The sequence below is a fragment of the Sander vitreus genome, chromosome 16, assembly GCF_031162955.1.
Source record: "Sander vitreus isolate 19-12246 chromosome 16, sanVit1, whole genome shotgun sequence".
Classification (NCBI taxonomy): domain Eukaryota; kingdom Metazoa; phylum Chordata; class Actinopteri; order Perciformes; family Percidae; genus Sander; species Sander vitreus.
Window position 1 is genome coordinate 28257131 of NC_135870.1, and position 64226 is coordinate 28321356.

The 64226-nt window shown below is 40.9% G+C and overlaps 1 protein-coding gene across 1 annotated transcript; it reads right to left on the bottom strand.

Moving 5' to 3' along the window:
• Nucleotides 1-28827: 28827 nt before the first annotated feature.
• On the bottom strand, nucleotides 28828-59800 carry lmo4a (LIM domain only 4a). The gene is made up of 5 exons (XM_078272274.1): nucleotides 59711-59800; nucleotides 49278-49525; nucleotides 35501-35597; nucleotides 33737-33895; nucleotides 28828-31031 (listed from the first exon to the last, which is right to left on the bottom strand). The coding sequence occupies exons 2-5, from the start codon at nucleotides 49517-49519 to the stop codon at nucleotides 31023-31025; spliced, it is 507 nt and encodes a 168-aa protein (XP_078128400.1). The 5' UTR covers nucleotides 49520-49525; nucleotides 59711-59800; the 3' UTR covers nucleotides 28828-31022.
• Nucleotides 59801-64226: the final 4426 nt, after the last annotated feature.

Consider the following 64226-nt stretch of genomic DNA (forward strand, 5'->3'; position numbering starts at 1 on the left):
GGACTTTGCCTCAATGTATGAATATTCAAATATATACGGTATATGATATAGTTAACAAGTCATATTAGGAGCCAATGCGTGCTAACACCATAAAATGGTATGTGCAAAGACTTTAGACTACCCTACATGTTATTGTAGGTCCAGTTCAATATGCAACTCAATTTTATGGAGTATGTAGTAAGGGGTCCCCGCTGTGTCTCTTTTACATTTAAGGGGTCCTTGGCCTAAAGACGCATGGTCTAAGGTCATGTTTCTTTTCTTTACATATATTTGCCTATTCCTATTTCATTGTTAATTTCCCTCTGTCTCATTCCAGGTCATTTTACTTCCGGTCTTTGCCTGCTTTTCCACCTGTGTGATAACGTTCCCCTGCTCTAATGTGTTTCACCTGTGTCTAATTGTCTCCCCGCCTCCCTCAGTATATGCACCCCCTCTCGCAAGCTTTAGTTGCCTGATAGTCTTGTACCTTTTTGTCAACATTCCACCATCATTCTTCACCTTGTGTTTCTAGTGATTTTTCTGACCCTTGTTTTGACTCTGCCTTTTGCCCTAGGGATTTTGTACATCTGCCTTACCTGATTTCTGTTACTTGATTTTGGAATAAACCCTCTTGGGAACTTTACCTCTGCCTCGAGCTGTGCATTTGAGTTTATAACTGGTTTTGATCAATATTTGCACAATACCAGGGCCTCGCCTAAGTGGAATGCAGTCATCATGAATGGTTTTGAATACACCTGTGCTTTTCCTACTATGACATGTCAACATGTCTGCCGTGAAAAAGATCTATTGGAATGGCATCTGAGCGGCCTTGCCCTGGAGAGATAGTCTCTCACTCAGAGGACCAAGGTTACCTTGTAAGCAAACATTACACTATGCCAACATTTAGAACACATACTAGAAATCAAACAAAAGCCAAATACTATATTGTATGACGTTGCTATGAGCTGTAAATTCACCAGTTCTAAGCAGAAGGCAGACAATAACATTATCTCAGATGATGGGCAAGCCTCTTTTCCTCATGCCTCATTTCCACATAGCTCTGTGTATGTATCGCCAGTTAACCGAAAGTCCATTCATTTCTATAGGAACCTCTGTTAACTCAGTTGTGTTGTGGAACTCTTCCTTACAGGTTTTTTTTCGGTCATATTCCATAACAGCAAAAAACACACAACATATACTTTTCTCCCATCTCTGCGGTAGCATTTCTATCCATCCGCAAAGAGATGCATTTACTTCCATAGGCGTTCTCCGTATACTATACAGAATTACTGACACAAAACAAAACTGTGTTGAAATGAGGCAACAGCCAAAGCAAGTTATGAACACAACACTAATATATCATCGCCCTTTAAGTTGATATGGAAAACAGCAAACAGCTACTTATTTATACACCAGCTGTTGCAGAACAACATTATCATTTGATTGTTTGTGTCCTCCTGATCAATGAAAGTGTAATACTCACTCTCTTTTAGCTCTGTATTTGGTCTCCACCCACTCCTGCTAAAGGCTCCACTATGTTTACCAGCTAGTCTACTGTGTCTGTGTGTTGTTAGGTGCTGAGCGGGTATTGTACAGTGTTTTTTTTAAAACTTTTTCTCTCTGAAAACAGCTGCCTGCTGTGGCCATAAATGACACTTTGAAAGCAGTGAGAATGAACTGAAACATTGAGGTTGTATGTGCTGGGAATTGTGCAATGTCACCAAATCATATTAACTAATAATAATGATAACTGTTTGTACACGCCCATACAGTACCGGAAAGAGGGCTAATTAGGCAACATAAGTGAAAACGTGTAGGTGGAGTATAGATAGATAGATAGATAGGTGGACTTTATTGATCCCAAATTGGGAAATTACTCTGTTACAAGCAGCAAGTTACTTGGAGATACACACATACTCACTCACGCACATAAAAAAATACAAGAAATACAGTATACTAGAAATATTAGTATGGGTGAGCAGGCACTTCAAGATTTTATATACAAAACATATGATACATTATTATTATTCATTAAACTAACAAACGTAACATGAGTATCTAGAGTTTGCTTATTAAAATGCTGCTCACAATTTTATGATCATAGATAAATCAAAATATATAAAAAAATAACACTGATAGAGTGCATCCACACATCCATCACACTAATAGGTACTTCTAAACGTATCTAAAATTCTCATATTTTAAGCACATTTTTCTGTTAATACCTATATACCCAACTATCACATACCTTTACTTCAGTAATATTTAGAATGCATAACTTTTGCTTGCAACAAAGTATTTTACACTCTAGTATTTCCACTTTTACTTAACCTTTGTGTTGTCTTTCCATCAACCATGGTTGAAATTGACGCGGCCTGTTTTGCCTCATTATAATATATATATAGTATAAAGTATCACCCGATTCTGTGTTCTTAGCCAACTTCATTCCAACTTATTAACTCAAGTTTATTAACTTAAGTTTTACACTTATTTTTGGAATTCATGGTCAATAAAACTCATTCAAATTACATTATGCCAAATTATTGAGTTAAAAAACCCAGAAATTATGAATTATTTTGACTAATAGTTAAGATCAGAGGAACGTATGTTGATGCATAATCACTGACTGTGTTTGTTAATGGAACTCAATGTTATTTTTGGGCAATTAGGTTGAAAGGAACCCATATTTTTGATATAGAAACTTTGAAAACGGAGGGTAAAGCAAAGCATCTTCACACTGGTGAAAATAAATAAAAAAGTTTGTCACAGAAACCTTTTTTAGTTTTGAATGAATTAATAAGTTCATTGTAGAAGGGGAATTTAGTTTTCTGAAAACCTTTGTCATGTGATGTCACCGTGGCTCTTCCTGCCCTGCACAAGTGTTCCACTCATCACTGATGTGACTAATAATGGAGTCAGAGAGCTAAAGGGCAAATGATAAGATGAACAAAGGTCATTTTTTCCATTCCCCTCTTTAACACTGACCACCTCTGTCCTTATCTGCTCCACTGTCAGCAGCCTCTCAGACAGAGTCCAGCTTTCAGGATACTTCAGAGACACGATGAATGCAACTGCAGCAGAGCGGAGGGCACAAAGGGCCCATTCACAGGAGCAAAACAGGAAACAGCCATGCAGCATGCTTCCTCATGGAACATGTTTTGATCCCTGTTCTGCAACACATTTAAGACTTCTGCCTGGGGATGAAGTACTGAACTTAGTTTTTCTCACACAGATCACTTTTAGGTATGTTCATTCGATAAAGCTGTTATTCAATATTTATGCATTAGCTGTAGTTAAGGTGACTTTTCAGCCTAAAACATTATTTCCAAAAGCATAAATTTACACAAATATTCAAGATTTATTTAATTTTGCAGTACTGGATCAACGGAAGTACATTTCCTGGATAAAGCCTGACACCTTCTGCTCTCTGTGTGTTGCCGTTTTCAAAATCTTTGTGTTTTTATCTAATTTAGTTTTACTTTTCTGTTGACTGTTAAAAAAAAAAAACATGCAACAAGGCAGGCCTGCTTGGTTCTTTCGGGGAATGATTGTAAAGATTTACAAAGAATATGTTTACGGCCTTTACTCTCTAAGTGGGACATTTTGGGACCGATTATTGGGGATTGCTATGGATGCAGTACACACGGTCATACATTCTCTTCTTCTTCTCCTCTTCCGCCTATTTTCCCCTACTGGGGCACAGGCCGCCTACAAGGATTCTCCAGCCGTCTCGGTCCTGAGCAAGCCTCTCCAGCTGTCCCCAAATGCAGCCTGTCCTCTTGACATCAGTGATAAGAGTAAGAGCAAATTCCGTTTAACTATATATCCAGCTAATTTAAATAGCTCACGTTACTGTATTGTGTGAACAGTTGTCAGGATGTGACTGAAGGCAGCTTCTCATTTTGTTAGCAAAGTGCCCAGTTTGAGTTTTAGCAATGTGTATATTTTATTTGGTTTTAGTAGTAGATGTGTTGCATGTTTTAACAGTTGTTATTTGCATGGTTTTGGGATTTGCTGTGTTTTTCTAATTGTTTGTTGGACTGGGAATAAGGATTATGAGAAGCAGCTGTGATTGCCTGGACCCCCCCCTCCCCCCCCCCCCCCCTCCCTCCCCCACAGCTCATGATTGGCCACAGGATCTAATGATGTACTTGTTAAATGTGGGCGCAAAACAGGTGCAGGGGGAGAAAAAAGGAGGACAAAGAAGGAGAATCCCTGCTGGAGGAGAGTTGTGTTTTAACGGGGGTTTTTTTTGTCCCTTTTTTTTATTGCTGTGCAGAAGTAACCGGTTTGATTTTAAATAAATTATTTAGGACACCATCCTGTGGAACTTAAGTTTTTTTTTAACAGTGGAAACTCCTTGTTTTGCTGGTAGGCTAATAAAGGACCTCACACAACTGTGTGACACAGTTAACTCCATTTAAGATTGTATGTTGTGTTTTATTTTGCGGGGTGCAAATGTTCCGCCAAAACAAGTTCCTTCCCGAGGAAAGGGAAGGAGCCACTGTTGCTGCGTCCGGAGCTTAGCACCGCCCAAGACGATTGTGATTGGTTTAAAGAAATGCAAACAACCCAGAGTGTGTTTTTCTCCTATTATAGAATGCTGTTACCCTGGAAATCCAGAGTTCTCGCAAGAGCACAGTTTGAATTTGCTCAGCGAGTCACTCTGGCATTGAGTAATGATGCTCATTAACTATGCCTTTGTAGCTGAGCTGCACCAATCACAGTAGTGTTCTGATCTGCTATAGGCGGGCCAGAGGCGAGCTAAACAGATGACGACAGTTTAATCTACCAGTTAGCTCCGCTGGTAGCTAAGCGTATGGGGCTCTGGATACGTCACCCAGTGTATTGTTGTGAGTGGTCGTAGTGTTATCCAATTGCGTGCAAGTGAGATTTTCAAATGCATGCTCGAGTTGGACCATTTTCATTACTCGATGCCAGACCTTTAATCTTTCAGATTTGGGTCTGGATTTCCAGGCTAGAATGTAGGTGTGGTGTAGCCAGATTTTACTTGGCAGCGCTGTGGAGATAGCTCTGGCAATGCGAGACTAATTTAGCAGTGATGCTAATACAGCCCAAGCTTCATGTCACATAGTATCACAGCTATTTTCTTCTCAAGAAATCCTCTGAAATGCTCTACATTTTTTTACCGCATATATTACATATAACATTTCTTAATCTTCAGGCTGGAATGTGTGTTAACCGAAAGCCATATGAACTGACCTGACTCTGTAAAGCAATTAAAAATGAGCAAACCTGCAGGATCCAAAGAGGCACGTTTCAAAGGACTCTGATGAAGATGTAACTCTACATCGAAACATTAGTCACTGTTTTGCACCTTAAGTAATAAAACCATCAAGTAAGAAGACATCTGTGCTGCACCGGCTATTTTTTGTTACTTTAGGCACGTTTCATATTTCCCCAGGATAAGGCTGCCATCTGTTGACTAAATAAACCTCTTCATTGGGTGTGATGTAATGCAGTTTAATTTGATGTAATGTGATAGTCATCCGAAGGAAATTGCTTGTGAGCATCAAAAGCTACTGAAGCATTATGAGAAAAAGCAGCTGGGTGACCAGATGAGTCTGCAGCTCAGGAAGAGCGATCAGTTTCTATCGTGTTTCCTGTCGTAGGTCTTTACTGATCAGCAGGGTGTGAAATAATCAGGGCTATATAATACTGAGGTTGAACTTCACTTACACATGGCGTCCTGTTTTCTTTATCGGACAATTTTGAGTTGTTTTGCTTTCAAAATGTTATGAGTTTATTGTACAGTCTGGCTAACTTCATGTTGACTTGGGTATAAGCTGATGAGCCCCATACAGTAGTTTTATGAAATAGGTTTAAAGAACCCCTCAAATGAAAATCAAGTGTTTAACTTTGTTAACATATCCATATGATGATTTTATATGCTACAAGACGGGAGCATGCCTATGTTCCCACAGCCCTATGTTCCCACATTTCTAAGATTTTTTTCCAAAATTATGCCCTATGTTCCCACATTTCCTTTTTCATAAATTTGTATCAGATTTGATCCCCCTTTCTCCCAATTTGGTAGCCAGTTACACCCAACCTATTATCCAGTAGCAATGGACTACAGATGGAATGTAACCCTAACCCTAACATAAGGCCTAATTTTAAGAAAAATCTTAGAAATGTGGGAACATAGGGCTGTGGGAGCAGAGGGCTGACCTCCTACAAGACATGAGCAAAATAAGCTGTGCATGCCATGGCTGAGCATTTCCGCCTTTGAACGACAATGTATAAAAAAAACCCCGCAGATTCAGACAGACAGGGTTTCATAGGTCTCTAACCTAATAGTCTATATCCACGACGTTCTGTTCTGCCGGAAATTCCGCAGGATGTCACTTTTTTCGGATGTCCCGTTACCTTTCGCTTTCTTTGTTTAGGCATTTTAAACTCCGGTGGATTTGTGAGGACTATGGTTGACTGCTCCTCAGATCTCTGCAGGGTAAATCCAGACAGCTAGCTAGACTATCTGTCCAATCTGAGTTTTCTGAACGTACACATGTTCCACCAAATGCAATCTAGCAATGATGCAAGTTTCACTGCATGGTGCCTTCAAGGAGTGAGATAACTCATATCCACAGTTGTATAATGTATTTATTGATGAACAGTGTTTTTAGAAATGAGGGGCTACCCATCAGCCTCAGTCGGTGCTAATTTTCATGTTACCAAATGTCACACTAAACTAAGACGGAGACCATGGTAAACAAGTGCCAAACACCAATCGACATTTTCATGTTAGCATGGTGATGTTAGTATTTAGCTCATCTGTGCCTCAGAACAGCTGAGTAAAGTTTGATCTGGCCTTTGTTTGTTCATTAGAGCTGCTCACATGAAGGAATCTTTAAACTGAACTGAACTGAACGTGACAGCTTGGACTAGCAGCAGACTGGTTGTGCTACTGAACCCCAGACAGTCAGAATCCCTGAACGTTGGGCCGTGTGTAGTCTATATCCACGACAATGTTCCACTTCCGGAATTGCGCTGGTGCCGCCGGAAATTCCGCCGGATGACACTCTTTTTGGCCGGATGTCCCGTCACTTTCCTCTTTCTTTGTGTTGGCGTTCTAAACTCTGGTGGATTTCTGAGGACTATGGTTAACTGCTCCTCAGATCTCTGCAGGGTAAATCCAGACAGCTAGCTAGACTATCTGTCCAATCTGAGTTTTCTGTTGCACGACTAAAACAACCTTTGAACGTACACATGTTCCACCAAAACAAGTTCTTTCCCGAGGCTATTTTGGAGCAGCACTGTGGCTCCACTGGGTGCTTATAATGAATATTTGTGCATGTTAATAAAATGATTTTACTGGCTGTTACTGCTTGCTTTAGATAGTTGCTGCTGGTGTCGCAGATTTGAGCAGTGTCAGTGGCCGCTGTGCCTCTGTGTGTGCGTGGTGGCATGTGTGTTGAGCCCCCAGCATCTTGGCTGAAAATTGTGGGGAAACCTGTTAATTCCTTGATGTTGTTTTTGATTGCTTTGTGGTCGTCGTATGAGTAAATGTGACCGGTTGTTGTGGGTTTGTTTTTATTTCTTTTATTTCTAATTACATTTATTTGGACTATATGTGATGCAGCATCCTGTCACAGTGTATTCATGTCTCTGCAATAGTGTATTGAAAGTCTCTATGTGTTGAGCCTTGTGTTAAATTACTTTATTCCACACGGTAATGCCCTAGTGTCATGGCGAGGTTATTCAAAGGTGGTTTAATTGCTCTAGGATGGTACTGAAGGCCCAGGTGTAAAAAACACAGCCCGCCACTGTTAAAACGTGTCTGAAGGAGGCCTTTAATACATTTCTGCTGTAAACGGGAAACTGGGGTTTCTGCATTACATGTGACCCCTTTCATAAGTGTAATTCAAAATATTGAATGATGCATATTTAAGATTTATTTATTTATGTATTTAATCTGTTGATTTCCTCCTTGGGATAAAAAAAAAAAGCTCTTGTTACAAATTGACGGGAAATAAGCTAAATGCTCTCATCCCTTAATTTGTATAACTGTAAGTTAGCTCGAGGTGAAACAGGGCATTGGTCTGTGTCAGTGATTAAAGTACAGAATGTGTCAGCGGGCCTCCATGTGTGTAGGATTTTGAATGGGAGCCACTATGTGAGCTGAGTGGTGTGCTGCAAATTGCATCTGTTCCTAATTACAGAGTGCTAATGAAAGCCTGTACTCCTGGTGGGCCTACTGAGGACCGGCCTGGCACCTCGCTTCTGTTACTCAGAGGAAGGAACAGAGTGACGACACACAGAGTCCTAAACAAAATGAAATAAAATATATACAGTGCATCCTGAAGACTGATGAAGACTATCTTGCACCTGGCGCAGCACGGCGCAAAGCCCGACGCAAGTGTCTTTGCTATGTTAAGACCGTCCAGCGCCCAAGTCGTTTAAATAGCAAATGCACATGCGCCCATCTGTGCGCCCATGGGCGTGCTGGTCCTACAGGGAGGTGTGTTCAGGTGCATTCTTGGCGTATTGCTATCTTGAGGCAGCGGGAAGTGATCGTGCCACTGACCAACAAAAACCTGGTCTAAAGTAAGTAGCGCAGCACTTCATTATTTTAACAGCGCAGTAAAATGCGCTTAGGCTCGTGCACAGCACATGCACACTATGCTTGTTACACACACAGGGACGCACATGGTTGATGTTGTTGTTACATAATGTTGATGTTACGCCCAAAAAACACCTCTGATTAATGAAGACGCTAAGTACAACCCTTTTGAACCATGAGTCTGGCGCACGGACCCTTTTTTCCGCCGTCAAACTAGCAAAAGTGAATTTGGACACGCCCTAAACGCACCTGCGCCAGGCGCTTCAAGGCTGTGATTGGTTGTGACTGGTGAGAATGATGAATTCAATTAGTGGGCATTTGACTTCCGTGTCCTGCATGAACTAACGCAATGCTTTTTACTGAAAAGAACCAAGCAGGCCTGCCTTAATTGCATGATCAAAATGTTCTTAAAAACTTGCCATTTTCAGCTTGTAGCTGCATGCTTGAAGTTTGTTGTTGTTTCCCGCAACTGAGTTTTGCAATTTAATGAGAATAAAGTCACAATATTTCAAGCAAAAATCTTCCTATCCTGTAGTTTGATTTGCATTATGTTATTGCTCTGCTGGTATGGTAGTATTCCTTTTAGACCGTCTGACTTTAGGTAAGTGGCTGTACGCTGCTCTTCATCAGAGGTGGAAAACTGAAACTAACTGAAAACCCTTCTGATCAGGCATAAATCTTACCATTGCGTGGCTTATTGTACACAAGACTGTTAACTTCACCACCTTCGATAAAGTGCAGACAGTGTGCCCTCTTTGTTGATCCTTAAGGTGCTGATGCTGTCTCTGCGCTCCCTCATTTAAGATTGAGTCAGTCTGTTCATTTAACTACATCCTTTTTTTGTAGTTGTGTACAGGGACTGGACTGGGGGGAAAAGGGGACTGAGTACCCAGGGCCCTCATGTGAGGAGGGCCCAAAAAGATGCTAGAATGAATAGCTGTGATTGTGGGGAGGGGCCCATAGAAAATGCCTTTCTACAGGCCCAGAATTTTGTGCTACGCCCCTGGTTGTGTAGGACTAAATCTTGTTTATCTTTCTGGTATCCAGAACCAGCATTGCATTCAAGGATCATAGTATTATTGCTATTTTAAATCTGACTATCTGCTTTGGAGTTTAGTGTTCCAATTTTAATTGATAAAGTATTTGTCTATAGTTCAGCATTTTATTCATTTAAAATAAAACTTTTGTACAATGAATGAGTGAATTTGAAGCCACGTCTCTGTCTACTTTCCTTTACACTTACCTGTGTGTAGCCATATATAATAGCCTTGGGGGAACGCGGGTTAAAGTGTGGCTTAGCAGTGCCTTATAATATATTTGGTCAGGTCACACTATTATTTGCTAATTCGCATTGAACACAAAGAACAGCTAGTGAATGTCATTAGTTCTACAGCTATGTGGCCATAAACCAAAGTAATAGACTTATATTGGATTAAAAAATTTGACCTGATGATGGCGCTAGATGAACAATGAAGGGATTACCAAAGTTATTACAATTCATCCTGAGAGGAACATGAATGTGTGCACCAGATTTCATGGCAATCCAACCAATAGTTGTCGAGAACAAAAACAATGTCAACCCCATGGTGGTGAAAGAGTCAGAGGATCACCAAAGTCAGTAGGATTCATCCTCTGGGTACCATGAATGTTAAACTGTAAAAAAGAATCTCTGTCTGTATGTGTGTGAGTGCATGAGGTAGTGTGTATGTCTGTCTGTTATTCGAATATTGTGAGAACCATTCATCCGATCTACTTTACACATGGAGGGTGTATTGCTGGGTACCCAGTGCAGTTTTGAATTTGGTGCAATGGCACCGCACTGTTCTGCTTCAGAGCAGAGTGGAGAAAAGGACTGCAATTCCACTCATCTAAACTACTTCATTTTACATACAACTGCACAATTTACATAGTTTTCCTTTTTATTTATTCCCAAGAGGAATTAACGGTACAAAGTACCCTTTGTTTTTATATTGTGTTCGAATGAAACAATTATAAATTATTTCCCATTTATGTTATTACAACTATCAAGACATTATATCTAATTTCCATACATGCTGCACAAAATAATTACACCCAATGTGATGTAAAATCTGGTTTATTTTATCATATAACTAATAATAAATATCATATAGTAATCAAATATTACAGAAGCACAGAAGGGAGGGGAAGGGATGAAGAGGAGGGAGGAGCTAGCTAGTCTTCATTTTGTTTGAAAATACTTTGAACGTCAACAAGAAGTAACGTCACCCAACATCGCTTAGAGCACCTTTAAGTGATATCACCATAAAACTTGACCAGTTGATTACTGACATTAAGACAAATATCTTTTGTGTAACAAGTTTTCTGAAACTATGTTTAAATATGAAAATGATGTCAACATTGCACATAGTTCTGATGCAGTATTCGCTAGTATTAACCCAGCCACATTATCGAGTCTGAACTGTAACGTTGTGCGATTTGTGAATGCACAACAAAACAAAACATGCAAGAATTAAATCCCTCTTCCAAAACCATGGATATAGAGCCACTCGGCCAGCCATGCCAAAACACTTCTTTATACGCTCCAATACTCAATGTAAAACCACAGTTCACTTTGCAGCGAAAATACATTGACCCAGGAAACGCTTGTTCGTTCCTCAGGAGTGTTTAAATCTAAACCACAATCTTTTTCCTAATCTTAATTAGTCTTCACCTCATTACGCTCACTTTTTCTGGCACAACTCATCTAATGTTATCATGGCCCCTGTAAGGACCGTAATCTGGCGGTGCATGTACCTGGATCTCTATGTCACCTATTGGTGGCTAACAACCGCCACTCGGATATTATGAGACAACTTTATTTGGAAGGTTACCGTTACTTTACCGACTAGTTACCTAACGTTACGTTAGTTAAACAGCATATGACATCGTAATGCCAGCAAACAAGACCGACCTCAAAAGTAGTGTTCATTGCCATAGAAAATTGGTTCAAAGTTCAACTTGGAGTGAAAGGATGAAAATGTTGAGGCAATGTGAAGACGATGGAGAAGGCGTAGACATCCTGAAGCTGAGTGGCCAATACTCGAGACGTCACATCAAAGATATGTTATTGCGAAGATCACGACATTACAATTTTTCTCTCACTCTGGTCTGGGAAATGCTGGCTGACACCCTCTCCTACCCCCCCCCCCAAAAAAAACTCTACGGATCTACACGATTCACATGGATGAAATATTATGACTCAAAACGGCGAATTTTGCCGAAAGTTGACAAGTTTGCAGGTATGGTGTATGTGTTGCCCATCAAAGAGAACAGTAATTGTAATCAATTTTCATATCTGCATCAAGCTATAGGCCTAATGTAACTCAGAGAGAGAGAGACTATGAAACAATAGTTGACACAGCAGGGAGAGGTGGTCTCATCGATCTGTTTCCACGGTGTCAACGTTGAGTGATCCTTGTCATAACTACAAAATAATAATAACAAAACAAAAAAACGCAGACCCTGCATCAGTACATTTGTGAAAATCCAATATGTAAATGACAGACCATAGGTTCAGACCCTGGCGACCATATAACGTTACACAAAGTAGCGTTTTGTTAGATAGGAATATATCGGTTTGGTCTGTAGGGAGTTGGGTTGGGAACCAGATGGTCGCTGGTTTAAGTCCTCGTATAGACCGAAGTACGGAGTGTGGACTGATAGCTGGAGAGGTGCCAGTTCACCTCCTGGGCACTGCCAAGGTGCTCTTGAGCAAAGCACCGAACCCCCACAACCGCTCGGGGCGCCTGTTAAGAGCAGCGATTGCAGTTGGTAGTTTATCAGTTGGTCTTCAGTTGCTTCATTCCAGATAGCCATGTCATTGTGAAAATATTCAGCCTTCCGGTAAGAGCGGGCTGGTGGTCACCCCCCCACCAGAAGGATAGCGGACACTGAAGGAGGACAAGCTGAGCCGTCTAGCTAACGTTAGCTTGTCCATCTCACAAGCTGCCATCCGCTACTCTCCCAGAGAAGAATTCTACCTGCGGCAGGGAGTGAGGCAGAGGGACCGACCAGCCTGCTGTTACCACCATAGACAGTATATAAGAATGGACCAACAGATCCCGTTGCTCTGGACGGAGACCAGTGAAGGCCATTAGAAGCACTTTTCCGGTGAGCGCTGAGCGTTACTGCGCAGCCTCCAACTGAGAGAGACAACGTAAATGTGACGTGAGTAACCTGTCTGAAAGTTGGAAGTCTTCTGGTAGCTGTGCCAAGAGAAATCTCAATCATTCCCAATCTTGCAGAGACAGAGAGCGTAGGTATATGTAAGGAGATAACATGGGCACAGGCTAATTATTGCTAACTAAAATGCTAGTTAACATTAGTAATTAAACGTAAACAGCTGCCTGCGAGCTTCTCCTGTACTATACGGTAATTCCTCTACTATGCGACAGTAAGTCACGTGGTTATGACACAATCGTTAGCCTATTTTTACAAAAACGTCTACTACATAGCCATAACATGAGGTACAAGGTAATGGAGCCTTTTATACATTGTCGTGTTTCTTTAGAAATAAACAATGGACAAATAAAGTCTTTAAACGCTTCAAATGTAAAGTTATTCGCTGTCAAAGTGACGTCAAAATGAATGGCAGTCAATGGAATGCTAACGTCAGGTGATCGCTTTGTAGCATCAAAATGGCGCCATAGGAAGTTCGAGCTCTGAAGCGAAGCTTACCCCCTTGGTTACCACCTAACTAGCAAATGGCTGGCTAGTTAGCTAGTTTGCTAATTCTACCATGTTTTCATGCTACACTACAGAAAATGAGCTGAACAAAGTTGGCACTCATCTGGCGATAGCAATGTGCTTTCCTACACTGTGTCAAGAGTGTGTGAATTAAACATTAAGTTGTTTAATTTTACTAATTTAGCAGCTGGCTAGTAAGCTAGTAAGCTAGCTAGCTTTCTAGGGGGCTCAGTTCTCAGTCTAGCACCAACCACGGTGCAGAGAGGGAGAGAGAGAGAGGGAAAGAGAGGTCTACGTTTTTTAAATTAAATTTTAAGGTATAGGACAGTATTTTCTTTGTTTATTTTGTAATGTTTTTGTATGTAGATCTTTAAAAATACATGTTTAAGTTGAAATGAATATACCTATACCTTCCTATAGACATAATGCGCAAAATAAATATTAGAATAGCTTAAACATCACTAAGTGTTATTTTTTTTAAACCCCAATTGCAATGAAGTTGGGACATTGGCAACGTGTTGCAGGAATCAAATTCAAAATGAGTGAATATTTGCAAAAAAACAAAGTTTATCAGTTTAAACTACCTTGTCTTTGTAGTGTATTCAATTGAATATAGGTTGAAAAGGATTTGCAAATCATTGTATTCTGTTTTTATTTACGTTTTACACAACGTCCCAACTTCATTGGAATTGGGGTTTGTAGAAGGAATATCCCAACGCCATTTTAGGCTAATTGTGAAATCCCTATCAAGTATTGGATTGATCACTTGAGATGAAGAAGAAATATGAGAAGAGCCTTCTGTGTGTGATCTCACTTGGACCCTGAAGACTACTAACAGTCAACATTGGTTTCTTGTAACTATAAAGATCATCTGTCATAATTTTTCCACGTACCCCCTGGTAACTAGCTCCTGGGGTACAACCCATGGGAATCACTTCTGTAGATGACTCTAATTTCTCCAGGAGCAGCACTGTTCCATTAACATATCAAGGAGAAACCATAATGTTATTAACAACGTAAATTGATTTGAAATATGTAAATGTTTTCGCCCATCCCAAATCCATGAGTGTCCATGCAAGTGTGAACAATGCCGTTCGTATTGTAGCAGATTGTCTATGTGAACTTGTTCTATTTCTAACTCGTACATTTTGTTTTCCAACACATAAAATAAAATATATACTGTATGTTGGAAACATTGTACTAACAACTTACTGTATAGTAATTTCTGCTTGTGTTAAGAGGAATGCTCTATTCATCGTCTCTCTCTTTTTTCCCCCCCTTCATATTAATACAAAATTATGAGAACTATCTGGAAGGTTAGCTGTGGGAGGTGGGGTGTAAAACTCAAGCAGGGACCCTCAATGTTGCTAATTCATTTACAGATTTAATTAGATGGATGGAGCCCTTGCCGTTATTAAAACAGAGAGGGAGAGAATGTTGCCAGCACTACAGGACTTTTTAATTACAATTCCACATCCCGCTTGCTGACGTCTGGGGAACCAGTTAATTAAAATCCTCATTATTTTACTTTTAATTAGTTCCCCCCTCTTTTGTTTCCTTGCGCCATATGGCAATGTTCCGTGGTCAAATCAACTTAATTGTGCTAATTAAGTTGATCAGTTTAATTATTCAAAGTACTCTGATTGGATGAAATTACTACCCCATCCCCCCTTTCCCACCCACCAAAAAATCCTTGCTTCAATCTCCCATCTAACACACTCAAGTTCACAGCATATCCATTTCATATCATAGTAACCGATGGGTGGTGTAGCTCAAATCTTTTATCAAATCACCAGCAATGTCTGTGTTCCTTAAAAACTATTTTCCAACGACAAAAAGTGGGAAGAGTCTCCTTCAAAGCTTGCGGAATCCCGGCCCGTCCATTATCCTTTGACCTTCAGGAGGGGTGTGCGAGAAGGCACATTAATATTTATAAGATGTTTCCCATTTTAGCAAAAGGGCCCAACTGCAGAACTCATGTGTGAAGACACTGAGAAAGTTCCAGGTACTGCGTGGCTTTCTCACGAAAGGGATTTTATTTTACTTACAGCATTTTTCTTAAAGATTTCTTTACACAAAAGTGTGAAAATAAGTTTCTAAAAAATAGTAAATCTCTTTACTTTTACACTTTTGTGGCAGCAAAGGAAGTTCCAACCTACTTCTGGGGACCCTAAACAAGTGATAACACCTAACCTACTTTCTTTCTATTAACTGGCACACCTGGGATGCCCAAACCTGGGGTCCTGCAGTTGGACACTTCTCCATTTCATGCTCCACCTCTTCCAAAATCTGCATTTCTAGACCCAGTATGTCAAAATACTGTAGGTCCACTCCATTTTAAAGGCTCCTCCACTTGTTTTGTTTTTTTGCAGTATCCCACACATACATTACATGAGCTGTATGTTGTATTCAGACTTGAATTTTGATTCTAGTGGTCATGTGGTCAACACATTACACAAAGTGTAATCTCGCTTTGCCAGAGCTTCCTCCACAGCGTTGCGGATGGGAGGAAAAACGTGCTCTGGTTTATTGGCATTTCTTTAAAACCAATCACAATCGTCACCGGACAGGGTGCCGCTGCAAAATAGCCTCGGGATAAAACTTGTTTTGGTGGAACATGTGTACATTCAAAAGTTTTTGTCGTGTAACAGAAAACTCAGATTGGACAGATAGTCTAGCTAGCTGTCTGGATTTACCCTGCAGAGATCTGAGGAGCAGTTAACCATAGTCCTCACAAATCCACCAGAGTTTAAAATGCTAACACAAAGAAAGCAAAAGGTAACAGACATCCGGCCAAAAACAGTGACATCCGGCGGAATTTCCGACGGCACTCTAGCAATCCTGGAAGTGGAACGTCGTGGATATAGACTACATAAAGTGGACCAATGAAAAAGTCACTGCAGGATGTAAGTTGTTCTGCTTGTTAAAGCCCAATGTCTTGTTTTCTATTTCTACATGTGTTAAATACAAAAGATGTGACGTTTTGGTGTGGAGGATTTGATAACTGAAAGTTATTAGTAAGGTAAACACATCACAGATTCATATGAACACCACCTGCATCAATAATAAACCGACTGCAAACAACTGAATACTGCTGCAGGAGACTGTAGAGGCAGAAATGACTGGAATAAAGGTACCATCACTTTTACAATATTTACATCATTAAGGACAGCAACCACCTCACTCCTGCCATCTGGAAAATACTACCAGAGCATTAAAACATGCAGCTGCTTTAAAGTCTTTTTTCCCCCCACAGGCGGTCAGGCTGATTAATAGTACACGCATACCAAAACCCAGTGTACATGCACCATGTAACAACACTAACCTTATCCTTACAGGTTTAACATCTACAATTAACATAGACTACCAAATAAAAATCAGGACTAATTCATTTACTGTATCCAGGCAGAGTGGAAAAGATCAATGAATCACTTGAGCTCATAAATAAAGTAGCTGTAGTAATATGCAGAGTATAAAACAGAAATTCTAAACACACTCAGTTGCCAGTTTATTACACCTTGCTAAAACTAATGCAGTCTGATGTCGTTTTCTCATATGATCTCTGGACAATACCTGTAGAATCATGTCAGCACTGGGTTACACTAGATATGCGTTGTTCTAACTTAGGTTGGAGTTTATGCATTACTAACATTTTGAGGGTTGCACCAGCGGAAAGAGTTCTAACATATGGCACAAGTTACAACGTAAATCTTACACTTAGCCATTAGTAGGTCTAAAGTCCTCTGTAAGATCGGTTGGCATTGCGCATCGTTTTGAAAGGTGGGATGACTTGGAGGATGAGGAGGAGTGACCAGCTGTTTTGCGTCGGCAACACATTCTCAGGGATAGATTCCATCCCTTGGATATCTATGATTTTGATTAACACACTTTTGTTTTCCACGAGCGGAGATACAGAGGATTATCGACATGCTGGCAGCAGACTTGGGCTAGATAACCTTAATTAACAGCTACTAACGTTAATCATACGATTTTGCCAGTTTAGGCTATCATTATGTGTTTGTTATTATAACGTCACAATTTAATCTGCCTATAATGTAATTTTGGGAGCGTGCCCATGTTCCCACAGCCCTATGTTCCCACATTTCTAAGATTTTTTTCAAAATTAGGCCCTATGTTCCCACACTTCTCACATTTCTAAACATTTTTTTTCCAAAATTAGGCCCTATGTTCCCACATTTCCTTTTTCATAAATTTGTATCAGATTTGATCCCCCTTTCTCCCAATTTGGTAGCCAATTACACCCAACCTATTATCCAGTAGCAATGGACTACAGATGGAATGTAACCCGGTTAGGGTTACATTCCCTACTACATACATACTACTACATACATTACATACTAACACTAACATAAATTCTTAGAAATGTGGGAACATAGGGCTGTGGGACCATTGGGCTGTGGAAACATAGAGCCAAAGACAGTATATAAGAATGGACCAACAGATCCCGTTGCTCTGGACGGAGACCAGTGAAGGCCATTAGAAGCACTTTTCCGGTGATGGCTGAGCGTTACTGAGCAGTCTCCAACTGAGCTCGAAGACGTAAATGTGACGTGAGCAACCTGTCTGAAAGTTGGAAGTCTTCTGGTAGCTGTGCCAAGAGAAATCTCAATCATTCCCAATCTAGCAGAGACGGAGAGCGTAGGTATATGTAAGGAGATAACATAGGCACAGGCTAATTATTGCTAACTAAAATGCTAGTTAACATTAGTAATTAAACTTAAACAGCTAATGTGAGACGAAACTGCCTGTGCGCTTCTCCTGTACTATACGGTAATTCCTCTACTATGCGACAGTAAGTCGCGTGGTTATGACACAATCGTTAGCCTATTTTTAAAAAAACGTCTGCTACGGAGCCTTAACATGAGGTACAAGGTAATGGAGCCTTTTATACATTGTCGTGTTTCTTTGGAAATAAACAATGGACAGATAGAGTCTTTAAACGCTTCAGATGTAAAGTTATTCGCTGTCAAAGTAGCGCCAAAATGAATGACAGTCAATGGAATGCTAACGGGAGGTGATGGCTTATTAGCATCAAAATGGCGCCATAGGAGGTTCGCGGTCCGAGGAGAAGCTTACCCCCTTGCATAGAGCTGATCCTGTAAGTTTAACGTTACCCCATGTTGTAATTGACGTTATTTTGCACTATTTTGAACGTTAGCTGTAAGGTTGTATACTTATTACCTAATCATAACGCTTTGTCCTAGTTTATGTACCTTTCTGTGGCTGGTTGGTGATTAATGTTACCAACTTTAGCTATTTTTAGTTGATAGCTTCCTCGCTATGGCTGAGCTAAGTGTTCAAAGACAATTCGCAAGAGAGACAACACGGTAATAATAATAAAATCATTTTGATAAACACTTATTATTAAGAATAGTGCTTTTTACTAATAGGCCACAGGAAGTGAAAACGTCATTTTCTGCGACAAACTCATGGTAAGTTTGGACTTTGTGCCAGTGTAACTAAGCTGAACCATACGTCTCCATGGTGCAACCAAACATCGACTCAACTTTAGTATCAAAGTAACTAGTTTTAATTTATCGTTTAGCGTGGACTTTACGTCCTTACTTAGGAGAGAACTAGGCAAGTGATGGCTTGAATTTGAATTTGAATTTCACTGTTAGCCCTTATCAACAGAAGTTTCTGAATCTTATTTATCCCTCCAGTTAGACATTTTCGTTGGCGTTATAAATGACCCTTCTTCTTGACCCTCGGATGTTTGTATCATTCCGGTTTCGCGCCAGCATACGTTTACATGAAGATATAATGTTATTTTAATGCATTAATTCAGCATCCCTTTGCATGTAGGTGAGCTATGTAAGCTCATTAAGATGTTACAGAAATGTCACTTACCAACATTCTGTCGTTCTTTTTGAGGGGCAAGTAGCAGACGTCAAAGTTCGAGAGGTAACGGTTCATTCGTTCAGTGAGAAACTGCCAGGCTGTCTCGACCACGGATTTAGGTCTTGACTCAAGTCACTCATTGATGTCCTCATTCGAGATAATGATTCCTGCTCATTCATTGATTGTCCCAAAAATTACAATTCTGACCTGATGATGGGGCTAGAGAAAAAAAGTCAGAGGATATTTCACTCAAAACCAAATGTTATGGCAATCCATCCAAAAGTTGTCGAAATATTTGAGACTGCACTGACAGAGCGTCATTGCAAGAGTCTTGCTGCTAGTTTGACTAAAAATACAATTTAGCTTGGGTGGATCTGACATCTCTCACTGCTGCTGACTGCATTTTTGTTGTATTAATTAAACCATTCTAAACTCTGTATGCACTTTGTGTAAAAACCTCAGGAGGGCTTAAGGTTTAATTGATGCAGGAAGCACCACATCTGGCACCAACACTCTCATCCTTCTCACTACTTACTTCTCAGTCACACAGTCTGTCTGCAGCACACACACACACACACACACACACACACACACACACACACACACACACACACACACACACACACACACGCCCTTGATTGGGCTTGAGGGAACGTCTCAGATCAGATAAATTGGATCAGTGGTCTTCCACCTTCTCACATTGTGGACCATCAGCTCACAGCAGGCCAAAACTGGGGATCCCTCCATGTTTTAGTGTCATGTGGTCTTCTATCATTATATTTTACCTAGTCTATATCGACGACGTTTCACTTCCGGGATTGTTGTCAAAGTTTGGTGCCGCCGGAAATTCCGCCAGATGTCCGTCACCTTCCTCTTTCTTTGTATCGGCGTTCTAAACTCCGGTGGATTTATGAAGACTATAGTTAACTGCTCCTCAGATCTCTGCAGGGTAAATCCAGACAGCTAGCTGGACTATCTGTCCAATCTGAGTTTTCTGTAGCACGACTAAAACAACTTTTAAACGTACTCTTGTTCCACCAAAACAAGTTCCTTCCCGAGGCTATTTTGCAGAGGCACCGTTGCTCCGTCCGGGGCTTAGCACTGCCCAAGACGATTATGATTAGTTTAAAGAAATGCCAATAAACCAGAGCACATTTTTCTCCCATCCCAGAATGCTCTGTGGACTAGCCAGACCCTCCCCCGCAGCGCTGTGGCGGAAGGTCTGGCAATGCGAGACTATATTTTACCTAGTCGGTGTGTGAGTATAGCTTACAAGCATAATGTTGTCTTTATTTGCCCCTTTACCTTTATATTCCCACGTGGTGAAGCAGTGGGAACTGAATGTAATACTATAGAACAAGTGAAATCCTCAGAAATTCAATACCACATTGTAGGACTTGGGAAACTGCCTCAGTGCAAACAATTAACGGAAAATCCCATGAGGTTTGTCTAATTCACCTGAAAAGTGATTTTTGGGAAATGGATGTTAAAAGCATAAGGCTGACTAAAGAGGCTGTGCATCATTAGTGAACAGGCTGTGCCACATCATGCTCTTAGTTGTCAGTAAAATGCCCTGGATTTTAACATCTGGAGTGTGCAGAGTGTATGATGGAACATCTGTTACCACTTAGTTTTGATTTAACACATGCAGACCTCTATTAAGTCATACGTTGATATATAAATACACATACAAAATACAAGTGCAGACTGGCAAAGAGATAGATCCAAAGTAACATATCAAAAGTTTTTTGTTGGTGGACTTTTACTAATCATCTGTTCACCTGTTTTTGTTGATCAAAAGTTTAAGTTGGTTTGTCACCTGTCTGATCATCAGTTAGCAGCACACAATTGGTGTGCTGCTAACTGAGATCTGAATCCAGATGATATTATGTGATATGTACTTGTCATGACTGTTTAATGTGGGTAGTTTTTGTATGTGTACAGTTATCTTATGTGTAACTATTACGTTCAACCTGTGTGTACATGTCTTGAATAGAATTGTCTATGAATGCAAAAATAGTTTTGTGTAAACTGACAATAAAGTTGTCTCGTATCATTTGATCTCGCCCTGTTGGACATATTTTACGTTGTAATAAAGCGTAGTTTTTCTTTTAGCTGTTATACACTTGGAACACAATGCACCCAAATGTAATAATGCTGAACATTTAATAATATCAAATGTAATGTGCGTCAATATGGTTTTCAGTCATTTGACCAGTAGCTCCCGTCCCTCACATCAGCAGCTGAGGAGTACAGTTCTGCTACCTGACGGGGCCCGAAAAAATATCAGATGTCGGACATTTTGTCAATCTTTGGACTTGGGTTGAGCTCAGGTTTGGTTTTTGAATCTAACTTATTAAGAAGATTGTCTTTTACTCTCTGATTGTACCAATTGTCTGCATCCATGCAAGTGTTGCAACCAGGGCTTCAAATGAACTTTTTTGATCAACAGCCAACACGGCTAGTAGATTTTTTTTTAAAGTTACCAGCCAATCAGATTTGCCACTAGCCACATGTTTGTTTGATTTTTCATAACTAACTTTACTTCAATTTCAGCTCCTCTGGTTTGTTTGGCTCCGTTCTGTTTGTCTTCTCTGTTTCAGCGTAGCTCGTAATCGATACCACGCACGCTAGGCACGTAGCCATCAGTTTTATGACATGTCACAACATAAGTGTTCATGGGAAATGTAGGATTAGTACTACAAGCAGTGATGCCAGATAAAGATTATGTTTCCAAGCCAAAGACACACAAAGCAGCCCAAATTTCTTGGCACAAAACAGACCAATCTGGAAACATTTTTGCAGTCTGCTGATTCAAACAGATGCTTTGCTACTTCATTCATAACTTTAAAATGTTACCTGCAAAAGTTAATTTTTACCCCCATTTGACGGGTTGGCGGGTGTCAATTTAAAGCCCTGGTTGCAATTATTCAGTGCCCAGTGGGAAGAGGGTGTTGCATTAACTTGTCAAACGAACATTGAGTATTCGATGGAATAAAGCAAAAATATAGCTAAGGATGTCCGGTTGTGACAGTCGTGAAAAAGGCAATTTGACATGCTCAGTGCTGATAGTAAATCAATTATTTACTCCATGACTGTGATCATTAAAAGCATAAGACAAATTAATTAATGCATGCAAATGACTTTAATTGCAATTATCGCCATAGCTTGATAAGCAAGGAGGGGGGGTCTCCCAATCTCCCTCCATGGTGCAACTCCATGCCGCACTCAAACCAATCAAGCCTCATCTGCATATCATTAATTAGTCTGAGGAATTGAAGAACCTATTATCAAGACTGCAAAGATACAAGGTGAGGTGAATACAAGTTTTCAGAGGGTATGACTCACAGTTGGCCTCATTCTCTACAGTACACCAGACATGAAGGGTGTTTCAGGTGTATGTCAACATCTGTGAGCAATTAATTTAAGTTTAATTTTAGGATTTTTTTATCTTTATCTCAGTTACACTAAGATAGAGTTTCAGTGTTCCGGATTGGCTTTTCATCATTTTATGATACAATGCGATGGCTTTGTTTGAACAAGTGTCCTATAAGTGTCAGGACATTGACCAAACTCACTAGTTTTGATAATTGTATCATCTGAATGCTGAATAACATATATTGTATGGTAACAATAATGTATATTCAAACATGAGGCATTCTTTCCTATTACTGGCAACAGCCTGAGTAATCATAAGTGTATTCTTTATGGAAAAATCTTTTTTGCTATAAAAATAGTTGAAAAGGCTGTTCTTTAAGGCTAATGGGAGAAAAACGTGCTCTGGTTTAATGGGATTTCTTTAAACCAATCACAATCGTCTTGGGCGGAGCCACTTGTTTTAGGTGCAACAGGAAACTCAGATTGGACAGATAGTCTAGCTAGCTGTCTGGATTTACCCTGCAGAGATCTGAGGAGCAGGTAACCATAGTCCTCAGAAATCCACCAGAGTTTAGAACGCCAACACAAAGAAAGAGGAAAGTGACGGGACATCCGGCCAAAAAGAGTGTCATCCGGTGGAATTTCCGGCGGCACCAGCGCAATTCCGGAAGTGGAACATTGTCGTGGATATAGACTACACACGGCCCAACGTTCAGGGATTCTGACTGTCTGGGGTTCAGTAGCACAACCAGTCTGCTGCTAGTCCAAGCTGTCACGTTCAGTTCAGTTCAGTTTAAAGATTCCTTCATGTGAGCAGCTCTAATGTAAAACAACCAATGGCCAGATCAAACTTTACTCAGCTGTTCTGAGGCACAGATGAGCTAAATAACATGCTAACATGCTAACATGAAAATGTCGATTGGCATGGTCTCCGTCTTAGTTTAGTGTGACATTTGGTAACATGAAAATTAGCACCGACTGAGGCTGATGGGTATCCCCTCATTTCTAAAAACACTGTTCATCAATAAATACATTATACAGTTAGTTAGTTATCTCACTCCTTGAAGGCACCATGCAGTGAAACTTGCATCATTGCTAGATTGCAGCTTATTTCCTCAGGCACCCATAGGATCATTTATTTGTATTGAGAATGTCCTAATGTGATCAGTTTTTGAAGACAGTTTTTAGTAATTTTTTTTAACATCAGAATACCAAATTGTCCAAAACTAAGAATTCTCAATGACCAGTGTTCATTAAATTTCTCATTCCGGCAGAAAAGAATATTGCTAGCTGTTGTAACAGCTGCTAAAACAATGCTGGTCAAGTAATGTGCCGGCAAGCTTCCCGTTCTCTCACACAATTGCACATATCATTCATATGTAGCAGTCTATTGATATAAATTACTCTTAGATCATTTCTAAGCATAGAAATGAAAACAATGTTATTTCTATGTATGCTTATGTCATGTAGACTTGCAGTACTGACCAGTGAGATCTATCACTGTGTCACTGTGACAATGTGACCCGATTATTTTTTATCTGCATTTTGTGAATTGCTTATTTTCAAAAATGATCACAACAAAGGGAATGTTGTTAGTTTCGCTGGTGCTTGAATATAAGTATTGAACATTGAAGGCCACAAAAGGCCCGCCTCTCAATTAATCTGATCAGACAATGGGGGGAAAAGTCTGGCGCTTTTCTGCTCTGAGTTGACTTTTTTTCAATCCGAGGTGTTCAGGGTGCTCTTGATAAAACGCAAGGCACATAGAGCGGAAAAACTTGAGGTGCTCAGCAACGCCAAAGCACCGTGCAAAAAGCCTCACTCATATTGAAAACAATTACAAAATTAGGCTGCTAAAAAGTGCTCTGTCTGATCCGGGCTGAAGAGAAAACTGTATGGCTACATACTACTAGATTTAAGTGAGGTTTGGGTGAATCAACCCTTTAATTAAGTTTAACACAAAGCTGGCTTTGTTGTTAGAAGCTGTCTTTAAGCCAACAAGTCCTCCAAACCATACGACCACATTGGTCGCTTGTTCCTACCCTCTAATATGACCCATAGGAAAGTTTCTTTAATTATCTCACCTAGTGGGTGGCAGGAAATACGACCCACTGGAGCGTATTCCGTCCTCATACCTAAACGCAACAGTCACGGTTTTTAACATCGTCAATGTTTTAAAATGGTCAGTTTGGTTACGTTTAGGCACAAAACTACTTAGTTTGGAAAAAGATCGATTGATTAAAATCAGTACATTTGGTACGTTACTTCACTTCCGTGCGTACGGACATGACGTAATTAAGCACGTGACATAGAACATGACATAGTTCCGTGTGTTCCATAAAGTTAAAATAACTCTCCGTTTACTTTTACTTACAAACGTGACACGAATTCCAGTCCCCTGGGAAAAAGTCCTGTTTGTTTGACCTTTCCACAACCCCAACCTACTTCATTATGCAATTTAGTGCTCTCCACAGTGTCTTTAGTGTTTCCACAGGCAGCTGAAGTAACGTATGAGCGGTATGAGCGAATTCCACTAGAGTGCCCGGATGTTCACCACTCCGAGTCAACTTTTGCAAAGCGGTAGCAAATGAGGGCAGACTAGTGAACGTGCCTCCAATATATTCTCCCGTGTATAGCCTACACACATGCTATATTTAAAATTACGACCAAATGAAGAGGTCGTGATTTTCCTGTAGCTTACTTTATGATACGTCTCTGTATGACTACAAGGATGCTAACTAGCTTGGCAGAGGGTTGCCCAGGCAGTTGGTATACTTGGTGAGTTTTAACATACATTGGTTTTAGTAGTAGTAGCATTGTAGTAACATTAGCTAGTCGTCATTGCTACAATTAGCAATGACGACTAGCTGGTTGCTAGCAATACATAACGTTATTTGAACGGTAAACGCAACTTTTTAAGTGGGAAAGTGTGTGACTGGAGTAGAAAACAAAAAAGTTTGTGATAGGCCGGATTGACAGACTGACAGAAACGTATATCAACTCCAACAACTAATTGTCTGCAAAACATGTACACCATCGGAATCATGTTGTGGTGACACTATTTCGCTTGGAAACCGCTGCACGTCACAGATACAGTGGAGTTGCAGTTGAAAAAAGCTGCCGGTGGAAACCCAGCTTTATACTTTTTTTTATTATTACTTTTTGGGCATTTTAGGCCTTTATTTGACAGGACAGCTGAAGACATGAAAGGGGAGAGAGAGGGGAAATGACATGCAGCAAAGGGCTACAGGTCGGAGTCGAACCCTGGCCCGCTGTGTCAAGAAGTAGGCCTAAACCTCTATATATGTGGGCGCCCATGCTACCAACTGAGCTATCTGGGCTCCCACCCAGCTTTAAACTTTCTTTGTGCTTCCTTTGTTACCTTCATAATTACTACGACCACCAAACAATAACCTTAAATATGGGTCGTAATTGCTGCTTGTACAACATCTTACGGGGGCATTTTTTCAGGGGATTTGGCACATTAGGTGCCTTTTTATTTATTATATTCTCTGCAATCGTCATGGTAATCTGAAGCAACAGTCCGACAACACAAAAGCATTATATTGGATTCAGAGGAAACTTGGTGGGATTCAGGTTTGGAGTCATGACTGAAAAACCAGAGGAATGTGTTCACCCTCCATCATTACGAAAGAGCACTTTGAAACACTACCATTAAAAGCCTCATTGTTCCCGTGAATGTGAAGCTAATTGGACTAACCATGTGAGAGGAGCTGCTGAGTTCTGCGGCCTGTTAATTTGAAGAGTCACAGCTGGCCACTCATGTGTGCTTCTAACCGTCCTGCCTGCTTCACATCGGCCTTTAATTCTGCTCTGTAGAAAGCCACACACACAATGTGGAAAAGGAGTGATCCTAAAATTAGCATGGAAGAGATGATCTTGGAGTTTCCATGCCAAATGTACATATAAAAAAGGCTCATTTAACAGGCACATTTTGTGCCAAAAAGCAATCACGACAAACCAGAGTAGAGACCTTGGAAAGATCAGAGACCAGAAAACATGTTAAAAATGTCAAGTTGAACGTTTTAATTTAAACGGACAGAGAATGGAGGAATATGAAATGATTCATGATTGAAAACAATGCATTTTCTGACTTGCTTTTTCCCCCTCAGACAGCTAGCACAAACTTCTGGCTGCTTGTTGCCAACAAGAAAAAGCTCCCTCCCTTTTAATTAGACCAGCTCACCAGATTAGGCCTCATTAGGCTGCAACACTAGAGTGCAGCTAAAGCCCATGCAGGCCTCCAGCGCATCCCACTTTAATTACTTCTGTAATGGCTTCGGCTCATGTCTTTGAAATCCCATTCCTGTGGGTAATCAGCCATGTTTGTCCGAGAACCGAAAGCATTTCTTACTTACTCCTCAGTCTGCATTGGCTACCTGTAACCCAGATCATCCAAAACACACACACACACACACACACACACACACACACACACACATCACATGTGACACACAGCTGAATGGCTAAATTATTATGAATTCTGCTGAGAGGACTTGTTCTCTTTCCATACAGTTTTGGGCAATACAACTCTTGATTGAAAGAACAACAACAACACAACAAAATACAGAAAACATGATTAACACACTGTAGCACATAACACAACAAAATATTAGTGCACTTTAAACATCCTCCCAATCTTCCATCACGTATTCATAAACTATGAACAGATCAGTTTGAACTGTCAACAACAGAACTCTATACAATAGTACCAACTACCATCAACAGCTGAAGAACAGGATGTACAGCATGATAAAGTATGAAGAAAAGAATTTATCTTCTGGGCCCCGTAGTGATGTATATCTACCAAAGTCAAGAATGATGGTGTATATGTCCATTGCTTACGTTTTTAGGCCATGGGCCTTTGGGTAAATATATAACAATGAAATACAAGGAAAAACCCCTACGTTCCACTTCCGGGATTGTTCCGCCGGATGCATGTCTTTTCGCCAATGTCCGTTTCCTTCCTCTTCCTTTGTGTTGGCGTTCTAACCTCTGGTGGATTTGTGAGGACTATGGTTAACTGCTCCTCAGATCTCTGCAGGGTAAATCCAGACAGCTAGCTAGACTATCTGTCCAATCTGAGTTTTCTGTCACTTGAAGGCAGCTTTATGTGAACTCTGTGTTCGCGAGACATAGTGAGTGCTTCGTTGTTTCAGCTATTACACAAACTCCCGGGCAGTTCAGTGCTTGTGTTTCGTTTTTTACCCTCATAGTGTTTCAAAACTTGTGGCAGCGATAAAGGCAGTGCTGTTTCCTATTTACATCGCCTCAAACCATAGCTCAAAACACACCGACAAGTCTGATCCCTGGTTACATACAGCAATTGGCCACCGCAGCGTGACGTAAGGTTGCGTTTCTCCTAAAGTTGAGTCTGTCTCAACTTTTTGCTGCAGGCCTGCTGCATTTTTTGTGCGTGTCCCCCATGCGGCAAACCCTGCCGCGGCCTTAACGCACTAACCTCATTCAAAATTACCGGAAAGACCTGAATTTTTGCCGGACCGGCTGACGGTCAACGCAGGCAGTACGAACTTAACCCTTGTGTTGACTTCGGGGACGTAGAAATAAGCGCTGAAAATGTGTAGAAGAAAAATGTAACAATTTAAAACGTTGGAAAAAGCAAAAACATTTATAATAATCATTTTTACATGCTGACGCAAAGCAGGTAATGTCTACCATGTTCACCTTTTAAGTTTAGATTGTTAGCATGCTAACGTTGGCCGACATGCTAATTACTGCAGCACTGAACAAAAGAAAGTACAGCTGAGGCTGATTTTGCAGGTATTTGGTCATAAAGTATTAGACAAATAAAAATGTTGATCTGATGATGGTGCCATAGGGGAAAAGTTAAAGGATACCCAAAGCTATTCATCCTGAGGGGAACGTGAAGGTCTGCACAACATTTCATGACAATTCATTCAAAAGTTGACGATGATGACCATTTTCCAAAGCATATATTCCAGACACAAACATTTTTCTTACAGCAAGTTCATGCCGGTATGAAAGGTATGAAAGGTAAATCAACTTCAAATCAAATCAAAAACATATTATTATGAATTCTCATATAAAAGCTGCTTTTCAAATAATGGCCGAGTCTCAAATAATAGTGGCCAGCACAAAAAAACAAATGAAGCACTCGCTAAGAGAGGCTGGGTTAAAATATTGACAGGAATTACTACAATCAGTCCCTCCAGGATTTCGCGGCCTTTTTTGTAAAAAATTGCGATAAAAGTTGCGATGTCTTTTGCATTTTTCTTGCGATGAAATTGCAGGAGACAGTGAAAATTGCATTTTGGGTATACTTCTTTTAAAAATAAAAGGACACTTTGTCCAAGGAGAATAAAACTACTCTGGGCTGAGTGGTCCTATAGTAACCTTACCAAAAAGGCTGAGGATGCTGCAAATGCTGGTATAATATGAAAATGGCTGGTGGATTTAAAACACAAAATAATAATTTATTGAATAAATCAAATTTGAACGTATCTGTCAGTGGCTGGTTGATCTTTACATTGTAAAAAAAATGATTTCCCATCCTGGTCTGGGACACGCATTCATACGGTTTGATAAAGTAGTCTACTTTTTATTGCACTATAATGAGCGTAGCTGTCCTCAGTTTAGGTCATCGTGTAATTACCGTCTCAGCTCCGGTTTTTCCTGCATCCACCGTATGTGTGCGTGTGTGAATAACATTGTGCGTGTGATTTAGGGAGAAATGAGCAGCAGCCCCGCCCGCTGCAGAGAGCCGACAGGATTGAAATAGCAGTCAGCTTTTAGCGTCTTTATAGTAAAACATCGTTACGGCGTACATTGGTGTTAAAATGTGTACAGATTGGCAGGACGGTCTGAATTGTTTTGCACGGTCTATCGCTGTACGTTTTGTTGGTAAATGTGAGATGTTCCGAGTCACACGCGTCTCGTCTTCGTATCAGAAACAAGGAAATGAATTTGGTGACGTACGGGTGTTACGTCAACCTGTTCTCACTCCCGCTTGGTCAGTGGCTGTCAGAGTCACATACGGACGCAAAAGTCTGGCACGTGGGACTGCTGTGATTGGTTGAAGTCGGGGGGGAACTCCGGTTACTGGTCAAATTTGGTTGAATTAGCTTGAACTGTTGCGATCGCGACGTCGCAAATTTCCTGGAGGGACAGTACAATGACTCAATAAATCAATGTATTTGTCAAAATGCATTACAGTGAAATGTTATCCCATCAGCTCCTTCAACTTTTGCATGAGTTACCATAAAGCGGAATGTGTCCGTCAGATCGGCACACAGAAAAAGAGTCACCCGGTTGAACGGCACCGGCACATCAGGATTCAGCCAAGTCCCGGCGAAAGGACACCAGCAATCCGGCAATCCCGCAGGGAGATGGTCTTCCTTGTCCATGCAATTGAGATCGTAGCCATAGGTCGTAGCTGATAGCCATCTCCACCTTCTCCTCTGTGTTTACTCCGGCCAGGCCAGCAGAGTCAGCAGGAGAATGGTGAGTGGACTTCCCGATCCTGATGAGCAACTCACAGTCGTAAGATGGCCGCAGAGATGGTCCTGCTAGCTTAAGCTCATCTTCTCCGTCTTTCCTCGGTGTTGAAAACAAGTTCTCTAGCTAGCCCAGGTTAGCAGAGTCGGCAGGAGGTTAGCAGAGTCAGCAGGAGACAGGTGAGTTCATTTCCTGATCCTAATAAGTGACTCATAGCCACATGCCATCACCCCAAATGAAGCACAACTAATACCGTTTCTCTTTGTCAACAGACGCAGTGTCTTCTTTCTTTTTTACATTTACATTTCAGCGGACATTTAAAATAAAAAGCCTTTGTCTAATAAAGGCATAGTTCTCTCTCATTAAGGTAAATAAAGGCCCTGGCCACTATTTGAGAATCAATGGTGTATACAATTTGTAGTTAATGGGCTAGAACAGTTTTGTACAAAGGATCCAGTAGCTGACATCACCACCATAGATCCATCCATTTTTTTCTCAGACCAAAAAAAATATATATATTTCACCTCCTGCAGGAATTAAATTGCTTTCAGTGTTTCCTCTGTATTCAATGCAAACTGTAACTGGCTAGTTGGGTAAAGGTAGTGGATGATGGAATCACACTAATGAGATAATTCCATGGCAGTCTTCCATTTTTTTCCCTTTTCGCCATGCCAGTTCCTACCAATAATATTGCCACAGTTCACAACAGACAACAGTCTACTGTATAAATACAATTCCAACCATCCTCAGCATCCTCATCCCTCCATCAGAGTACTGTACATGCCCAGATTTCTATCCTCACAGTCTACAAAGAGAAGCCAGTTTCTGTTGGGATGTTGAAATTGAAATGAGTACTGTAGCAGTATTGACTGTATCCAGACTGTGAAGTGACAGTCCATCAGACTGGAGGGTGGTCAACCAATGGTGGGATTTACAGGTAGAGGAGGAGGGTGAAGGAGAGACAGAGGAGTAAGGAGGGGGAGAAGGCACACGTTTGGTTTTTTCATCCTCTTCCTCAGCAGACCTGTAAACAGTGGAAAGAAGAGGTTGTAAATGTTACAGTAACATCTGTGCTTTTCTCACCATACACATGGTCATTTTCAACTTGTTCATAAAACGGTTGTATGCCTCAACCAACCAGTCAAGTTGCAGTTTATGTCCATGTCTGTCCAGACTCATATAATATATGTAGTGAAGACTTTGAAAGAGTTTAATGAAAAGGTATTTAGCATATTATTTGGCGAAACATGGATGCTTTACACACATCTTTAGCCCGGCAGCACAGAAGATCTATACAATCCCCACAGTGTCAAGGTGGGCACCCAAGATTAGTGACATCAATTTAGTATGCAAACAAATGTCTCCCCTTCTGTTCCTGAGTTATGGAGTTGGTATAGAGTTAATGGCTAGAAAAGCATTTTTGCAAAACATTATGCTGTCACAGTGAAGTTGACCTTTGGGGTATAAATGTCATAGATGTCATCACTTCTTTTTATCCTATTAGACATCTGTGTGAAATGAGTGGATTCATTCTTTACTTATGGCCAAAAATCTGTTATGTGAGGTCGCAGAAACCTTGACATTTGACCACCAAATTGTAGTCCTCATCCTTGACTCGAAATGGACATTTGTGCTAAAACGTCCCAAAAGTTCCCTCCAGGCTTTCCTGAGATATCATGTTCACGAGAATGGGAGGGATGTGAGGTCACAGTGACGTCGACCTTTGACCACCAAAATCTATTCAGTTCCTCCTTGAGTCCTTGAGGAAAATCTCCTGAGGCGTTCCTGAGACATCACTCTTATGATATCAGTCTAGTGTCTTTAGAGAAGTGGGCGGGGTTAGCTGATGGACAGGGTCAGACTAACATGTCACATAAGGGGGTGTGGGGTTGTTGATCTGATTTAACCCAGCCATTAAAAATTCATTCAGGGGATTGATTCAGGAAAGAGAGGTGGACAGCCTACACATGCTGGAGACAAAGATTTTGAAAAGATTGTTTGACTGAAGAGACGTTTTCTTGTTTCCCACAACACGACTTTGTGAATACACCTTTTAAAACCTGAACTACAACGCCGAGTCCCAACACCGACGAAGGATGCTGGAAAGCAGACCCGAAGCACAGAGTCACAGAAGCAAGCAGGCCCGGCTCTGGAGCGCGAATTGAAACAATGGCTGGGTGAGTCAGTTTAACACAGCACAACTCCTCTTAAGCAGGAAAGTATACACTCCAGGCCAGTTTCGATCTCATTCTCACGTTAAATGCATCACGCAGGTAGAAGAGACAACTAGATAATTACTCAACCAGCTATTAATCTCTATGTGCCTCATTCATGATATTTGCACAGCAGTAGTGAATGGAAATGCACATTAAATGGGAAATTCATAATTTTTCAACCTTGTGTTTAAGTGACTAATGTGAACAAAATCTTTGAAATTGCTCTAGTATTGAGCTAAAAACGCTGTAACCTGCAGCCTCGAACCAAGCTGCAATGTAACCCAATAGGGCAAATGCTCACTGCCAATGTACATCCACTAAAAGTGCTTGTTTATGCCACTGACATGCTCAGATTGTTCTAAGTGTCTGACAACATTATGGGAAAATGTGCTTTGGTTTGGGATTTCTTCTCCTCTTTGGCTGGCAGTAGTCATCACTGGTCAAAATCAGGTCTGCAAGGCGTAGAGTATAGACCGGAGTTTTAGGATCCATTTGTAGCTGTAGCACAACTAGCCTCAACTTCTGCCTGCCTGTATCCAAAGGTAATGTAAATTAAAGCTACGCAAAGTGTAGCTCAACATTTTGTATGTAGTGTGCTATACTGAGAATTCCACCATTTCGAGTGGTCAAGAAAAATATTACATCCTATATTTTGGGGATGTTAATCCTAAAATATTAACTGATGTAAGTAATTATTATGACTTAATTTACTTTCCTAATATACTCCTATACTCCTTTGTTAATGAAAGTGTTTCTGCTTTGTAATATTTCCAGTCGCACTTTATTTTACGGTACACTATTAAGTTGTAATAAGCCATAATTTGTATCAAATTAGACCAAACTAGAAATAATGTGGTCTTTATTTTTAAGCCAACACAGTATTCCCGTAGTTAGACACCATATAACACTAATTGTGTATAGGGAGTTCCTATTTTGTTTATAATTGGAGTATGGAATATGTATCTAAGTGTAGTATATTTTGGGTCTAATACCAGAGTTGTATGCGGTTTCTCATCAGAGCATAATTTAGGTATGTGATGTTTAACTGTTTTCATTACTGTCTAATGAGAACCACATTATTTTAAGTTTTGGTCTAATTTTATACAAAGTACAGCTTATTACTTCTTATTTATGTACTGTAAATGTACTGTATTTCTTTTTTGTGTCTAGTGTGTCTAATGTTAAACAGTGCATTCGACATTTCTTTTGTTATGCTTAATTTTTTTTCGTTTTTTTCTCTTGAAGAGCTGTAAACAGACAAGTCAAATCAATCATCAGTTTATCCATTACTGCTCTTGGATCCCTGTGCACACCATGAGTTCCATGAGCCAATGGAACCATTCTCATCAAAGTTATGTTCACCTCATTTCCACCATTATGTGTGAATAAAGAAAACAACTATAGCCTAATTTGCTGAGGTGCAACACTATGCTCTGTTGCCAAAGGTACTTTTTTAATGATCCTTATAAAATGTAGATGGATAAATGCTTATTAGCATCACATGGCCTCTCACCTTCTGGTCAGACATCATGCTGCTGGCCTGCAGTGGAGTTGGATGTCCACTGAGCAGACCCCCTCCCGGCCGGTCATGTTCACAGAAGATAGTCCCATTGATGTAGTGAAAGCGATCCCCGGGGACTAGGCGGTTTCTACAGGTCGCACAGGTAAAACACTAGGAAGAAAAATAGAGCAAATGTCACGTGTAATTCTATTTTATCAAGTTATTAACAAGTAGGGGTGTTGAAATTAATCATGGCATCGATGCATCGCGATGCGGACCTCGACGATTCTGCATCGATACAGTGACAGACCATCATTGATTATTGCCTACTGATGTTGCTTGTTGATTTTCCTATTTTTGTTTTTGCCTTTTGTCTGTTGTCTGCTGTGTTCCGACTCATATATATTCTACTGCTTGAATTTGTTGATTAAAACCATGTGTAGCCATATATAATAATATTGAGGAGGTGATGCATTGTGATGCATAATGATATCGGATCGATTCTGTCATGGTTGTGGTTGTAGTTTTTTCCTGCTTTATTGTGTCTAATGTTTCCCTGTTTCCTGGTTTACTGTCTCATGCGTTCTCTTATCTGTGTTTTGCCGTGTATTTTTCATGCTTAGTTTCCCGTTTTATTTTGTTGTCTCTCTGTTTCTCCTCTGTATTGTCTTGTTTTACTTCCTGCCTTGTGTGTTTTCCCGCCTTTGTGATTGTCTGCCCCGCCCTGATGTGTTCCACCTGTTATTCAGCCCTCATGTCACCTGTCACTCATTTTACCCTTGTTACCTTGTGTATTTAGTCTGTTCTGTCTTTAGGCGCTGACACAGCAAACCCGATTATTGGCCGTCGGACAGTTTGGCGAGGTCGGCGACTCAAGTCTGTTTGGTGTGTTCCTTCATTTGTTGAATCGGCCAGTGGGCAGTCGGACTCAATGACCAATTACCGGAAATGTGACGAATGCCTCTCAAAATCGGACAAAAATCTTTGACTTTGTCTTTGTCGATCTGAAATGAAGACAGATTCAGCAACTGCACGGCCTATTTCTCTCTTAAAATGTTTTCAAAAACACGTTTCGGTGAACTATTTTTGTAAAATACGAGATCGTATTCTGAACGAGCCGCCATTATGGTCGTTTTGAAATTCGGGAGATGCCAGACAGACACGTGGCTCGTTCGTCCAATCAGCTGCCGGTTTTCATTTTTTGGGCGACAATACAGATTAGCGCCGCCTGCTGTTATGGAGACGTATTACGTCTTGCGCACGCGCAGAACGTACGCTCAAGTTGGCGTCGCTTCGGTGTGTTCCGAGGCACTTTTTGGACCTCGGGGAGACTGATCAGTCACACTGCCTTTTCTGCCGACGGTCGGCCGTCGGGTTGGTGCGTCAGAGCCTTTTGTCTCTTGTCGGTTCATTGTCTTCCCTCGCTGTCATGCCCTGCGTTGGTTCTTCCTGGTTGTTTTTCCCCTTTCATGTCTTCTGGGTTTTTCCTAGTGGTTTTAGTTTTTTGGATTTTGGTTATCTTCTTTGTGCCTGCCTGCCTGACTTCCTCAGGACGGTTTGAGTTAAGCCATTTGTTTAATAAATCCTCTACTCTGCATTTTTGGGTTCCCAGCCTCGCTTTCCTGACAGATTTGAATCGTTGACAGGATAATCGCAATCAAATCGTGAGACCAGTGAAGATTCATACCCCTATTAACTAGATGACTTAATTGATAACAGCATGAAGATCATGGTAATGCGAATGTTGGAGTAACATAACTGCATGGTCACACTTACCTTAAGGTGGTAAACGTTGCCTTGTGCTCGCATCACCATCTCACTTGCAGGTATAGACTGTCCACAAGCATTGCAGGCTCCACTGTGTCCAAACAGCCTGCACATGAAACCATAGCACAATTCTGTCACTTCAACTATTTTAACACCATTGCCTCAACAGCTACATCAGCGCTTTGCTGCAAAACAGCTGCTAATCCCCAAACTGCAAAGGAAGCAGTGTAGAAGGAAAAAGTTGTAATCATTGGAATCATATGTAAGTGACATGAAGTCAAACAGACCATCTGCGGGTTGTTGTAAACCACAAACCTTTTACATCCATCCTTTAAGCCTAGAGAGAGTGAAAGCTACCTAGCTGAATTTCGGGAGCAGGTCCACACCTCAACCGCGCCTCTCCCGACATTCCTATAAATTCCCACTGGGCAATATATCGATATTGTATCGACATCGATATATGAGGCTAGATACCGTCTTAAATTTTGGATGTCGTAATTTCGTTATATGACTCAAGTGTTTTTTTTCTGGTTTTAAAGGCTGCGTTAAGCTTAATTTATGGTAGCCGCGGAGGTGCGCGCAGCATTAAATAACTTCACCGCGGCTGTCGTTTCCAGCGCGAAGGCTCCACAAGCTGTCACGGCGCGCGGCCATGCACCAAGGTTCTAATTGTTAATGAAAACGAACGAAATAACGAAAACTAGGTGGGGAAAAAAATTACCGTTAACTGAAATAAAAATAAAAACGAGGCAATGTTTGTCAATGTCTTTCATAGAGCAAATAACGTAATGTCTTTCAGAGTTGACATTTCCAACCATAGACCTGTTTTACACAGTCTATGCCATAGTTTCCGACTGGGAACCCAGAAATTCCGACATTCCATGTCAAATTGAACACAACATAGTCCATGCCTCTTGCCTGGCATCATGGCGGTACCGAAAGTCAGAAGAAAGTGGTAGAGACCTATGTGATTATGACTGTGTCAGATAAAAGCAAGTGCCTTGCAATGGAAGGTGGTACAATATGTGGACAATTTATTAAAGGGGAAAATCCTTCCCGCCCCCCCAAGGGGGTCTTTCATGCTATGGTGCTACGGCGGATTCCCTACCGAAGCTTCCCTGCAACGCAGTCAGCAAATGGAAAACTACAAGTGACTTCACGCCAATCATCTTTCACTAATAAATTGTTCAAACATATCTGGTTGATGGTGTGGTCCTTGCTAGTGAGTATTTCATTATAATCAATTGTAGATTTTAAGTGCAGTATCACTTTACTGTTGGCCAGTAGCCCACTCTTTTTTTCACTCTATAAAATGACTAGCTAACAGCTAACCAAGCTGCGTTTTCTACAAACCTCTGTGAGCTTGATGACACAAACTTTTGGCTACGTGGGATTAACTGAGCTGGCATTGTCCCTAATTGGCTAAGAGGACATAATAAAAAGGCCATCTGAGGGTTTACCAACATCCACTTATAAAACTTCTCAGAATGTGTTGGAGCTTCATGTGGTGTAGACCAGAGGCGTCGTTAGGCCTGGGCGTACCCGGCTACAGCCCCGAATGTTTTATGAATAGCCCCGGATCTCTCTCTCTCTCTCTCTCTCTCTCTCTCTCTCTCTCTCTCTGTCTCTCGTATTTTTTTTTTATTTTTTTTACAAAAACAAGTATAATAAAAAAGGCCCCAGAATGGCACATGCAAATTAAGAAAACAAGTATTTTCCAAGGCGCTTGCAGTTCTTACGTTTGTTTTTATAGAACTCATGGTGGACTGTAACTTTGCCAGTTTATTTTTTCCGAGGCGAATGGAACGGGCAGCTACGCGAGGGGTCCGACCATCATGCTGTATTTGTTAGCTATCACCTAGCAACTGTCTGAGGAAAGCTGTGAAAGGTGTAATTTTCAGAGGAATCCTAGCCAAATCAGTCTAATACATTGATGCCATCAACACAAAAGCGCAATACTAATGATTTGGTTTGAAGTTCCTTTGACGTGACGTTTCCAGTCTATGGTTCGGACTCAAAACACACGGAGATCTGAAGCAGACCCATGCGTCGCTTAGTGTCCACTCTCGCTGTAAAAATAAAGTTGAGCAGCGCTCCTTCAATGTTGGACGTGTCGCGTTTGTGCTCTCCGTGAACTTCTGCCGTAGTTTCGGTTTTCCATCTCCGATGTAGAGCAGCGTACATCCACTTCCCTAAACTTTCTCTCATTCAGAGACCAGAGACCCAAACGGGGCTCTGAGTCTGTCAGAAGGTCTGAGATCTACCGTATCAGCAGAGCAATCACGTAATGCACAGCAGGCTATGGTGCAGGTGGATTATTTTCTGAAATATTGTGACTTATTCCTGTATTTTTCTCCAAATATCACGACTCCTCCAAATCTCAGAGAACACAGATATATTTTGAATGTGCACAAAGTTTTGACCATGAGCAGAAATCTTGCTCAAACACATCAGAAATATTATAGTCCAGGGATTTATTAATTAATTAAAATTAATTCATGTATCCTTGAGGTGAATAATTGTCACGTGCACATTTAAGGAGGTTACTTCCCCAACGAAAGACGCAAAAGAGGAGGGAGGGGTAATGTGTGCTGACTCAGATATAATTAGAAAAGTCGATCTACAGGAGAATAAATAGATGAAAGCAGAATGCCTGAGAGCCTTACTGCAATATATTCCATTATGTTTTTATATTTGGACTGTAATCTATGTTTCCCTTTACATACAGATATTTTCAGCATAAATTGATGCAGAAAAGGTAGAAATAGGTGCATAGAAATTCACCAGAATGCAAGAAATGAAGTGTTTAATGCTCAAAATGTTATGGGGGAGGACCCCCAGACTCCCCGCATCATAAGTTGCCATACAGCGTTGATAAAGCAGCCTAATGGACATGAAGTTAAGCCCCAATGACATATTTCCCAAGATGAATGGTATCCCGCAGGCCCTCACCTACATGACAAACTAGACAGTGATATCACTCTTCTCAAATGTCAATCTGATCGACCCTGGCGTCAGAGCGTCAGTGGTGGCATACAGACTACCTACGTTCCCTGAAACAGAACTGACTAAATTGGATTTCAGTGCAGACATCACAGGTAAGCCATTTACATTCTTTGTCCCTGCTGTGTTGCCCGTTTTAATTTATTGTGCATACTAAATTTTTTTCTTTCCGCGACCCTGTATGGGCAGTGCGTATGTGCTCCTGCGGCGGTGTGACTGCCGCCATCGTTCTTTTTCAGAATTCTTTCTTACTGAATTATAAACTGCTGTGCAGTGTGTTTGGCATCTGATTAGCCCTCCAACCCATGGATCCATTACTCAAACTGGCTTCCCTGGATATTCCATCGTCTCACTGGTACAACACACCAACACGGGCCTTTGTGCTAATTTAACGCAGTGATGTTTTTAGGCTTAATGAAGAACATGTTACAACATGCGCTCTCTGCGTTCAAATACACGCGAGTGAAAAACAGAGCTCGTAACATAAAGCCGCTTCATATTCAGCCTTCAGCAACAAAAAAAAAAACCCTTGTTGGGTTGAACGCGGCGAGGCTGCTTTGTTATACTGAGTGTTCATCATACTCATCAAGCTCATCATACTTAATGGCTGCGGGATTTGTCTGTTACCTTCACTGCTGTATGCCATGGTCCATGTGTTGCCATAGCAACCACAGCCATGTGGATTTGTTGTTGTGTGGCACCTTGAGATACTGTGCATTATTTAGAGTGCCTTCTAGATTTCATTTGCATCCAGCAGAAATAAACCAAATAAGCTTTGGTGATGTTAAACTCTTCATCACATATTAAGTATCTACAGTATATGCATATTGTAAAAAACAGACAATTCGAGATGAAAATTCCTGCAGCTTTAAATACCAGCTCTGAACATAAGAGCACATATAAATATATAAATCGAGAACCTCTGTGTGTGTGTGTGTGTGTGTCTTTCAAACGATCCCTCATGCGCAAAAGATGTCACACCCTTAGCGTCATGTAGGGGGCCAGTACATTTGCCATTTGCCTTGGGATGAGTGGCTCTCGAGAACGCCTGCCGGGGGTGCCACCCGACAACGCTGCAAGCAGCAATACTGGGAACCAACCGTTTTCTAACTGTATTTCCTGTCACATTTTGTTTGTGAGAATTTACAAATCAATAAAGTTGTGGGAAAGAAAATACCGGAAACCAAGCAATCAGTTCAGAACAGGCACGCGCTCCAAACGGCCACTGCACTACTAACAACAGAGGAAACAGAGGAAGTCACATCTGTGTTCTTTGGTCGTAGCAGCGCACAGCAGCAGCCAGTCATTATCTAGTCTATATCGATGACGTTTCATTTACGGGATTGCTCCGGTGTCGCAGGAGGTTACATCGGATGTCCCTAATTTTCGGCCGGATGTCCGTCACCTTCCTCTTTGTCTGTGTTGGCGTTCTAAACTCCGGTGGATTTGTGAGGACTATGGTTAACTGCTCCTCAGATCTCTGCAGGGTAAATCCAGACAGCTAGCTAGACTATCTGTCCAATCTGAGTTTTCTGTTGCACGACTAAAACTACTTTTGAACGTACAAGTTCCACCAAAACAAGTTCCTTCCCGAGGCTATTTTGCAGAGGTGCTGTTACTCCGTCCGGCGCCGAAGACGATTGTGATTGGTTGAAGAAATGCCAGTAATCCAGAGCAAGTTCTTCTCCCATCCCGTAATGCTGTGTGGACTAGCCAGACGCTCCTCCGCAGCGCTGTGGAGGAAGGTCTGGCAATGCGAGACTAGTCCTCATCTATCAGAGGCTGGAAGCATGTCTCCCTCTGAACTGCAGTAGGTTGAAGTTTTACTGGGCAGCCTCTGTCATCATTACATCCTCTTTTGAAACTGATGCCTTGTGACACTTACTTGACCAGTGTGGGTGTTCTGTGTCTCTCTTTCAATGACTGCACAGAGTAATGAATTTTTTTTATCTTAATCCAAACAGTCATTTAATGAGCACTCCTGAGAGGATTCATGTTCTCCTTAATTATCCCACTACACACTCACACTCACACACACACACACACACACACACACACACACGGCTCAGTTACATCTCATCCTGCTTCGCTGCCATGACGGGCAAGAATCTAAGTACCTGACCTGGACCAGGCCTTAGGTCGGCACTTTCTAGTCCTTCTCAGCTCAGGGTTGGGTGGTCCTACCAGCTTTACGGGTCTCGTGCAACATTTAATTGATTGGACCTGACAGCTCCGCAGGGCCAGCGATCAGTCTGATAAAATGAGCAGCACGTGCTGCATCCTTAGTTAACCAAACAAAATGCAAATGTGTAATGTGTATTCATCATGTCAGAGACTTTGAGAGCGCTGCATTTTGCCAGGAGGCAGCCGTGCAGGCTACCGAGGTTTCTTTTTATTATTACAATTAGCAGGTCCAGCTTTCACTATAAGCCTTCTTATACACGTTTATGAGCTTTTTATTTGTATCGCTGCCACAGAACTAAACAAATGAATGCCAAATGTCCTGAGTACTGAGTAACAGTACAGAAGTAGAAATTGCTACTCCAAATAAACAAACAAATAATTTATAGTCAATCTACGGGTAAACTTAGAAAGCAATTCATACTATCTAGAAATGCATACTACTCTTCTATGCAAATATTGCTTTTAATATGCTATTCAGCAATTAAAACAGCTTATTCATAAGAGAATCTACTTATCCAGAGGCGTAGTGGCAATCGGGAGAGTTGGGACTATTCCCGGTGGGCCAGTAGTGTTTCGAGGCCGCAAGGGCCGGTCTAATAATAGTTATACATTGCAAGTTCTTAGCAACACCATCCGCTGCCCGGCCGCTGCCCGCTGGTCAAACTGTGCAGCCTCTGCTCAACCCGTACGGCGGGCCGCAGCAGCCTCTTATTTCAATTCAAACACAGGCTAATCAGAAAGCACTAACGGTCACAACCATGTCTAGGATTATCAGAAATATAGGGGGGTCAGTGAGCGGCCCCTCCCCAAATGGCATAGCCCTGGTCGGCCTATGACGTAAAGCCATCGAACACCTCTTTTTGTCTTCGTCACGTTTGGAAGTCTATCGGTAACGTTAACAGACAGTGTGTGAGTCTAATGATGGAAAGCCAAAAAAGAAAAGGGAAAAGGTGGCGCTGAGATGGTCAGACTCATAAGGAAAAAAAAGGGATCGTGTTGCTGTGCTGTGTGTTGTTCATTCACCCCCCGAGGGCCGCTGGTCTACGAAATTTACCGGTAGATTTTTTGGTCCCACTCCACCGCTGTACTCATCCAACTCAAGATGAAGTCTAGTAGTGACATTTGAGGAAGATGTGCGCAATCTTGAAACAGCCTCTTTGTCAGTTATTTAAAATTCATGCTCTTCTCTTAATTACGGTTCCAATTTAGCAACTGCAAACTGGCCTTGTTTAAGTGGGTTGACAAGCAAATTCAGCACAGCAGGCTATTGCCAAAGCATGCAATGACCTGCTGTGGCTGTTCTGCCTCTGTTTGACCAGTAGAAAGGCCCTCAGTTGTAGGTTATAACAATAAAACTGCTAATGGTGGCAGGAGCACTGTGTTGTGTTCCTGGTGCTCTCTGAAAACAGTAGTATTCATGGTTATAACTGTCCCGATCAGCTTTTTTGACACCTGATCTGATCTTTAAAAAATGTAATATCTGCCGATACCGAGTCCCACACCGTTTTTTGTTCACAAACTTAAATAAGTAAACAAAGCAACTAAAATATGTCTTAAGCATAATACATTTAACTTGCTGCAGCAAATGAGTCTTTTCTCTCAACACCAAAACAGTTCGTTTTAGGATCCCAGCAAACCCCCAACCGAAGAATCTCTCAAGTTCCCTGCTGGACAACGAAAACTACATTTAGTGATGCATCTTGCGCTTAAAAGTCAATTGGAGTAATGCGTTTCTGTAAAAAACGGGTGACTAAAAAAGACGGACTTTTTTACTTGTTGCCAAGGGCTGGTAAGCTACGGGACATTATGTGGACAGACTCTGGTGAGAGGCCGCGCCCATCTTGGTTTGAAAGTGCCGGCATCCAGGCAGTCTGGCGGTGCGTTTGTGGCGCTGGGCGTGTGTGATTAAAGGCAGCGATTACTACAAGCTGATGTACGTGATCGGAGTAAGGTAAACAGGGTGAATGCCGAACCCTGATCAGTTATCAAAAAATGCCAAAATCGGGTCCGATACTGTGATCGTGATCGGGACATCCCTAGTTATAACAGTATTAGAAATTGTTGGCAGTATTACTACCATCAGTATGTTTCAGCACAGTATATAGTAAAACCAGTATACCGGCAAATCTCTAGTGTATACTTGCAGAAACAAAACGGTAGCATTGCTTCTTCTGCTTCACGGACAAGAAGGTAAGTACAGTCACAGTTTCTGTAACTATACTGGTCAAAAATTTGCTGTATGTAGGGCTGAAACGATTCCTCGAGTAACTTGATTACCATAAATCCTCGATGCAAAATTCTTTGCCTCGAAGCTTCGTTTAATCAATGTAACTTAAGTTGTACAGCTCACTGTGTTTCCGCACGGATGAGTATTACTAGCGCACAACGGGCTGATGCTTCTGTGGACACAAGACTGATGGCGCAGATTACAAATGAAGGAAGACAGCGAAAATAGTGAGGGTCTAAGAGAAGAGACAGGCGAGAGAAAACGACACAAAGTTTGGGATCATTTAAAGCGTAACTCTCGCCAAAATGCAACCTAGGGTCTTTTTGTGACTGTACCCGAGTCAAACTTTCGTTTAAAAGCATATTTAGGACGGAAGCGTCACTTTTAAGATTTACCGTATTTTCGTTTTTCGGTCAAATGGCCTTTTGAATGGGAGTGCTAGGGGCACTTTTATGCTAGCCTCAAAATAGCTATTTTTAAAACACTAAGAAGGCTCGACACAACATGAGACTTTGCTCCAAGTATCACCAGGGGCTCTACACCTTAACCAAAGCATTGATAACATTGTTTGTGTACCCAGAGTTTACTAAAAAGAGAGGTTTTAACAACTCACCGTAGGTCTTGTTGTTTCCGGCCGCTACCACCTCGGCAGTCAAAAGGAGTCGATATCCGAATGCGAATGAACGGACTCCATATGAGGCTCCTTTTTCAACTACGAGGTCAATATTGTTTTTCAATAACGACAAAACAAGAAATAATCCGTGCATTTATTTGGAACTAAGCTTTAGGAGCTTTCTTTCTTTACTCTCCTCCCTGTTACGTTGCATTCGGAAATCGATTGTTTTTGACTGATAAAATGGCTGCAGCCGGAAACAACAAGTGTTGTTCAAAACCTTTTTTAGTAAACTCTGGGTACACAAACAATGTTATCAATGCTTTGGTTAAGGTGTAGAGCCCCTGGTGATACTTGGAGCAAAGTCTCATGTTGTGTCGAGCCTTCTTAGTGTTTTAAAAATAGCTATTTTGAGGCTAGCATAAAAGTGCCCCTAGCACTCCCATTCAAAAGGCCATTTGACCAAACAACGAAAATACGGTAAATCTTAAAAGTGGCGATTCCGTCCTAAATATGCTTTTAAACGAAAGTTTGACTCGGGTACAGTCACAAAAAGACACTAGGTTGCATTTTGGCGAGAGTTACGCTTTAAAGCTGCAAACATGCTGCTACATCTTCTCTGTAGAAAACATCCAGTCAACTCATCCATTCCACGGAACGAACCCGACACAAGGTAACATAAACGTCTGTTGCTCTCGTCTACCGCGCTGTTTTACACAACTACAGCATGCAACTCTGCAAATAGCGATGTTTTACAAACAGTTTAAAACGAAAGCTGTCGGTTTGTAGTCTGTTTATGAGTGTGCTACCAATCTTTGGAAACTTAGCTGCTGCCGGAGACAAACCAGCCCCTCCCCCCCCTGGAGCGGTCAACCTCATGGCTACTTAATATGCACGTGAATGACATCATCGGACCATGCCGGTGAGGTCTGCATTCTTTATTCTTTCTCCTCACTCAGTATTAGGCTTCTGAAAATGTGGCCCCCGGAGCAGTATCGTTGAATGGACCTGCTGTAAGCTTTGTACCGTCACATTTACCCTCGGGTTAGTGAACAGCTCTTTTGCATATCAAGTGCAAAAAGCCAGAGGCAAGAAGGGAAAGTGGGTGAAAAAGTCCCTTTTTTTTTTTTAAGGGTCTTGGTGGCTTAATGCGGCTGTGCTTAAAAATATTAGCATTGATCCCTGTTATTGTATGCAATTTGGCAATACAAAATGTTACTTTTTCTAAAAAAGTGGTTATGTACAAAAGACAGGTTTCCCTTTTTTTGTAAACAGCAATAGTAAATACAGTATATTTACTATTGCTGTTTACTATAAAGCAAAAGTATTTCTTATCTAATTACTCGATTAATCGATGGAATAATCTGTAGAATACTCGATTACTAATAGAATCGATAGCTGCAGCCATAGCTGTATGTGTATTCAATGCTTGTAAAACACATCAGAAAACCAATCCAGAAAACAACTCTAAAAATATCGGAAATGTGTCTGCTGAAGAACAGACTGGTTGGCACACTGGCCAGACTGGCAGCTGATCATCTCTGGCAGCAATGATGGAACCCATAAGTATCGCAGCCCACATCCAGTAGACATTTGGGACATAACCACTTCTTGAGTTTGCGAAGAATTCCCATGGGGCCCTTCAGAGCCAGATTTTTTGCCATGTAAGACGGCCCTGTACCTTTTTAGATGAATTTTAAGAAGCTCAATCTTGGGGTAGTCACAAACCACAGCAACTCCCAACTTCTAATTTGGAGTAACGCCACCCTAATACCACATGAATATCAACCAAGAGCATTTTGATATGCACCTGAATAAACAGCTGTATTACTGACCCATTTTACTGTGGACCAAATGTGGAACTGGAACTGCAAGAACTGTTGTACAGTGTATCTTTTTGCAAATCTTGGTGTAGTAAGAACAGTAAGAACTTTATTTATTTCATGAGAGAGGCCCAAAAAAGCCACTGTATTTTTACTGGCCTGATATACAAAGTCTGCTGTGTCTCAGCAGGCCTGAGCTGCAGTTTTCAAACATCCAGCCCAGCAGTTGCCCCGGAGATGTGGGCACCCACACAATCCCCATCTGTGTTACACCAATCTGCCTCATAGACACTAGTCTATATCCTTGACGTTCCACTTCTTGGGTTGCTCTCGTTCTGCCGGAAATTCCACCAGGTGTTACTCTATTCGGATGTCTGCTTTCTTTGTGATGTAATTTTAAACTCTGGTGGATTCATGAGGACTATAGTTAACTTCTTCTCAGATCTCTGCAGGGTAAATCCAGACAGCTAGCTAGACTATCTGTCCAATCTGAGTTTTCTGTTGCACGACTAAAACAACCTTTGAACGTACACGTTCCACCAAAACAAGTTCCTTCCTGAGGCTATTTTGCAGAGGCACCGGGGCTCTGCTCGGCGCTAAGCACCGCCCAAGACAATTGTGATTGGTTTAAAGAAATGCCAAATAAACCAGAGCATGCTTTCTCCCATCCCGGAATGTTGTGCGGTCTCGCCAGACCCTCCTCCCCAGTGCTGTGGAGGAAGGTCTGGCAATGCGAGACTATATAGACACTAACTGCCACACTGTCTACAAAGAGCAAAACACAGGCACAAGCTCGCACACATATGTTTACTAGAGCTGCACACATTAGTTTAGTTATTCGTTTTCAACTATTAAATTAATCGGCAACTACTTTATTTTGATTATCGATTAATCGGTTTGAGTCATTTTTCATGAAAATAAAAGTAAACATTCTCCGATTCGAGCTTCTTAAATGTGAATATTTTTTTGTTTCTCCTCTCCTCTGTGACAGTAAACTGAATATCTTTGAGTTGTGGACAAACCAAGACATTTGAGGACGTCATCTTGGGCTTTGGGAAACACTGATCGTCATTTCACAGACCAAACAACTAATCGATTAATCAGTAACACTTTCCTTGAAGATATCTACATAAGAGTGACATGACACTGTCATGAACACATGACACTAACCCTAACCATAACCGTAATTTGTCATGACAAAAACTGAATGACACTTACTAAAAGAAGCGTTATGTCATAAACGTTTATGACTTGTTTATAATGTTCATGACGCGTTCATGACAGTGTCATGTCACTCTTATGTAGATACCTTCAAGTAAAGTGTAACCTAATATCAACAGATTAATGGAAATAAGTGTTAGTTGCAACCCTAATGTTTACCATTATCATGTTTACTATAGCATTTTTACCCTGACCTTCATCATTTGCTTTTAATTTCAGAACCATTCTCTTATGATGACTAACTGTAATTGGTTGGTTCCCTCCCTCCCCTGCTGTGTTTATCTCTGTCACAGACAACAAATGTCACTTATTCAACTTCACTTAGTAGGCAAAATGAAATAGTGCTGCAGAGACATTTCTGATGTGGTAAAGCAGTAAAGGAAAGGCTAAACAGGGTTCTTTGTTTTTGAGAACGAGCGTGTTTCCAGAATTCTGATTGGCTGCATACTGTATATATCCTGCAGTGTGTGTCCATTAGGGCTGTTGGAACAAATACCGAAATTCGAATATAATTCGAATAGTAAAAAAATAAATACTATTCGAATGCTGAAATTACTATTTGAATGTGACTTTTTTATATAAATTATGTTGGCAAACGTTAGCTAATCTCCATCTTCTCGCCTTGGCCTACCCGCATGTGTCACTCATGTCACATCTTATGAACAATAACTTAGCATTGTGAGGTCTAAGCTAACGTTACGTACCGTACGTTAGTACAACATTACGGAGCTAACGTTACGTACCGAGTTAACTTAGTACAAGGGGGAGTGACAGACTGCGGCTGGAAATCGTAACAAAGGATGGGAAATAGTTTTAACATGACTTTAAAATCGACATCCACCGAGACAAAGTGCTTATGTTAACATTAGTTAGCTCGTTCTACTAGTTCTCTAACTGCGTCGCGAGGTATAGTAACGTTAGCGTAGCTGGGAGCTTCATGGAGAAAGCTAAAGTTAATGTTAGCTGCCCTCCAGCTGTCAGAGTTAGCTTCGACTTCATATATTACCTTCTAACAGCTGTATTCTCAGTAACGTGACAAACAACTAACGTAAGTTTGTTACTTACCTAGTTTATGACAAATCGTTTCGGCTGTACTTTCTAACATGATGTTACTGTGCTAACCGAGCACCGTTAGCATTTACAACAGAGCTGCTTCGATTCTATATATAGTATATAGTTGCATTGAAATGTAGTACATATTATTTAACAGGCTGCAATTGAGCATTAAATATTTGAGTATTATTCAAATATAAAAAAAAAAAAATCAAATGGCATTCGAATGGTATTATAGAGGAAGATTGACAGATCTAGTGTCCATTGTGCTCATGCTATGGCGCTACTTCGGTCTTCCCTTCTCCGTTTTAGCAGCACTACCTTTGCCTCTCAAGGCTTGGTGAAGCTGCAGGTTATCATTTCATCAACAATTTGACAGACGTAAGCAAACTAATTTGCATGCAACAAACGCAACTTCTTTTTTTAAGCTTATTGTTTAGGCTTTTGTGGCCTTTAATTGATTGGATAGTTTGAAGACAGGAAAGGGGAGAGAGAGAGGGAGGACATTTGTTTTTTCATAAACTTCTATAGAAACAGACTCCAGTGGAGTCGCCCCCTACTGGGAATTAGATAGAATGCAGGTTTAAGACACTTCCGCATTGGCTTCACTTTTCAAACCTTCCTACTTCAAACTATTAGACTTAGGGCTCTATTTTAACGATCTAAGCGCACGCCATGAAGCCAAGTCCAAATCCACTTTTGCTAGTTTGGTGGAAAAAAAAGGTCCGTGTGCCAGTTCAAAAGGGTTGTACTTAGTGTCTTCATTAATTCATAGGTGTGTTTTGGGTGTAACATGCAATAAACCAATCAGCTCCCATTCCCTTTAAAAGCCAGGCGCGTTTGGACCTTGGCGCATTGCTATTATGATGGCGGATTTGCACCGTAATATTTTTATTTGTAATCTTTTACGTTTGTGTGCTGCTGCGCTTCCCTGTGTGTGTGTAACAAGCATAGTGTGCGTGCGCTGTGCATTAGCCTAGGCACATTTTACTAATTTTCTGTTAAAATAACAATGAAATGCTGCGCTATTGACTTTAGACCAGGTTATTGTTGGTCAATGGCGCGATCACTTCCCGCTGCCTCAAGATAGCAATACGCCAAGAATGCACCTGAACACACCTCCCTGTAAGACCAGCACGCCCATGGGCGCACAGATGGGCGCAGGTGCATTTGCTATTTACACAACACAGGCGCTGGATGGGAAACTGACAACTGGGTCGGTCTTAAACTAGAAAAGACACTCGCGTTGAGCTTTGTGCTGCGCTGCGCCGGGTGCAAGATAGGGCCCAATTTATCATGCATGTATGCATTTTTCTCACTTTCGAAATTCTGAAAACAGATTCACGGGTTACTACACTTAGTTCAGACACGCAACGCTGTAATGCTGAAACAATCAGTCATTATTCAGTTAGTCAATTGACAGAAAATTAATCATCAACTATTTGGATAATTGATTCATAATGTATGGTATTTTAACATTACCTAGTTCCAGCTTCTCAATTGTACGGATAGGCAGCTTTTCTTTGTATTATGTGACAGTAAACTGAATATATTTGTGTTTTGGACTGTTGAAGACATCACCTTGGACTTTTTGTGATGGACGTTTTCCACTATGTTCTGACATTTTATAGACCACTGTCTACAAAGATCACCAGGGCTCACCTGATGTAGTCGTTCTTGCAGAGGATCATGCCTCCTTTGCTGTAGCAGGTGCTACTGTACTCGCCCAGCTGAGCGTGGCAGCAGGAGCACTTGAGGCATCGCGTGTGCCAGTACCGCTCCATGGAGAAGAGCAGGAAGCGGTCTGCGATACGACCTCCACATCCTGCGCACAACCTGCCCCCTGTCCCACCGCCACCGCCCATCACTGCCACTGTGGGCGCCTCCACCCTGCTGTTCACCATAGCAACCTGAAGACAGGGCAAGAGGTACAGAAGATAAGGCAAACAGTTGAGTCAGGACAGTGGAAATAGTCAATGGAAATAGTTAAATATAGTGGGTCCTTGATTGAGCAGCTCCAAATTGCTTACTTTTCTGAAATGAATGTCTCTATCCACAGTCATCCTTATTCTTGAATGTATGAATATCGGTCTGCAACATTAGCCGCTGTAAAATAGCCTCGGGAAGGAACTTGTTTTGGTGGAATGGAATGTGTACTTTCAAAGGTTTTTCCAGCAGAACGAGAGCAATCCCAGAAGTGGAACATCGTGGCTATAGACTAGAGTGATACAACCACCACATATCAAACTCTCACGTTACTTAGGTAAACAGTAATAGATAAATTGTGGGGCTGCTAAACTGGTACCGTAACGTTACCACCGGGTCTCTGCCTAGTTTGGTGTCGGGCTGACGATAACACATCTATGGGCTGAAGTGGAGACGGAGGTGGGGCAGATGAACAGATGGCTGTCGCAGGGCTGTGGCTCTCTGCTGTGTCATGATGTTGCTCAGGTCCTGGATGATGCTGGTCTGGTTAAAGTCGTCGAGGTGGGACAGCTGAACTAGTAAGTTAGTAGCTGCACGGTTACTGTCCTCCTCTTTGCTTGTAACGTTAAGGTTATTAATATTTCCCGCCAACGCCAGGCTCTTTGCTAACGAGCCGACTTTTGAAAAAAGTCTAACGTTAGGTAGTCCGTATGTTTTTCTGAAGTATAATGTCTCTGCTATCCTTTACTGTGCTGAGAATGTAGACAGGACCACAGCCCTGTTTTCCCAAATTCGGCCGTTGGCACGAGATCTAATGGATTGGTTTCGAAATTTACGAATACGAAAAACTTTATTGTCCACAGATGTGAAAATTGTTCTTAGTTTCCTAGTAACTAATTTAATTTCCTGGTAAAAAGCTTGGGGCCATTTACCTGGGGGGGTATGGGAATGATACACACACACACACACACACACACACACACACACACACACACACACACACACACACACACAAAACCAAACACTATTTTTTGGGCCTGCAAATACCTCTTATTTTAACTTGATAATATATCTTAATAAGGAGGAGGCTCTTTGAAGCTGTGCAGCATGGCTGCTCTATGACAGAATGCAGAAGCCTACCCTTTTTGGAAATGTAGTTCATTTGATTCAGCTGCTAATGTCTTCCTTATCTCTTTCAAACGTCATGGAAACAGAAACCAAAGTTATTGTGAAACAGTTTCAAAATGAAATGGTTATAAGCAAAGTTGCTATAGCTGTTGGTGGAAAGAGTGTTCCACATATGCCATCCGGCAACATTTACTGTATTTCTCCTTTCTTCACTTTTCCATTACAAAACTGAACTGATTTCATGCACAGCTGGGAATAATATTGCTTTTGAATCACACTGAGTACAACCACAGCCGTGTGTGCTGCTCAGCAATGAGTCAGCAACACTGCCTCTTCAGCCGCTTCCGTGATTTATAATTAGCGCCAACAACAACATAAAATAATTGCAGGGCTAGATTTCATTTTCCAAATGAGCAACAGCAGCACAATTTGTCCTCCAGAGCGTCTAATTTCAGCAAGGGCATGTTTAGCTTTACGACTAGCCTTCCCACAAGATTATTTGAGATTGCAGCAGCTGGTCCTCTGCAGTGAAGCAGGCTGCCCTCAATACCCTCATTTTCTAGAGAAGACACCTGGCTCTAATCAGCCACAGGAACACCATGTTAGGGCAGCATTAAAACCACAAACATCCTCATGCACCAGGGCCAATCCTTCATAATAGTATGCACGCTTATTCAATGAATTGAAAAGGGAACTAATTCACAAATGTAACTTCCAAATTAAACCACTTGAATCCTGGTGTTCCCAAAATAGCATTACATTCTTCAGTTGTAGAGGCTTTTCACTCTTAAAAAGGGTTTCCGCAGGTTTCAACAGGTCACATTCAAAACCTTTTTAAGACCTTTATGAATGAGATTTAAGATGTATATCACAACATAAAAACACAATGAAATGCATAGTCACAAAAGTACTTGCAAAGTAAATCAAATTATTAAAATTGTATAAAAGTGACACAGAGTAATAATGATCTGTACAGCGAATTATAGTTGGACTAGCGAAAGGAAGAACTACCAAACCACAGAATAAAAGACAAACATTTCAATGAGCATTAGAAATAGCGTTGCATGGACGTAGGAAAATTAAGACCTGTTTGAAATTATTTAAGACCTAGGCCTAGATCACAATACTTTTTAAGACCCTGCGGAAACCCTGCTCTTAAAAACGTATATTCCTGATTTCCTTAAACAGAAAAAAATCTGGCTTTCTATATTCCTGTATATGGCATCCAGGTTACTTATAGTGGTTTCCACATTTTCCTCAGTGGCTGAATAAAAGTGTCTCCGGTGCATCAGTGTCCAAATTGGGAATGTATGGTGTATACATTTAGGGTCGTGTTTGATTTGACATCTCAACCACTTTCTGTCATTTCTGTACCGGCAGAGTTACCTCAGCCGTTAAGGTTGATCCCAGTGTAGTTCACTTGCTAGAGAATTTACTGCTGAACATGATTTGCCTTTGTCATATGCTCAGCAGTAATGGAAGACAGGAGCAACAGTAATATTGACCCTCTGCCATACTGGGGTCAGACTTTCACTTTGACTTTATTTCAGCAATGTGGATTTAAAAAGAATCCATTTATCATCATATTTCTTGTTTTCCTGACTAGCTATTATACTATATACTAGCATCCTGTTTTTTATTTTTTTTTATTAGAGTACTCCAGCCAGCATATTTGGCTTTTAAAAACCAGGATAAAGGCTTGTCTATGATTTTAGGACCAGGGTATGATGTTTACATGCACAAACGCATAACCAGGATATCCCAAAAACCCAATCATGACCAGGACGTCCACTTCAGTAAATAGAAATCCATTTTGCACACATGAGACTGTTCCAATTAAATGAGCTGACAAGGACTATGTGAACACATCATGAACGTTTGAGCAGCACGCAATGAATTTTGGCAAAATTGAAGACCATAAAGGACACAAATGTCCACCAATGAATGGAGAAAAAGCCGAACTTCAAATAAACCTGTGCAATAATGTGAGACTACCAGTATGATATCTTTACTTACAGTGTAAGACTTGTTCTCTTTTTTTATTGTGATTAACTAGTTATTTCTTTCTAAATGATCTTGTTATGTAGTCATTTTTTTTCAATAGGCTGAAAATAGTTCAATGACTAGTTTGTTACTGAATATACAATTCATTCAAAATCCCATTAACTAATTCATTTTGCGTAAATAATAACATAAATAACTAAAAAATATGTCCATGGAACATAGCTCAACAGTATGCCATGTGGTTTACATATGTCTGGATCTAATTTTTCTGTCTTTAGCGGCCTTTAACGAATGCGGGCTGAAAAGGCGAGTCCATGAGCGAGTCGAGAGGCCACGAATAGCTCAGACGTGTGGAATAAATGCAGGACAGAGAGGACTAAACGGTGTAGAAGTTGTTAGACAGCAGAAAGCACAGCTTAAAAGTTGGGCAAGTTTTTTGTGAATATTATAAATAGAGATAATTACTGAGAGATGCATGGAGTTACAGAAGCTAGTTGAACGTCATCGCTTCAGCTCAGTCAAGCCAGAGCTGTGACATCAGAATACTAGCATATTCAGAGCACTGTTACAATCAAGAGCAAATCACTACATCATCGTTGTTCAACTAGATTTATACTGAGAACACAGGATGTCTTAGGTCACCCTCAATGGACTTGTTTTTTCCCCCCTATCTATTTCCTGTCTTCAGTGCCAGATTCCTTTGGGCGGCACATCACGAGCCATGAAATCAATTAGCAGGCAGAGTCTGCATAATACAACAGCTTCCAGCCCAGTGAAATAAAGTGAGAGCAATTTTAGATGGAACAGCTCATCCACCAATGTGAAAACATATTTTACCTTGCAGGTTGTCTCTCCTTTTGTCATTCACTTGCAGCTGGTTGCTAGAAGCAGTCTGGGTGTCCCATGCTTAGACACATCTAATGAAGTGTTAAAGGGAAATTTTAGCCATTTTCAACCTCTGAACGAAGGATATGGTGTGAAAAAAAGATGTTTTTTTAAAAGATATTTTTAGGGCTTTTTCCTATATTTAGAACAGCTAAAGAGAGACAGGAAATTGGGGAGAGAGAGGGGGGATGACATGCAGCAAAGGGCCTCAGGTCGGATTCAAGTACTGTAGCTACATGCTAACGCCAGAGAAGTTGTTAAAATGTTCATTTCTCCCCATTTTCGGGTCACATTACTGCTGGAACAGGTCCAGTTGTGTAGTTTTTGGTTCAAAAGCCTTTATCTACGATTTTTGATGGTAGAAAGTGCTGCTATATTCTATTACTGTCCACTGCTAACTATAGTAATGTTAGATGCATGCTAACGGCAAGAAAGTATGAAATCTTGGCTGCCAATGTTGTTAAATTCTCCCCAATTTCAGGTCACATTATTGCTGAAACATATCCGGTTGGGTAGTATTTGGTTTAAAAACCTTTACCTGTGATTTTTGACAGTAGAAAGTGCTGCTATATTCTACAACTCTCCACTGCTAACTATAGTAGCTGCATGCTAACGGCAAGAAAGTATGAAATCTTGGCTGCCAATGTTGTTAATTTCTCCTTTTTTTCATAACCTGAAAATGCTATATAATATGGTGTTTTAAGCTGCCTTTTAAGAGAGTCCACAGAGTCCAACAACCTTAAGCTTAATATAGCAAACACTGGGGAATTTATTTCTTCAATAGACCACATATACCATCAGTACTGATTGAACATCCCCATTAAAGTTGGTGAATTTTCCCTTTAAGGGGAAGATAAAGCAGTCAAGGTTCAGCCAAAGAGGATAAGAGGCCGTGGATTAATGAATCCTTAAATCCTAAACACAACATGTACGCTAACAGTGAAACCTCAAACATTTCCTTAATCTTAGTACAAGTAAAATATTCTTGGACACGTGTGAAACTAATTGCAGAGGAGCAGCCAATGTAATCATCATGCAAATACCTGTGTTAACTCAAGACGTTTCAAGACATCTGCCAAATGGCTCTCTGATACAATTCTTATCCAATTAAAATGCAAATCCTGCCTTTAATCATCTTCTGCAATGCAAAGCCTTGATTTGTCATCAATCTCAGGGAGTGGAAGCAGTGATAATGATATTTCAGCGAATCAGAATTAGCTTTAATGGCCAAGTATGTTTGCACACATTCAAGGAATTTGACTCTGGGTTTTTGTTGCTTTTAATCAATCAAGACATACCCAGAAATAGACTAAATACTAAACATAGCTAAAACATGGACAACTGAGCTGAACAAGACAGACACAAATTAAATACTGTGCACGGATAATGTTTAGGTTTAAAGTTGTTTCGTATGTAGGTTTGTTGCTTTTTTTCCTTATATTTTGATGGACTATTGATGACATTTCCACTGCAGAACATGGTCTGTCATGTGACTTTACCTGTTGACACCAAGCGTGTGACTTTTTACCTATGCATATTGACCATGTGATCACTTGCCAATGAGCTATAAGAGACAGCTTAAAGGCGACCATTTTGTACTTGCCCTGATGAAGGCCTTAAAAGGGTAATTACCATTTTTTTCAACCCTATTTCCTTATGTTTTTGTGTCTAAGTGACTGATGGGAACAACAATATCTGACATTGGTCCAGTATTAAACGAGATCGCTGCAGTTAATAGGGCAATTGTCCAGCTTGTATTTACCTTCACAAAAGTGCTCGTTTTACCACTGACAGGCTCAGATTAATATTCTAAGTGGCTGACAACATTACGGAAAGGATCACTTCAGAGATAGACCTTTAAAACCTCTTTGAGACCTTTCTGTTTAATCAGAAACAGCTCTGAAGTCGGTAGCGCTAAACCCACCAGACTCCATTCAAAAAAGCAATACTTTTAGCGTGTATAGAGCCAACATTTTCGATGTCACGCGTTTTTTAGGCTACAACTTTTTTTGTCACATACAGCAAACATCTCCTCACTATCCGCTAGCTGCCTGTCCCCTGAACACACTGTGAAAAAACGCGGTCTCTGTAGACAGCCCAGGCTCCACAAACGGCAACAAAAACAAACTGGCTAACCTGCACCACGGAACATACACAAACAGTGTTCCAGCCAATAACTGACAAGAAGGATTTAGGGGTGGTGGGTTAGTGCACGGAAGGGAGGGAGAGGGGACGGGATGAGGAGGAGGAGGGGAGAGCTAGCTTTGTTTTGTTTGAAAATACTTCGAACGTCAACAAGAAGTGCCGTCACCCAACATCGCTTAGAGCACCTTTTAATATATACAATTTTATTCAGTTAGGATCTAATAAATGTTTATGTGACTTCCTGTATAAACTGGGGATGCTGACGAAAACTGTCTGACTTGACTGAAGCTTTTTGCCACTCCCCTGAGATACACATATCCAAAAAGTTGACATATTCTTTTTTTTAAGATTCTTTTTTTGGGCATTTTGGCCTTTATTAGACAGGACAGCTTGAGACGTGAAACGTGACGTGAAACCCATTGTTTGGTCTTCATTAAGACACTTGAACCCTCCCCACCCAAAACAAAGGCTAGTGAACAAGCAACTACTTGTGTTCTGCCCTGGTAATAAACTGACATGACATGATGAAACAGGAGCTAATGAAACACAATTCTACTGCAATCTGGACACACCGATGAATTGCATGCAGTTTCAGGTTGACAGAGCCAATAATGGCTCATTTTCCCCAAACTGAATTCAACTGACAGATTAATGCCTCTCACACAGGAATAACTATTGTATTGTAATGTACTCCTGGACTGGGTACTACATGGGTGTAAGGGCATATGGCATGCTATCTGTTTCCATTAACATGCCTATTTCTGGACACAAGCTTGTTTGATTAGAGGTGTTATGAGGCCATGGCATTGTGCGACGCTCTGCACTTTTTAGTCGGAGTGTAGTGTAGTCATCCTTTGGCATGCTCTATCTAATCATTTATCACATTGAGTAAAGATTCTCTGATTCTTTAGGCATGCAGGGGTTTGCGTTTCCAGGATGATGGCTGGTCAGTGTGTTGAAGCAGACAATGAGTTTTTTTTACATGTATTAAAGGAATACTTCACCCTCAAAATGACATGTAGCGATTTTAATTAGTAAGGTTTTAGCGAAAATGGATGCGTTTTTGGGAAGTACTGAGCATAGGACTGGATAAACTTGAATTATACTGCACGACTTGTGTGAGATTTTGTAAACGGATATTCAGTTCCAATTAAGTTGGGACGTTGTGTAAAGGCGCTGACACACCAATCCGATTATCGGCCGTCGGACAATCTGGCGAGGTCGGTGACTCGAGTCTGTTTGGTGTGTCGTCGTCAGTCGGAGGAGCCATCGGCTGTAATTTGGGCCGATTTGACTTGTTGAATCGGCCAGTGGGCAGTCGGACTCAATGGCCAATCTGATTGGTGAAGTGCTAACTGGAAATGACGTGCGGGATGAGCGTGACTAACGCCTCTCCAAATCTGACGAAAATCTTTCAAACTGGCCTTTGTCGATCAAAAAAACAGATTTAGCAACTGTATGGCCTATTTCTCTCTTAAAATGTTTTCAGAAACACGTTTCGGTGAACTATTTCTGTAAAATACGAGACCGTATTCCGAACGAGCTGCCATTATGGTCGTGACGCGTTCGTAATTTCCATTTTTATTTTTTGGGCGACGATACAGATTAGCGCCGCCTGCTGTTATGGAGACATATTACGTCTCGCGCACGCGCAGAACGTACTCTCAAGTCGGCGTCGCTTCGGTGTGTTCCGAGGCACTTTTTGGACCGACGGGAGCCGAATGATCAGTCCGACTGCCTTTTCTGCCGACGGTCGGCCGTCGGGTTGGTGTGTCAGAGCCTTAAGACGTAAATAAAAACAGAATACAATGATTTGAAAATCCTTTCCAACCTATTTTCAATTGACTACACTGCAAAGACAATATATTTAATGTTCAAACTGATAAACTTGTTTTTTGCAAATATTCACTCATTTTGAATTTGATGCCTGCAACACATTACAAAAAGCTGGGACAGGGGCATGTTTACCACTGTGTTACATCACCTTTCTTTTTAACACTCAATAAGCGTAAAAGACGTTGCTTGGATGGCAGCATATGTTGCTCCAAAATCTGAATGTACCTTTCAGCATTAATGGTGCCTTCACAGATGTGCAAGTGGGGGGGAATCAAAAATATCAAAAATTGTATTTATCGGGGGGTTTTTGCAACAATTTATAAAACCGATTATTTTCCCTAGAATCAATATTTTTGCATTTATTTATTTTTTTACCAATGATTCACCTAAATATTTTAGACTACTGTACATCATATCCGTTTCCAGCTAAACAGACCGAAAGCAGAAAACCCTGGCTATGTACTTCTTTACAAATGAAATAAATGTTGACTGACTGACTTGTGATGTGCATTCTTTTTAGAAAACAATTAAGTCAATGGTTCAACTGTTGTTTTTGTTAAAGGAAAAGAAAATCGCAATACTCAATACTATTGAATCGCAATACTTCTAGAATGGTATGAAAGCATATGGTCCGAACCCCACTAATAGCACATAACCAACACGTTCTCACGGCAGTTCGTGAAATGGTCACGTAATTTTTAATCTATTGATTTGTGTACACTGACACGTTTATCTCGTTTTTTTTCGTGGTGGTCAGCACGTAATGGGAAGCATCTATACCAAGGTTGGATTTAGGAAAAGAAGAACGGGGAAAGGAAACATCACACGCGGGAGAAGGCCACGGTCTCTGGGGGACGCGGGACAACAACGAGACACGATCCCCGGTCTCCGGGGTGAAAGTCCTGTGTTGTTTGCCCCATCCACCACCCCAACCAACCTCCTTGCGTGCATTTTCAGCATTTCATACTACTCACTACCGTAGTCATGCTCTGATCACGAAAGATGCTTCCCATTGAAATACATTAGTTTAAATAACGTGCTGGCCACCACGAAAAAAACAAGATAAACGTGTCCGTGTACACGAATCAATAGATTAAATAACATGACCATCACACAAACTGCCGTGAGACTGGGTTGACATAACTGAAGGCAGCAGAGACACCGCAGCCTCCGCGACAATAGAGAGTGATGGTCAGACTGGCACTGCACTGAGGCACGTTCAGTTTCCGTCTCTTGAAAAAGACATGCTGTTTCATTAATACGGTACACTCTTTTTAATCAACACTAAGGGCACGCGTTCCTGTGTTCTCAGTCAAATTATAAAGATGCCCTTTTAGTGCTGAAAAAGCAGGCTGCATGCACTGGAGCGAACATTATTCATATTTAAAATTAACAAGCTGGTAACTGGTAACATATAATAACCATCATTAATAAATTGGATTGATAGTTAGTTAATAGTTATTTTACTGTTAACAAACAAAGAAATGATTTATAATGTTTACTCATAATTTATTTTATCAGTTTAGTGTAATATCAAATAATTAGTTTATACATTTAGATAAATTGTTAATACTGTGTCAATGGTTAATAATTGCTTTATAAACCATCTATAAACATTATTTGGATGCTATTATCAAGTTGTAACTTATGTTTATAGTAAATAGTTAATGATTAACAATACCTGGTTTATAAAGCATCAAGTCACATTAAATTTGGTCCTTACTTTTTGAAACTATTTCAGCTTGTGTATCAGTGCTTTCTGAACATATTGACCACACTTTTAAAAATACTGCAATGATACCGAAAACCGTGATAATTTTGGTCACTATAACCTTGAGGTTAAATTTTCATACCGCTACATCCCTACATACATGCATTATAAGCTGCTATAGCTTACAGGATTCATTATCATGTCATTGTTTAACAGTAAAACCACCATTAACTTAAGTTTTTTAATCTTTTATTATAAAGTGTTACCATTTCTACTGTCTAGGCTACCTTTTGTCTTTCTAGTTAGCCGAAAGTACAGATTCGTTGTCAGGCCGTCAGTTACCGATGTGTAACGTTGGCTAAGATGTGCTTTTCCAAAGATATAAGAACTGGAAGAGGCTACAAGAAGCAAGTCGGTTTATTAATATGTGGGAAGTAGCTAAAGGTGCGCTGCAACTCACCTTATAACCGTGAACTGGGAGCTCGTTGGGGGTGAATAGTTGATGAAACAGCGGCGGCTGATAGCTTCTCTCGCCTTCAGCTCAAGTACAGGAAAGTCAGATGTTACAGAAAGAGCCGTGAACTTCTCAGATGCTCCAGTATATTCTCCACGCGCCGGTTTGTCTGTGTGGTGAAAACCCGAGTAGTGTTAAGCTCCCCTTCTCTTCTCTTTTCCCATTTACAAAGCTTTCTGGCTGTGGCTGTGGACGGACGCCGAGAGCTCACTGACAGCCAATCCCATCTCTGACCGACCGGTCCCGGTATAGCTTCTGTCTTTGTCACTGAAAAGAGCCGTGCTCCCGCAAACAGAGAACAGAAGTAAGTTATCTTCAGTCATTTAAACGGATTTAGAACTACTCCTCCTCTGACGTTGTAAAGGGGGCGTGGCTTCTGCCTGCTGTCAGGATAATGGATGACTGCTGGGGAGAGTTTTGCCTACTTTAGGATGTTCAACATAAGTCACAACCAGTGGTGGAAGAAGTATTCAGATCATTTAGTAAAAGTACTAATACCACACTGTAAAACTAAAATACTATGTTAAGTAAAAGTCCTGCATTGAAAATGTATTGTATATGTAAGTATATGTAAGTATCAGGAAAATGTAGCCTACTTAAAGTATTAAAAGTAAACGTATTTTAATATATTACATATTTTATAAACTATATGTATTTTGTGTGCAAAAAAAATCTTAATTTGTAAAGTAACTGGTAACTAAAGCTGTCAGATTAATGAAGTGGAGTAAAAAGTAAAATATTTTCCTCTGAGATTTAATGAAGTAGCCTAGAAGTATAAAGTAGCATGAAAAGAAAAGCCTCAAGTAAAGTATTAGTATATCTCAAATTTGTACTTAAGTACATTACTTGTGTAAATGTACTTAGTTACATTCCACCACCACTGGTCACAACTATCCTTGTAGCTGCAAGGACAGCAATGATTTGTTTCTTGGGGGGAGCAGTGGTCTAGTCTAATGTATTGTAGTGGGTATACTGTACTGTATATAAATATATTGGCCTATATATATGGGCCAGATATCTGCCTTTGGGGGAGGGGGGGGGCATATCATAGTGGGGGGTCTGGGTGTCCTCCCCCAGGGTTATTTTGAGCATCAAATATGTCATTTCCTGATACACTTTTATCACCAATTTATGGTGGAAATCCCTTTATTTAGCCTATGTGAAGAAGAAAAACAGATGACAATTCAAAATGTATCAAAAATATAATGGAAAGTATGTCGTTGCGTTTCATTGGGCATTTTTAAGTGGGTATATGGAAATCTTGGAGTTTTCTTAGTGGGTATACTGTGTATACCTGCGTATCACGTAGACTACACGGCTAGAATACTTCCTCCTTAAAATGATCATTTGTATATTAGTCTGGAATCTGGATCAACCGAATTATGCCAGGATAAGCCTGGCGCAGCTTTGCCCCCTTCATTTTTTGCTATCAAAATCCCTTCGACAAGAGCTAATAATTGCAACTTTTGACGAAACTGCTTGCTTGGTTCTTTAAGGGAATGATGTAAAGATTTAACAAAGAATATGTTCCCAGCATTTCCTCTCTAACTGGGACGTTTGTTGTGGACAAAGTACACACGGCGATACACTGGTAAGAGCAAATTACGTTTAACCGTGCATCCAGCTAATTTTAAAATTAGGCCCATTGTATTGTGTGAACAGTTAACTTCATTTCATATTTTATGTGGTGCAAATGTTCCCCCAAAACAAGTTCCTTCCCAAGACTATTTAGCAGAGCAGAGTCATGTAAGAAGAGTCACTGGTAGTGACAAACCTACAGAGAATTATCACCTGACTCCGCCATTCCCCTTAGATCTACATAACTTTTTCAGCATCTTTTAGTTGTTTTGGTTTCACAGTCCCCAACTTTGCTGTTTTGGTTGACTCTAACTGACCCGAACATCATTTCTAAATATCTACCCGAACCCGGACACCCTAACTGCTAACTGAGCACCCTAACCCAGACACCCTAACTGCTAACTGCTCAAGAGCACCTTGGCAGTGCCCAGGTGACCTCTCCAGCTACCAGTCTACCACCATACTTTGGTCCGTATGGGGACTTGATTCCCAACCCAACCCAACTCCCTACTGACTGAACTACTGCCACCCCAAATAATGTTTCCGCCAAGTTATATGAGACATGCAATTATACAGTCCAAAATATTTTACTTTTTCGTTTAAATAAAAGCATGTCAATAAACTTTACATGTCTGGCCCTTGATGTGATTCTTATTTTCCAGTGTGGCCCTTAGTGAAACTGAGTTTGACACCCCTGTTCTAAGGATATAATAGTGTTTTTAGGGTTGCAGTGCAGTGAGACTTGTTTGAACCAAAAGGGGGCTAAGGGGGAAACTGTTCTAACCACGTCAGTTCCCTGTCAGCGCCTTTAATTATGTGGTTATTTATAGTCCGCTCCGTGTGTCTCCTGTGGTCTAACTAAGCCTATGGCCTGAACCACAGTCCAACATTACACCTGCAGAGGTCTGTAATAAGCGCAGCAGAGGTTTTTTGTCTGGGATAGCGCTGCTCAGGCATCCAGACTGGTGATCTAAATAGTCTTATTAACCAGAATAGGCTTATATGTGAAGACGTTGGGGAACCAATCTGTTTAGCTAACGAGCAGGAATAATAAAGCACAAGTGAAACTGACTGTGTTATTTGCACCAACTGCAAACAGCTGAGGTGACTATAAAACATTATTATGTGATGTGGCTTAAAACCCACATCCAAACACATTTGCTTGTATTAGTTTACTTAGCTATAAAAGGGTGGAGGCTACTTCCATTTCCATTTCATTTGACATGTTTGAGCGCAGTCAGTAAGGACAAAAGAAAGCTGAGATTGCAATCATTACCACATGCAGGCATATTGTAGGCCTATGTCTCAAACCTTGTCCTCTGCGATTCCAAAAAATGTGCAGAGTGTGACCTCTGGTGGACAAACTGCTAACATCCAAGGTACATACAGAATCAGGCATATGAAATAAGATAAGATAATCCTTAGTTTTTTCCCCCACCCCGTGTGGGGGCTAGCTCTAACCCTAACCATGACCTCTTGGTAAAAAGGTTCCTTGGCTTTGCCATAACCCTAACCGTGTCCGACATCAAACTGTCGATATCATGAGTAATAGCCAATCACATCCCAGTAGGGCGGTTGGGAAAAAAAGATAGCGCTACTGGGTGTCTTTCAATTCAATTCAATTTTATTTATAGTATCCAATCATGACAAGAGTTATCTTAAGACACTTTACAGAAAGAGTAGGTCTAGCCCACACTCTATAATTTACAAAGACCCAACCACTCCCCCAAAAACAAGCATTTAGTGCAACAGTGGCGAGGAAAAACTTCCTTTTAGGCAGAAACCTCGGACAGAACCAGGCTCTTGATGGGCGGCCATTTGCCGCCGCCGGTTGGGACACAGAAACACTGATACAAATATAGAGAAATATGATTCATAATAATTATAGCAGTTGGTATGATGAACAGTGGTAATTATATTAACAACAAAGACAATGCAACTATGACTACAAATAATAGTTGTAGCAGTTCAGGGCATAGCAAGCAGGGCATAGTAGGTCGTAGCAAGCAGGGGCGTAGTAGGGTGTATAAAGCAGGGCATAGCAGGGCGTAGTAGGGCGTAGCAAAAAGGGCATAGCAGGGCGTAGTACGGCGTAGCAAGCAGGGGCGTAGTAGGGCGTAGAAAGCAGGGCATAGCAGGGCATCGTAGGTCGTAGCAAGCAGGGCATAGCAGGGCGTAGAAAGCAGGACGTAGTAGGGCGTTGCAGGGCTTTAAACTCTTTAGCGGGCTCTCTGGAGGTTAGGGGAAGATGGAGGTTGAAGGAGTTTGAAAGGAGCAGTGGGAGGAAATCAGGTAGGAAAAGAAGAAAAAAGAATCCATTTTTGAGTACCAGCGAAAAGAATGAGAATGAAAGAGAAATCCACATGGCTGGAAATAAATGACTGGGTGAGTGTTAAAGACACAACTGAAGAAGCCGCACGAAATTACTGAGTTATGGCTACCAAGTGTCATGTAGTTCATTTCTGATTGATTTATTGTGTTTTTCTTATGGGTTTTACCTTATTGATATATTGTGTTGGAACTTGTTAATTTAACAACAACCTGCCAAAGGGATTAAAGATGTAAATAAACAGCAAGAGAGAGAGTTAGTAATAGTGATAATAGCAATATTAGTAGTCAGTACAATGTTAATATTATTGAAAATAGTACATAACGTCATGGAATTCATATCAAAGTAATTTATAGTATTATAAATGTATAGGGATTTTTTTTTTTAAGTGCTCATATTATGCTTTTTGGCTTTTTCCCTTTCCTTTATTGTGTTATACACTCACCTAAAGGATTATTAGGAACACCATACTAATACCGTGTTTGATCCCCTTTCGCCTTCAGAACTGCCTTAATTCTTCGTGGTGTTGATTCAACAAGGTGCTGGAAGCATTCT

What these genes read in the sequence shown, in the direction of transcription:
- lmo4a (XM_078272274.1), bottom strand. Translation starts at nt 49,519, where the DNA reads ATGGTGAACAGCAGGGTGGAGGCGCCCACAGTGGCAGTGATGGGCGGT. An exon ending in TGCAAGAACGACTACATCAG is followed by an intron (nt 35,598 to 49,277) that starts GTGAGCCCTGGT and finishes TTTCATGTGCAG; the next exon opens with GCTGTTTGGACACAGTGGAG. An exon ending in GCAACGTTTACCACCTTAAG is followed by an intron (nt 33,896 to 35,500) that starts GTAAGTGTGACC and finishes TTTTCTTCCTAG; the next exon opens with TGTTTTACCTGTGCGACCTG.